At 36.7% G+C, this 72,089-nt stretch overlaps 1 long non-coding RNA gene across 1 annotated transcript; it reads right to left on the bottom strand.

Moving 5' to 3' along the window:
* Positions 1 to 23,668: 23,668 nt before the first annotated feature.
* On the bottom strand, positions 23,669 to 41,130 carry LOC141577108 (uncharacterized). The gene is made up of 2 exons (XR_012505706.1): positions 40,044 to 41,130; positions 23,669 to 28,143 (listed from the first exon to the last, which is right to left on the bottom strand). It is a non-coding gene; the product is annotated as an uncharacterized LOC141577108 (long non-coding RNA).
* Positions 41,131 to 72,089: the final 30,959 nt, after the last annotated feature.

The raw sequence follows: 72,089 nt of genomic DNA on the forward strand, positions 1-72,089 counted from the left end.
TTACGAGATCGAGAGACAATGTTGTCTTTCAGGAGTTGTCTGGTTGGTGCTGGGAGAAGGTTGCTGTTTAAGGCTGAGCAGGTATTGACGCTGATGGGGAGGTCTGGTCAGTGCATCATCATGTGAGCACACAATGCACAGTAGAGGAGAGAGAGGAGGCCAAAGAGTAGACAAATTTTTTTATGTTTAAATTTTTCTTGTCTTGCCATAAAATACGAATTTTATCTCACAGCTAATAGCAGTGGAACATTCTGTCTGTATCAGATACTCTTCGGGGCACTGAGGAAATAGTGGTGGGCAGACCCATCACATGTCCAAGTTCACGGCTCTGCGGAAGGAAGTGGGGAAGGACACTGAACCAATGAACTCATAAGTGACTAAATAAATACAAATTGTGGTAACATCCAAGGAAGAAAAAAAAATACAGCTTCACGAAAAGCCAGTAACCAGAGGATGTGCTCTGGCTTGTGTGATCAGAAATCTGTGAGGAAGGGATTTACACTGAAGCTTTTTTATTGCACCTTTATTCTTTCATCATTAAAACTAGCCCAGATGTCCTATCAATAAAGGACTGGGTTAGTGGGTGAGAGGACCTTCATGCAATTTATTTTTATCTATTAAGATGAAAGGATGTCTCTGGATCAACAAGCTGTCCAAGCTTTACTCTTAAATAAACTGAAGGCTGAAGGATGAACCGCCCTCAGTCAGGACTCATGAGAGGAACAACATTTCAAGCAGAGGGAACAGCATGGACCAAAGTTCTGCAGTGAAAAAGGCTTTGTCATTTCCAGTAAAAGAAAAAGAATCATCCAGGCTGTGGAGTATTTGAGGGGTGCAGGGAGGGCAGTGGTACAGGCTAAGACTGAAAAGCAGTTCATCTTTTACTCTAAGGGTAGTGAAAAGCTAATAAAGGGTTTACACAGGCCAGTGATCTGATACAATTTACAGTAAAAAGAATGGATTGGGGGATTAAGAAAGAGATACAGGTTGGAAATCTATGTGGCAATTGTCCACAGGGAAAATAAATTGTATTATTTGGATTCTAACCAGAAAAGCAGATTCTATCCAAAGTATTCTAGAATGAGAGGATTTAAAGCAAGGAATCCATTATCCCTATAATGGAATTGATGAGAAGCAAAATGTTGGTGGTGAGACCCTCCATGGATTAACAACATCAAGAAGCTACTACCACCCCAAGGCGGGAGGGTCAGAGGGAGGCGGTGATGCTAGCAGACCCGAGGCTGCGTCATCTGGTGGAGGTGGGAATCACAGTGGGCTGGTCCCGAAGGAGCTGAAGCTCAGGGAGGAGATGAAGTGAATGCAGGGGATGCTGCCCCAGACAAGAGGCGGATAGGTCTCTCCCACTGTCACTCACACCACAGTGCTGCCCATTGACAAAGTCTAGCTGATCCTGGAGCCTGCAGAATTCAGTCTGCAGGAATCAGCCACCTCCAGTGGAGAGCAGAGCCGTGGAAGGACAAACAGATTAGGAATCAGGATGTTGCTCTGAAGACGGAATCCAGAACAACTGTCCTAGATTTAGTGTAGACATAAGCAGAACTGTTTATCTAGAAAGACACTTGTGTTTCTGGCTAAACAATTAGGTCGATTGTGACAACACTGACATAAACATGACAAAAAGAAAGAGACACAAGTTATAAGGTCTAAGAGTCCAGTTTTTGATATGGTAATCTTAACTTGTTACCGAATCCAAACTCGTTCTGCTCACCGTGCGACAGGCCAATAAATCCGGAGACAAGGTGTTGGGACAAAGAATAACAACTTTTTCAGAAAGCCAGCAGACCAAGAAGATGAGGGACTAATGTCCTTAGAGAGTCATCTTCCCCAAGTCAGAATTCAGGCTCCTTTTGTCGGGAGAGAGTGTGCTCTTACTCATGCAGGGAAGAATTCAAGAGCAAAGTACGGTAAAGTGCAAGTACGTGTATTTAGAGAGACACACTCCATGCACAGAGTGAGATCTGTCTCTCTCAGAAGGGAAAATGGCTTAGGAGCCACACACTCCATAGGCAGAATGCGGGCCATCTCAGAAGGTGAGCATGACAGAGCGACCCCGAGGTGCGGAGTTGTTAGGTTTTATGGGCTCAGTAATTCCATATGGTAATGGGCAGGAGGATTATTCCAACTACCTTTGGGAAGGGGCGAGGATTTCCAGGAAATGCCCCCCGCCCACTTTTTGACCTTTTATGGTCAGCCTAGGAACTGTCATGGTGCCTGTGGCTGTGCCATGAGGCTCAAGGTCTACTGGAAGTCGGATCTTCTGCCATCTCAGTTCTACCCAGTGTGTCCTGTCCTCAATGGCTGTGCCCTGCCCCCTTTCCTCCCCCTTCACTTTTATACTAAAAAGGGAGGGGGTGTGGTTAGTTGTTGCAAACTTCTTGGTGCCAGGATCTTTTGTTCTTGCAGCTGTCCACATAGGTCAGGTCATGATGTTCCTATAAATCTCCAACATGACAAATGTTATTCTCTGTTATGCAACTTTTTATTTCTATATGAATGGGAAAGTGTGACACCCTTAGAAGTCAGAGCTTTGAGAATAGGTTATTCTCTATATTTCAGGCTATAGGCAGCATTCTTTTACAAAAGGTGCAGAACCAGCATGACTAAGCACAGGAAACAGAGCACAGGGTTAGCGCTAAAGGAACAGATCTAACATGGAGTCAGATTTGTTCTTTCCTATACAATGTATTTGAGACTTCGAAGTGGAGAAGTCAGAAAGGATTGATATGAGAAAGCTAGGTAGAGAGAAGATAGTAAGTGACAGACACAAATTCAGGACAGCATCAAGACCTTCGTAAGAGAGGAATGGAGTGGGACTGGGAGGTAAACAGAGGGTTTGTCTCTGCTGAATTATTTTACTTTAAAAGGCTATGAAGCAAATTTTTCAAAATGTTAAGATTTGACAAAATTGAATGGGAACCATAATGAGTGTCAATTATATTATACTCTATATTTTTTTCTTCTTGCTTAAAGTATGTACTACTAGCTACAAAGAAAGATCAAATGAGACAAAAGAGTATAGACAGTGGGCATGGACAATTCTTCAGTTGTGTTTGTCTATAAGGAGTGGAGAGAATTTACATCAGGAAGATAGACATCAAGGAAAGGTTTGTTTTCAGTTTAGTTTTGGTTTTTAATATTGATGATACTCAAGGGTATTTCTCTGTGGAAGAAAATTATCCTGCAGAGAGGGAGAGTTTAAGGATGCATGATTAAGACATGATAATGCAAGGGTGAATTCTTGAGGAAGCAAGAGGAGATGGACCCACGGCACACGTGAAGGAGTGAGACAGTGTTAATTAACCTGGGGGGGCGGGGCTCAGTAATAATTACTTAGCTATATAAAGATATCTTTGTGATTCAGGTCAGAAACATAAGAGTCAAAGTTCATTGTTTTAATATAAAATGGAAATGTGAGAACTGTTTTCATATACCAAAACCAGATCTCACTTTAAATGATTTTCACTAGGACATGAAATTTGGGGAGTACAGGTTTAGGTACTGATTTCTTTCTTTTGCAAAACCAGCTTTAAGTAGATAAATTTCATTATGTTGTTGGTTTAGCTACCCTGAAGGTACAGGCCTGAGTAGTTAGAATTTCATTACTGTAAAATGTCAGTGTACACAGGGTAATAGAAGATGAGACCCAAAAAAGCCTTCTAAGTAATTTCCTGCTTTGTTTCTCAACCCCCAGCTCCGCAAAAGACATACCACCATGTCTCTGTGAAAATTAAATTAAAGCACAGTCCGACAACGTAAGATGGTCTGTGGGTTGGCAAAAGACATCATCGTGCTCTGATTTCCCTGTAATTCCACTGGATGATCTTTCTCCTTGGAGATATTCAATAATTGCAATCCCATTGTTCCTTAAATAGGAGTCCATTCTCCCTGAGTAATCAGAGTTTTATTATCTTGCACGTGGATCAGTTCTCCAATTTCATTTACTCTTAAGATGTGTTGCCTCACAATCCCACCATTTCACAGCTCATGTGCACCTTTGCAAGAAACAAACATGTTGGAATTGAGCAGAAAAGGGAAGTACAGCCAAATCCTTTTCCATCAGAATCAATGTCACTGTAAGTTAGATTTGTTGAGGAAAGTTTAGTGTGGATGGGGTTGAAAGGTCTTAGTAAGATGATGTCATTCCTGTTTCTGCTTGTCTACTAATTGAATCGCCCTACTCCCCTCTCATTCAATATTGAAAAAGGAATTTCAAACAATAATAACCAATAACCAATAGATGATAGGGGCCAACCAGTAGATAAACGGTAGGGCCAGAAATGATATAACATTTTTATACTATCCATGTGTGGTAGGAAAAATATTTGTCCCCAAAGATGTCTACGTCATAATGCCAAGACTTGTGAATATGCTACCTCAGACAGACAAAGGGACTTTGCAGATGTGAGTAAGGATCTTGAGATGGGAAAATTATCCTGGATGATCTGGGTGAGCCCAATGTAATCCCAAGGGTCTTTCGCAAGGAAACTTCCCTTCCTAGAACCTCCAGCAGGAGCATAGCCCTATGACCCATTTTAGACTTCTGACCTCTGGAACTGTAAGATCATAAACTGGTGTTGCTTCAGCTACATATTTGCAGTAATTTGCTAATAGCAGCAAGGGGAGACTAATAGAACATATCTAAGGATCTAACACAAGGCCTGCCACATAGCATGATTTTTTATTATTATATCATCTAGTATTTTTCCTATTTCTACCTTGGCTTTGTTTTATGTATTTTGTTAACTTGCCATTGTGTGAAATTCTAGGCATTGTGTGAAGATAAACTTTCTATTTTCTTGGTATCATTTTCAGTTATGCAATCTGAGAAATAGAACAAAACAGAGAACTCTACGCTGCTTTGGAAATTACTAGAAACAGAAAGCAATGATACTGCTTTGACAATTGTCCTTGTGTTGGAAGTGATAGTTTTCACTTACCAACTAAAAAGAAATGCTAAATGATTGTATCCGTTCTTGTAGAAAGCTCGGCTGCTAATCTGGTGGTATATCTGGAAGCTTATGGAGTATTGTTCTTCTCAAGGCGTGAGCTGACATGCTTATGACGTCCTCTGTCCTTTCCTTTTGACTTCTAAAAAGGTCTGGATATAATAATAATTTTTTGTTTGTTTGAAATAGAAGCTATCCCAGGCTTTATTTGATTATCTTCCTTCTGAAAAATGCTAACTTGGAAAAATTATAATATTGCATGTTTAACTGTCCCAGCTCATTCAGAACACAATACTTATCTTTTCTACAGAGTTTCTCTAAGTGTTTTCAATTTGAAGCAAATCCTTGGAGAGAAACTGAAACTAGTCCCTTAAGAGAAAAAATGGCCAGGCCGTCGCTCAGATATGGTTTCCGTAACCTACGCGCATCACTTCCCCGCTGATTTAAGCAACAGGGACTCCTGTTATCATATAAGATGACTTCTCCTCCCAGGGCAGAGTGTCCTGACTATCCTACATGACACTCAGCAAATACAAAAAGTGTGGGCTTTGGAAAATTCCTGGGAACCTTCTCCATTGATGATCAAGTTTACAGAGCAACCCCCAGAATAATCAAGCCAAATTTCACTCAGTTGTGTGGAGAGATGAACACTTCGAGCTGCTAAATGTCACATATGATAAACTTTTAGACAGTTTCCCAGAAAACGATCGCAAGCCATCCGAATGATGAATTGCCAGCTGCATTTATGTATCAGGCTGCTCTCTGCTTTCTCCCTATACAGATATACTGCTTATGTGGAGAAAAGAAAGCCTGCTTTCTGTGAATAGAAAACAAGGTACCCAATAAAATATTCATTATGTCAAACTTGCAGCCTTCGGTACATGCACTTTCTAGAATACCAAATATAATGAACGTTCCAATTAGAACTGAGTTTGGTTCTTTTTTTAATCTATTCATATTTTATATTACCTTGTGTGTACATGCTATATATAGCTGCCCTTTCCTCATGTAAACTTCAGCTGTCTTGGAAGAATTTTAAAACTCCCTTTGCAAATTCTTATAGATTTTTAGTGTTAAATAAGTCCTTGCTGACATTTACAAGTGATACCATTTATAAAGGGTGCGCTGTGGTCTTCATGTTTATCCCCGATTCATTGCAATAAAAATGTGACGTTTAATGCTCTATTGATTATTGCTGTTGTAACAAGTGACACTTTTAATGAGGGATTTTCTTTTCTGGGCTTCATGCTGGCTAGACATTACACAGTAAACTGTATTCTGTGTTAAAAAAAAAAACAATTTACTTGCTTCCGATGATAACCTTAAGGCAAGCTGCTTTCTTTAGTTTATGAAAAAGTCTAACATTAGTGCAAATAATATTGCTAATATTGAGATGTAAAATAGATTGTTTTTCTAATGACACCAATTTATGGTGGTGAAGACATTTCCTCCCTAGTGCTGAAATCATTAAAAGTTGATCGTTTACTTGGTGAATCTTTAAGTCAAAAGTTGACATGCATTCTCTATTTATATGCAGGTTATATTAGCTGTAGGGGTGGATATTTTGGGTTTAGTTTTAAATAACCCCGTGCAGCAGGGAATGAAGGAGAAAAGAAAAAGAAATTTTTAATGCTAATTTACAGGTTTGGAAATTGGATTTGTGTCCTTTAATTGTAAGATTTTTTAGCCATTTTTTGCTAGGAGTTTGTTTATTATGATGATGGAAAGGTACTTATAAAATAAAAGCTTATTAGGCTTATGGTATTCATGTTTCATTAAATTTGAAATTGCCAAGAAACCACTAAAGTTGTATCCACATCCACAACTAATGTGACTCTGGTTGCCTAGTCACTCAAAAGAAATTGAGTCAAATAATCTTTTGAATGTTCACTCATTTTTATTTTATTTAATTGACTGGATCATCATAAAAATTCACGGATGGTTCTAAAATGTAAAGCAGCTTAGATGTGGCCTTCTTGACATCAGGGAATACTATTTGTTCCCCAAATCTTTACTATCCTGCACCTTAGACCTTAAATACTATCATTCATTTATTTTCATTTTGATTTTTCAAATAATCATTCCCAGAAGAAAATGCACGCACAACTGTGAAGGCTGCCACATTAGGCCTTATCAGATATTTATTCTTCAGCTAATGATTCATGATTCCCTTTCTCACTTGACAGCTTGCTGAGAGCAGCTTCCTGTAGAACAGGGGCTCTGGGGAGCAGCGAGGAGCCTTCAGCACAAGAGCTCTATCCACTGATGCCAACCATTAGAGGGATGCTCAGGGCTCTGCTTAGGCCAGCGGGAATGGACACTCATATCCATGAGCCAGTGGTATATGAATAGGTGTTTGGAAGAGTCAGAAAAAGATGAGGAAGGTGATCAAAGCATAAGGGGCAGAGGTCAGCATGAACACATCGCATCAGCAGGTCAGATGCACTTCAAGTACAGTCCCAGCATTGATGTCCTAATGGGACAGCTTAGTGTCACAAGCTAAGATGTCAGTCAAGAGGACAAAGTCATGATGTCACAGATACAGGACAACGACTGCTTCAGAAGAAAAGAATTAATGATGTGGTTAGCCTGATGGCTGTCACGCTGCCCTTTCCGCCCACTCCCCCTAAGTCATCCAAACAAACCCAAGCTGAGTTAATAATGAACTGGCATCCATGACTCAGAGGCTCCAAGTCACAAAAAGGAATGTAGAAGTATCCTTAAGACTGTTTTTCAGGTTCTGATGTTAGAATTTACTCAATTTTCCTATTTAAATGCAGAGTTCCTGCATTGCTTATAAAAATGAACAATGTGAAAAACAGTTGCTTATAATCGCTGTTTTTTCAGGGAAATTGACAACCATTATATGTTCTTTGCCATCCTAGGCTTCTGAGGTGGTATGAATATATTTATATAATAGATACACATGTGAATTTAACTCTAGAAGAGGACTGAAAAGACACATTTTCAGAAACCAAACCACGTCATGGAAAATTAAGTCTGTTCTATATCACGTTACTTACTGTCTGTAATAATCTGTAAAGAATATTACTAATTTTAAAAGCCAATTAAGATGCAGGTTCAAGCTGGGCATTGCCAGCACTTTATTATAGTCCTGAAATAATGGGAACCAGTATCCTACTAAACTGGCCTTCTACCAAGAGTTACTTCGCTAGGTAATATGTTAACTTGAATAGAGAAGAGAGTGGAGGGAAAGAAATGTCACAGTAATTGATTATTCACCTATTCAGTGCTTTTTTTTTTTTTTCACCACAACTTAACAAAATAGGAACGGTACTCCCATTTTACAGATGAGGAAATAGGTGCTTAGAAAGATAAAAGAAGCTTCTCAAGTTCTGATAGTCCTGAATATAGCAGAGCCAGTTCACGCCTCTGACAAGATGATGCTATGGTGTTGAACTTTTGATTTTCAGTTGTCTAACAATGCATCATTTCACTACATGCCTCCGCACGTTCAAAGCTTTTCCTCAGAGATTGTGTTTCCAGGCAGCTGCCCCGAATGAAAGGCTTCCCAGAATGTGAACATTTTTTCAGAAGGCATTAAATAGGAGCTTTGAGGCATTATCCTCATATATATTTATGAGTAAAAATCATATAAGCCCAAGTAGATCATGGGTGATTTTCCATAAAAATGTAGGGGAAAATACACTGCAATATGACCATCTGATTTTCCGTCTTAGATCATTCCTGCAAAGCTGCACATGAAGTAAGAAAGTGCAGATTTTAGACCAAAGCATCTTTCACATATGAGTTCAAAATACCCTGACTAAAAGCAAAAAGCCATTTTTGTTTCTAAGATAAATCCATTAAGTTATAGGCTAGTTTACAATCAATCAAATTCTCAATATCAGTATCAAACCTCTGCACTGATGATTTTATATCAGAATACAGTAACCCCAACTTTAGAGCACAATCATCACTCAGTCACACGGTACTATTTCTTCCAGTGAAATGTATGTGGCCTTTGCTCCTGAAGATTCCATTATTAACTCACTTTCAAGGATTTTGGGGGGGGGCAGTTTTATCCCCCTCCAGGACCTGGAGCCCAGTTCTCTCTCACCTAGAATACTGTAAACACCAACTCTTGGTCTTTTTAGCAAAGGTGCATCTTAGGTATCTCCAACTTTCTCCCTACCCTAGTTCATTCTCCTGCTACAAAGTCACTTCCTGCTCAAAATCCCTCATTGGTTACTACCAATTTTCAGAAGTCCAAATTTCTTCCCTTGACACTGAAGCACGGTCCCAGTTTGGCTGCAGTAAGCTTCTCCATTTCCCAGTTTGGCATCTGCTTACACACCTCCCTCATTGGGTCATGTGTTTCCACTTCAGGACGCCTGCCTTTGTTTGTCTGCCTGTCTAAATCCCGTTCCTGAATTTAAATCCAGCATTGGGTTTGCTCCTCCAAGGTAGCACATGTTGCATCAAGTAATTGTAATTTACCTTCACGTAACTTTTCACATCATGAGTTCTCTAGTTTCTTGAAGTCAAAGACTGTGTATGAATTAGTCCTTCTGTTCTTAGCTCTTAGCATTGGTCTGAGACATGGTAGGTACTAGTAAATGTGAATGAATGGATGGATGGAGGTGATGAATTGGTATTAATCTGGACTCCCTTGTAACATACCCTTATGAAACAGCCAACTGGTTTAGAGAGGCTGAGTTTATTTTTTGGTCCACCGCAACCCAGCACATAACATTAGGAAATAAAAGTATTCCTTTCCTGTATTTTATTTCTCATTCACTATTCTTTATAATCCTATTTTTGAAGGCACAGTATATACCTTTATTGAATAAATAAGAAATAACAGACCCAGGAACTAAATACAGGCTGAGTCACGTGAAACGCCCCTCCCCAACTTTTGTGCTGCCTGGTTTTTGGTGGAGCAACACATTAAATGTAAACATTTCTGTTTTCTTCACTTAATGGCAGAATTTGCCTCTGTAAATCCCTGTAGTTTCTGGCTGCACATGTCAGCTGTAAACCTTATTCAACAAGTAGTTTTCCACAACTAAAAGCTCACTGGCTAGTTTCTACCTCACAATCCATTAGGTCAAGCTTAGTTATTTCTACATTGGATCTTTTATTTCGTGTCTCTTTTAATTTTTCCCGTTTCTGTTGCCTTTATCCTTTCAGCTCCAGTTCTGAAAATGAAATGAATTACGTGATAAAAAGAAAGTATTTTTTTCCTCTACTGAGCAAATAAATTGAGACGTAACTTACTCTGTGTGTGTGGGTGTGCGTGCGTGCATGTGTTTGTGGTGTGTAGGAAATCTTTTCTAGAGCCATGTCAAAAGCTCATTTTAAAGTAATTTATTTATAACAACAAATGAATGCTTTGCTGTGGCTATCTGAGTGAAATACCTCATTGAAGGAAGGAGAGACTGGCAAGCCCCAGGAACATTAAGACATCCTTTGCTGAGTGAAACATGATAGTTCTTTTAATCTATAATTCAATTACTCTCCTGTCTCAGCAAAACACTTGAGAAGGCTCCGAGACCCTTCTTTTAAGTGTACTTTGCCAGCATGGTCTAAAAGGCAGTGAAACACACTGGCAAACCATTGAGTGATGACTTCCTGTGATTGTTTCAGCAGTACACATACACAGATATGGGGGAATCTGGGATAAACGGTAAGATGCAATTAAATTTTCACAGGACTGTTCACTTCTGATTTGCTCAGCAAAGGAAAAGATTCTGAATTAACATACTTGCCTTAAAAAGAATAATTTATAATTTCCCATTTCACAGGAGAGGAGTATGAGATGATGGGGGAAAAACATGCAATTTCTGCTTAGAATGGCAATTTTAGAATACATATAATGTAAATACCATAGGCGATTGTTGCCTGAGAAAGAACAAACTTGCCTATATGCGATTCTACAAGGCTTTCAATTTGCCCTTAATTTTATAAGCAAAATTACAATAGGAAATATGCCAAATTACTTAAGTGAGTAGTCTGAAATATTATGAATCATTAAACTGTAAGCGATTAAGCTAGAGAAATGAAAATAAAAGCCTTTAGCAAGAATCAAGTGAATTCCAAGGATCATAAATAAAAGGGGGGAAAAGGAATTTTAATTACAAAGTGTTAAGGCCATGTAAGTTTCCTTTAAAAAATTATTTTAGCTCTCTAGTTTCAAAAATAGAACTTGGCTTAACCCAAATTGATCTTGAGCTGGCCCTCTGAATTTGGATATTTTATACAAGATCAGATGGTGTTTGATAGCATTTTAAAATTACCAATTAGCTTTGAAGAAAGGAAGTTAGTTTGCATAGAGATGTAACTAAGTTTATAAATTGGTTTTCACCCAAATATATTAATTTATATGCTTATATGCTTTTATATGCTTTATATTCTTTATATTTTTATTATATTATTTTATTTATTATATTTATTTTATATTTATTTATTTTATTATATTATCTTTATATTATATTTTTTATATTTATATGCTTTATATTCTAATTACGCATAAGAAGCAATATTATAATACTAAGTATGTCACAAACTTAAGGGTGTCTTCTGTATGCTTTCTCATTTTTACACAGATAAATTCATGCCATGTTAAAAAGTTAACTTATTAGCAAAACATTTTAGCAAAGCAGCTCAAAGAGCATAATGCTCTACCAAGTGGATTTTTCATCATTTCTTTTACAAGTTGTCCTAACTGTAAAATGAAACAAGTCATAATGCTCTTGAAGAAAAGAGATTATTAACCCCAAGAGAATAGCCAAAGACTCTGAATCTGAAAAATATCCTACTATGCTTGATCACAGAATTATTTTACTCTGATAGTGTCACTATTGAGATATAGGTTATTAATTCTAAGTTTATAACTGTTAAGAAATCAGGCACTATGAACAGTTATACTGCTATTCCAGATCTCTCTAACAATTTGTTCTTTTTAATATTCAAAATGAAATTTTTAATGGTAAAGTTTGTAACTGGTCACAAAGTTGTTTATGTATGTTTCATCAACTGTAGTTTATGAAAGTGGCCCGTTATTAGGGAAGGTAATAAAAAAGTAGTTTTTACTTAATACAGCGTTGTTTAGAGAACAAATAAGCAGGGAATTGGTTCTTTCTAAAAGAAAAAAATGTAAAGGCATTATGGTAGAGAGAAATCTTTTAAGGTCAAACAGAGAATTATGCTGGGATAAAGATGTTCTAAGCAACTAAATCCTTCTTTGTTTTAATCCTAGTTGTTCTAAGCAACTAAATCCTTCTTTGTTTCTTTTAGAATGGATGATATTGGGTCTTGAAGTTCCTAAGATCATTATAAGCATCTTCAGCTGTAGACAACAAAAAACTAAACAAAAAAACTAAAAGTAGCTGGGTCCTAGAGCTATCCTAGAATCATCCAGAATTTTCGAGAAGCTCTCAGTGTTCCTGACCAGCCTTCTTACCTCTCCCTTTCTCACTGTTGTCCCAGCTTCTGTGATTATCAGGAAAATTTACTATGATTCAAAGGCTCTTAGTACATCCAGGGGTCCTACGTAGCATAATTTACTCTGTTCAAGCCTGACTTTAAACAAAAAAATTTTTGTGGTTATTTTATAAGTGAGTCCTGTCCCAGACTTCTCCATTCTCTTCACAAATCTTTTTCTACACCTTCCCTCATCCATTAGCAAAACTGTTCGTACGCTATGATAAACTAGAAAAACATATTTTTTTCTGATACTCCATGCTATAGAACCCTGTTAATTATTTTTTGATGCAGACATTCTGCACTCTAATTTTAAGCCCAAATAATTCTTCAAGGATTTTATATTAGTTCAATTTTGTTCATAAGCTTAGGAAAATTAGATTTGTATTTTAGGAGAACAAAACAATGCAGATAAGAAAATTACGGATATGATGGCTTAAAACAATCCACTGGGGATAAAAGAATAAACAAATTTTATTACATAAAAGTAGTTTCAAGCAGATTCTTGTTTTGGGGTGACACAGAGAAGGAAATGGGATTATAGCTTCAATACTTTTATTTTAGACATAATTCAATCAACTTCCCACGATGTTAATATTATTCCTCCAACATGCTTAATGTTCATTTACTCCTAATTAAACTTCTTCCTTTTATTTACCCTTAAGCTGCTCACCCACTAGTTACAACAATCTACTTCCAAAAGCATCCCTCCCTCGGGAGGACACAGGCAAGAGCCCCCCTGCCTTGTATCATGTGGCAACACTTGAAGCACTGCTTGTGACGACTCCCTGATAATCCCTGGAGTTTAGTGTAAGGCATTTCTTTAAGTTATGCACAAGACATTTCTTTGTTATGTTTGTAATTATCTCATCTTGGTCAGTGTGGAAGGGAAACAAGCATTAATTGCATGCATACTCCATGAATTTGACAAAATAGCCAAAGTGGTAAGCTCAGGTTGGTCACAGTTCATCTCAAAAGCAATAACGCCATTTGCAGCAACATGGATGGACCTGGAGATCATCATTCTAAGTGAAGTAAACCAGAAAGAGAAAGAAAAATACCATACAATATCACTCATATGTGGAATCTAAAAACAAACAAACAAAAAGACACAAATGAACTTATTTACAAAACAGAAACAGACTCAGAAACATAGAAAACAATCTTATGGTTACCAAAGGGGGAAGAGGGTGGGAAGGGATAAATTGAGAGTTTGAAATTTACAGATACTAACTACTATATATAAAACAGATAAACAAGTGTCTTCTGTATAGCACAGGGAACTATATTCATTATCTTGCAGTAACCTATAATGAAAAAGAAAATGAAAGCAAATATACTATGTATTTACACGTATGACTGAAACATTATGCTGTACATCAGAAATTGACACAACATTGTAAAGTGACTATACTTCAATAAAAAAAAATTTTAAAAAACTTAAGGTATTTCAATTCCTAGTGTTATTTTACTTTCATATTCTAGCAAAATAAAACCCATTGAGAACAGACACACACACACACACACACACACACACACACACACACACACACACAATCTCTTACGAATAAAAAGGACAATGAGGAAAAAAAACTTGCTTTAAGACTGGTGAAGAGCACATCCTACTTCTCATTAAGAACTCGAAGTCTGCATCAAAAAGAGGCCTGAGATATAGGCACAGCATGAGGCTCCACCAGTCTGCAGAACCATATTGTTCTGTCCAGGTGATACCCTGAGACTCAATTCTATTCTTTTAGCTGGAGTATTTGGCAGAAACCAAATCCAACCTCGCCACAGTCTTAAGTGAGCTAATACCATTTTTCGCCAGTCATGTTTTCTTTGATGGAGACCCCACAAATCGTGAGAATGCTCTGGAATGAAGATTCGGCAATGTAAATATGAGCAGAATGTGAATCTAGCACCGTTGATTCTTACTTTGTTCACTTTGCAAGGTAAATCAGCTCTCTTTTTTTCATTTCTTAAAAATTTGTTTTTGAGGATTCAGATTTCTCTATCTATGAGCATGGATTTGAAAGGACTGGGTAAAGCCTTCCTACCCAGTCCTGACTACTTCATACATATACAAGCCACCTCACAGCAGGTCCACATCTGACCTTTAAGACTGAGGGCCCCATGATCCCCTTGCCACTATGGGTAATGAATTTTGTCCTTTTACATTCTTAGGAAGCCATTCTTTCTGGGTGAGCGCCTGCATTGGAGGGCTTAACATCCCAGTCATGCTGAATTGACTGCTAAGGTGTGGTCGGAGTCCCAGGCTCTGTCATGGGCTCACTACACCTAACTACTACAAAGAAGCGATTTAAATCAGCTTGAGAAATTGTGTGCATCAAACCCCATTCCAAGGCTACCTCAAGCCCACCATCTTGCCAGAATATTGACCACACTCATTAGTGCATTAAGGCTTTTAGACATTATGTAAAAGATGGCTAGTGATCTTCCAATATCCATGTTCTCTTCCCTCATTGTACATATAGAATCCCCTGTCCCCACTGACCTTCTGTAAATGCCTTTCCCCCACACTGCTCCATCCAGAAACTATAATTCCCAGCCTTCCTTGCGTCTGGTGTGCTCATGTGACTAGCGGGGGTGTGAGGTGAAGTGATGTGTGCACCTTCTGGATCACTTCTTTAGAAAGAAAGATGCTTCCCTTCTAGGGAGGAGGTAACAATTAAGCAGCTAAGCTAGACTCAGAGATGGAATCCAGAGCCTTCTACCTTCCATGGATCTTCTGCCCAATATTAACAAAATGTGAGAGAGATACATGCATATTGTGTTTAAGCCGCTGTAGTTCTCAGGTTAGCCTGCACCTTAAATAATACATCAAGCTATACAGAAACGCATTTAACTGTTAATACCCTGGTGCAAACAAAATTTATGATGATAGACCTAGAAGTTTTAGTGAAAAACTAGTGCTCTGACAACATGGTGATTTAAAGAATAGGGAGAAAGGTAACTATATTATACCTTAGAATTTGTATATTTTCAAATATATGCTAAGGTTATCATCCAATTGTATTGTTTAGTCTATCCAGATTTTTAAACAGGAATTTTTTAAAAATTTTCCTTTACCTATTTTAATTTAATTTAATGTAATATTATAAGTAACATATATGTTGGTTATAAAGTATGCCAAGATCATGAACACTCATGAGCATTTCAGTCAAGCTAGTAACTAGAATCTTACTAATAACTTGCATCTACTTAATGTGTTTCTGATCACCCAATACCTCTATCACCAGCCCAGACTGCTCTGGATTCCACATTTTTAGAAAATGAATCAAAAGCATGTTAATATCACTTGTAAATCACATCTAGATATTACCCATGATTCAGACTTTGGGGTTAGTTCTGAACCTTTGAAACATTGTGAGCCTTGTTCTGAAAAACAATCTATTAATTCCTCTGTCAAGATCTGCTGAATAGTCCATAAGGGATAGTGAAGGTGAAAGGCCACCGCTTAGAGCCTCATAAAACAGCTACGGATGGGAAAAGAGAACCGGAAGGAAAGAGGGTGTACAGATGCTGGGAAAGAGGTCAAGTCTTTCCAGCACAGCCAAAGTAGAGGCCGTGGCTGAGTCAAACAACCAGGGCTTTGGCCAGCATTCCTATCTGTGTGCAGGTAAGAAGCTGAGTTGTGGGTGGGGGGAGGGGCTGGTGAAGACAGATTTACTATTCTGTAATCTTTGCACCTGCTCTCATGTGATGTCATGCAGTACCTTGATGTGTATACAATGCTTAGAATAGTGTCAGGCACATGGTCAGCATTATTTAAGTGTTGCTAAAACTGCTAGACTTGGGAAGGACATAGAAACGCAACTCCAACATACAAGTTATTCCTTTAGATAAGGGCCATGAACCTGCAAAGTCATCCCTTTATTTATTTACACTAACTTATTAGGATTGAAGCCACTAGAATGTCTTTACATTCCAGTAATTTACATTCTGGTGACTCAGTTTATCACCATGTCTGACACAAAGTGGATGCTCAACATTATTTACTACCTAAGAAACTAAAAATTTCCAAGAAATTTTCCCATTAAAAATACCCAGGTTGCTCTCTGGCTCTGGACTAATGAATATACCACTAGGCAGGAAGACAGCAGATTCCTAAATACATTCTTGCAACTTAGAAGCTGTTGAATTTGACTGATGGTTCCAAAACCCAACTGCTAAATGGAATTATCTGAAGGAAATTTATAAATACAAATTCCTGGGTCAGACATGGTAGAATCTCAATCAGTAGATCTATACTTCTGTCTCATTGTTTTGAGTCTTTATTGCTGTTTCAGCATTTATAAAATAGTCTATGTTGTGCCGCTTCTCTTGCATCCAAAAAAATCATTCCAGAATACACCCTCCACTCAATACAGGTCAGTTTTTGCCATTTCCTGCACACTCCATAAGTTTCTTCTTCCTTGACCCAAACTTCCTTCCAAATAATTCAGCCAACGTGTACGGTAGGTACTTGGCACATAATAATGAAGGGATATATTTTCTACTATCATGAGTTCACAGTCTAAAATAACATTGCCTTTTTTCTCTATGAACTTAACCATTTTTATCTTTCAGCACTTTGTAGAATTCTCTCTACTCCTGCAAGATGCCTTCTCCAACTGCACCAGCTGACACTCAGCCCTTTACATGACTGTACCACAAGTGGAATGTGTCCTGTGGATTTGAATTCTTGATTGGTTTACAAAACTGTTTAGGATGAGGACTCTGCTTTAACCTTTTATTCTGAATAACTTCGGCAACATCAACTACTTTTTGGTTTAAAACCGATAACTGTTATTTGAGAAGCAGGGATTATGTATAAAAACTCAATGACTTCTCCAGTCTCCCTTTCTAAGAGTTTCTGGAACACTCTTGCTGTCAAACTTTCTTGATGTAGCTGATTGAGATTACCCCCAATTTGTGGTTCTAAAGCTTTGATTTCAGAGTGATAGCTGTCATGTAAATACAGATTAAAATGAGCATAAATATGCAGGTGTCAATCTATAAAAACATCTGTACTGTGAAGCAAACCACTTATAAAACATCAACAGAGAAAACATTCTGAAGGAGGAGGCAGGAGTGTTTGATAAAAATACTACTATTCCCTTAATTCCTGAGTTTCTTAAGAGCTTCCCACTGTAGTGGAAATCTCATTCTCTTTTGCTAAGAATGAGTAGGCAAAAGTTACACATCTCTATGAGGCTGTACTTTTCAAAAAGAGCGTAGGAGAAAGTATTGTTCCACAAGGTTAGAATATTAACATAAAGCAATTTCAAGTCCTTGGTTATATTATTATGAGTCTCTACTTGAAACAGTCCCAGAAAAGTGGCCCATAAACCAGATCCTGAATGGTTCAAATATTTTCAAATAGAAATAGAAGAGATGACCTGAATGCAAAAATCAAACAACCATCTACCATAGCAATTTTGTATGATACTTGTATCATCTTGTTAATAACTCCTGAAAATGAACACAGTGCAAGCTCTGGTGAGGAAGCTCTTTTCTAAATTAAAATCTCTCTCTCTATTGTAGAAGTTCGAGGCATGTGAATCCCATTACTTTCCAGTAGAAGCACAATGCTAAGTTTAGATAGAGTCAAATTGCTTGCTTCATCAGTTGAAGGTAGATGATTAGAAATAAGATGAAGGTAAATTTGCACTTAGGACTGAATGAACTTGATAATCATCTAACGAATGCATTAGAGTAAAGAAGAGCTTCATTTCCATCTGTCCTTAGCTAATCAAGTTGACTAAACACCTTAAAGGCTTACAGACAAAATAGAACATACACTCAAAATGAATTTTTAAAAAATTATCTCATTTTCTTCCTGAGCTCTCTTGCTCTTACGATGAGAACCGAAAACAAATTCAGGCAAAAAGCTAAACAAATAATACAATTTAAAGTAATGAAAGCTAAAATTATTTCATTTTCTGCCATTTATTGTGAAGTTACAAAAATCCACACTAGAAGCATTTTAATGTTTCTAATGAAAATAAGACCAATACTCTGGAGGAAATTTCTGAAAATGAGATAACGTTATAGATGTTAGAAACAATTTCGGAAATCAAAGACTTTTTGACTGACCAATACAGGTATCCAAAGCATTCAAAGATTTAACACCAAGAGTTAAAATTAAAAGGCTACCCCATGTCCTATAAGAGTGAAACAGCAAAAATATGGATACAAAAAAAAAAAAATCATGGCCTTGGAATAACATGTCATGCTAGAAAAACAATGAATATGATTTTAACAGAACTAATGTACAAAGTGTATTCAGGAGCCAAGAGTAAGCTATTTTTATGGAACCTACTCTATATGGAGGAGTAATCCTTTCAAATTTGATATTAAGTCATTTGTTTCCTGGCACCATGTCAATGGAAAAAACTGCTTATGTAACTATTAAAAAATTTAATGCTAACTATAAATGTTGCAACGTATAAGGTAAAAGCATGGGTCTAAATACTATGACAGTCAATGTTCTCTCTAGTACACATGCAAAATACAAATTAAGAAGTTCTGGTGTCTGCTGATGTTCATATATGGCTGGACCAAAAGTAATTTAAAGTATTTAAACACTCTTCTTGTCTACTTAATAGAATTCCAGAATTGGGGGTTACAAAATGACATCTTCCTCAAAAGCACCCAGATAAATCGCATATTGGTGGTCCAAGACCATACTTAAAAAAAAAAAAAGTGCTTTAAAGAAACATCACCTCATGGTAGCTGATATTAATCTTTTCAAAAATTGTTTTTCGTGTAAGTATGATGACATTCATCTCTCAAGTATCTATGGTAATTGAGGAAAAGACATGACATAGCTTATCTAAAAGAAGAGATAACGTAAGTGTTGATAACTGACTCTTCAACACGTTATCCACTCTCCTAATTTTGCCTAATGAAATTTTAAAGTGAAGTAATGTTTCTAGCCACATTCTAGGTAGGTTGTGAGAAAACATGGCCCAGAGATATGCTAAATCATCAAGAAGAGTTCAAATGGTGGTTCTCCATTATAAGTTTTTTTTTTAATTGGAGTATAGTTGATTTACAATGTTGTGTTAGTTTCAGGTGTACAGCAAAGTGATTTGGTTATACGTACACACATATATAGTCCTTTTCATATTCTTTTTCATTACAGGTTATTACAAGATATTGAATATAGTTCCCTGTGCTATACAGAAGGACCTTGCCATTTAGGGATTTTATATTTAATAATTTGCTCCATTATAAGCTTCCAAATGTGGTAGATTCCTGTAATATCATAAATATGGGAGTTGGGATTTTAGCCTCATCATGCCAATGTTGGATGATGTCATATTGAGTGGAAATTTCCAAATGATGGAAAGATTCAAAATGATGGTGGAGGGAAAAATAAATGATCTTATAAACCTCAGTCAGCTATGATGCTCGATAAATTCTCCAAACACAAGAATGCAACAAAAGGCACAAAAGTATAGGTTAGCCATGGATGACTAAAATTCTTGTGCACATGACAATGCCTCAAAAGAACCATTACTGGTCACATTCCCACATTTCTATAACAACCATCAAAAGCGTGAATTTTCAAAAATGGCTCCAAGACCAGAAGCTTTTGTTTGGAGTGAAAATGATTTACCCTTTCATTTTCAGACAAGCGTTTTCTTCCACTTGAAGAGCCTAAATAGACACTGCTAATGTACTTTCAAAGAAGTCAGAATTTTAAAGAAGTAGTGCATGAAGCTTAAGACCAGTTCATTAAATGTACATCAGTGATGTTGGTTTTTAATCTGAGCTTTCTCCTCCCCTCATTGGGCACACACCACTTTTCATTAACATTCAGGGAGTTGCAGATGCGTTAAGGAAAAGGAAGTTCTTCAGAGTAATGAGGCCAGAAGTATGTAACACCATCACTTCTCCCTCTTGCTTTGTACTGACTGTCAGTACCACTCTACTACTCCCAGAAAAGGCTTCCCAGCCTTATTTCTAAACACAGATATATCAACCCATTCTTTGCCATTTCATAACCATCACCACTGTAGTTTTACAGAAATGTGTATTTTCATACGGAGAGGAACGATTTAAGTGATTTTCTTTAATATCTGCTAACTTCCATGACTGCATGTTTATTCAGTTCTGCCTCTGAGTTTGCTAGGGACTATTAAAGAGCTAACAGAAGAAGGTCCCTGCTGGGTTTGAGCTTACAGTTTAAAGAAACAAAGCAAATGATAAAATAAGTGTAATAGCTTGCATTTGTATAGCGTTTATGATGAACAAATTGCTTTCTGATGCCTGACTTCAGTCAACACTCCAAACTGCCTTAAAGAGGAGCAATATGACATGATTACCCCAATATTAAGTATAGACTACCGAAATTTATAGACGTTTTTTAAGTTAGGGTCACAGAGTCAGGGGAGTTACAGCCTGGGCTATGTTCATCTTTGCTGACTCCAACACTAATGTTCTAATGCTCTTTCCACGCACCAAGCTAATGTGACTTTGGTACATTATCCCATAGGTAGAAAAACTGGACTGCTGTCCCTTTGAGAGGAACAATAAAAGCCTTTCTTACACTATTTGCATAGTTTTCCTGCAGTTGATGAAGTCAAGTGGAGCCTTAGTTGGGAAAGAAACAGAGAAAACCAGAAAAACCTATGTTGAACATGACCTAGAGAAAGCCGAGGTAAAAATGAGAATGGGAAAAAGAAGGGAGAACAAAGGAAAACCAGATTCCTTTGAAAGAACATGAAAGAACATAGGAAAGGCCAAAATCTGGAGGTGATTCCACATGAAATAAAGTCACATGAAATGGTTTAGAGAGAATGATGTTGACCATTTCTAAATTTTAAGGCAGGGCATTTTGAAGCGATGACTGAGACGTTAAAGTAAAAACAAAAACTATGGCTCATAGTAAAATCTTACCAAACCCTCTCTTTATATCTGAACTGAATCCAAAATGATTAGAGATAGAAATTGAGAAACACAGTTTGGCTACTGGGAAGAAAAAATGGTGACTAATGGATAAACAAGCTACCAAGGGAGGAAGTGAATCAGTAAAGAATCAAAGATCTTACCTTTTAAAGTCTGAGCACTAGGATAAACCATGCAATTTACCCCACAAGTTAGGAAAATGGTAGAAATAAAGCAAGACATTTAGTGTTTCCTGAAGTCCTATGGGTTTGAGATTGCAGAAGATAAAAGCACACAGTAGGTGACTGAGTCACATTAATCAAAGTAAGACACAGCCAAGGAGAATCCATTCCAGCTTCTACGCTAATGAACTTCCTCCTTTTTCCCCCTCACTAATCGAGATGAATCAGGATACTATCAATTGCCTTATGTTAACGATGCATTCCATTTAGCTGATGGCTGGATAAATATTTACCGAAATATCTTCAAGTGCTTAAAACAGAAACAATGTCTAAGTTCCGATGGGAATAATAGCTCATTTTTCAAAACCAGATGAGATGTTTGTCTTATCTTTCTTCAGGCTTCACTCAAGCTCATGCTATAGGAGAAGAAATATTGAGATGAGTTGCATATTTTGTTAATTACGCTGGTCTTCGGGTCAGGAGAAACCAATCAAGCACATGTGCTGATTAAACTCCTAAGCCCGGTGATGCTCAAGTAGCTGACTTTTTAGATTAGTGAAGCAGAGCCCTAGCTCAGTCTTCTTTCTTTTTATTGAACTTAATTGGATCTGTGATTTTATATTATGCAAAGAAAAGTGTTTTAAAACAGCTTATTTTGGACATAATTTGGCTAAACCTTTCTGTTTCACATTTTGTGCTATTAAGACAATCTTTAAACAACATTTCTAATTATTTCTGATTCTTGCTAAGCACAAAAGATGCTAATTATTGGAGTTACATAGATTGTAGTTTCATTTTGTGTCATACCAACCTTCTAGGTTCTAAAGACTTCTCTGCATAGCACATTCAACAGAGAAAGTTTAGAAACATGTGGCAAGTTGGTTAATACAAATCAACGAGGCCAAATTTGAATGGTTTCTTTTTAAATTTTACATTATCTTAACATAATATATGCTGACAATTTTAAAGAAAACGTTTCACAGGCCTAAAGTTTTCCTTGCATATAAACCAGGTATCTATATAAGTAACACCCTTTTTTGTTTAATTCTGGGATCAGAAAAGAGGATGACTTTTTAAAAACAACATTTATTACCAAGGTTTCTTCCTATTAATGGTATGTTCTAGGGATTTTAAAAGGATGCCTTTCCTACTATTTTGATTCTACTTGCTACGAGAGGAGAAAACACCATTCTGACCTTTATCATGATATGGTTCATGTTCACAGTTATTAAATCTATTTTCCTACTGAATCATGTGTTTCTCTGCTCCGTCTGCAATGCAAAGTGAAGTTTTCCCACTGCCTCATTAATTTAAATTATCGTCAAATATGCTTATGAGAACTAAGTAAAGAAACAGAATTTTCATCCTGACATGAGCTTTACTGGGCTTTTTTCCCCCAAGGCAGCATGTGCCCAACTATGTCTTCAATCTTTTAAAATATTAAGTTATTGCAATTTAGGGAGGAATGATTCCTCTGCATTTTCATACTCTCTTGGTGGTGGTTTTTAAACTGCTTTTATTTATGCCCCTTTTAATATGCAGAAATAATAAAGTTGTCAGTGTCCTCTTTTAAGCTGAGGGAGAAAAAACTATTTCTTAGAGATGTAAGTAGAAAGAGGCTTGAGTATCTGGATAGCTGTACCCTCACCCAGGTAATCCTCTAATGAAATGCTGTTCAGTGCTTGAGTACGTAGCATAGTTCTTACCTTAACCACCCTGTGACTTTGGGGAATAACCTTCCATCCTCCTCCGATTGCCCAACTGTGACAGTGGGAATATTCCTATGATATTTGCTGGCAATCAGGAATACTGAAACAGCAAACAATGAAATCGACAGCAATGTAGGACAGCCAAGCTTCCTGGGCATTTGGGTCTTACAAACTGAAGCCCAGAACAGATGTGCAGTAGCGGTTAGGTCAGTAATTACTGAGGGTGTTTTCTAGACGGAGTCTGCTGCTAGACGCTTAAAAGCCCCTCCCTTGAGAACATCAGATTGAAGAAAGGTCTAAAGTGGAGGTCTGTGACCTAGTGAGGATGATGAGGGACCCGGAGTCCATTGGTTTAGGTCCTAAATATAATTCACAAAAAGATGTGTCTTTCTACTCTCACAACCAGAAGTGGGACTACAGCCCTCACTTCAGTGGTCAGTGATAATTCCACAGCCCTGCAGCTAGGTTTTTTTTTTTTTTTTTTTTTTTTTTTAATGGTTTTCCAATCTACTAAATTCAAAAATTGATAGGAGATTTAGGAGTAGTATCCACATAGGTAAGGTTTCTATTTTCCTGGTTTCTTTAGTGGTTTTCCGCACAACCTCCAGGGAGCTGAGGATTCTTTTCTTGATATTTCATGTTGGGAATGAAGCCATCCAATCAGAGGTAGTGGGGCTGCTGGGAACTGTTGTGAGATATCTACTGAGGTCCAACGAATATGGTTAAGTAGCATAATTTTATAAAACTGGCCATTTTATTTCAAGAAGAAAAAGCAAAGCAGGATGGAAAATGTCTTGACATTTTATAATGTTTTTAATCTGGGTTTGTTGCTGGTGACCATATAAATACTATTTATCCTTAACAATTCACATATTTTTTTTAATGTAGCAAAAAAAAAAAAAAAGAAAGAAAGAAAAAGAAAAAGAAGAAAAAGAAAAAAAAGAAAAAGGAAAAAAAGAAAAAAAGAAGAAAAAACAAACAAACAAAAAAATAACACAGCCCTGCAGAGAATGAGATAGGAATAAAAACCAAAGAAGCAAAATCTTAAAATGTAAAGGAGCTTTCATATGCTGTTTTCAGTCAATGGAGCAAATGCCCTGATGCATCTTAATGGATTTTAATAGTTAACAGTTTTACAATATTCTTTTTTAACTTCCCGGATGCTAGTTAAGGGTGAAATGGGAACCAAGCATGAGTTCTTCTGTGAATTAGTTTATTAGTCTTTCCACTGCACCATATATCTTTATAGTTCTACTATTTAATAATGACTGAATTCTAAATTATCTATTATCTATCTATTCACCTATCTGTGATCTATATGTCTCATTAATTTATACACTGGCTTGCTTCAGAAAGGGTTTAAGTTGGCTTACAAAAATGGACACAACTCAATGAGATTTTAAACATTTAATATATGAAGTAAAAGGAACATCAATTTGGGAAAAATAAGCTAACACCATGATGGAAAGTAATGGACAAAATGCATGCTGCGATACTTTTCCACTAGCTAAAGATAAGCCGTTCATTAGGATCTATGATTCCTGCTTTGCAAAGAAAGACACCCGGATCACATGATCACATCAGTGTGAATCAGATAGCTGGAGTATTGGTTACCATGGATCACAGTTACCATAAATAAGAATGAGCTAGCTGTTTAAGAGAACATCAATACTTTCTGACAAATTTGATAAACTGTTCTCTTGAAGAAAATGGCACCTCTCCAAAAAAATAAATTGCAAGTAAAATCATCTCAGTGCCATTGCTCTTTTCTGACCATATGTTCTGTCAGAACCTAAAAAGAAATGAAGTAGAACACGTTTTTTCATCACAGCTTTGTGAAATTATAAGCAGATCTTTTGTAATATTCTAACTCAAAACACAAATATAATTAAACTCCTGCCTTACTATAATTATACCAGTATATTTAAGAATAGTTTTAGGTAAAGTCACAGTAGGTAGTAAAATTGCTGCCACACCATATCCTTTTCTTACTGAAGTTTGAAATTCTGTCATTTTAAGGTGTGAGGTCTGAGGTATTTGGAATGTTCTAAAGGTAGCAGGGACATCAGAAGTCAGGAAGATCGGTGATTAAGTCTACAGTCACAGATAGCAATCATCTAAAGATCATACATTTTAGAACTAAGCCCAATTTATTTGCTTAAACTGTACATAGTTTCTTTAACTATTCTTTGAATACAGTTTATTGTGCCTCCCAAAATGAGAGATTTATAGAAAGAAAACTATAGCTCCAATTAGATCTGTACCATTTCTAGGTCAAGCCCACTAATGTTACATATATGGAGAGAAGACTGCCTCATTATTTATTGTAAAAACATCACAGGTCGGTGAAAGCAAAATGCCTTTATGTTGGATCACTCAGAAGCTCAACATTATTATTCCACCAAGAGATTGATTCAAATCAGCCATATTGTCATTGTGCTATGTTTTAGCTGTGGCTTTCCTTAGGATCCAGATTCACGTTTGGGTTTTTCTTAATGTTTATTTTGTCTCATATTTCATTTCAATAGTCCTTTTGGTTAGGTAAACAACTTTTCTGTCAAACACATTCTCCCCAGAACACATGAGATAGACTATCCCATTCAAAAGGCACTCATGTAGGAATCATAAGTCATAGACCAAGAAGTCAAATTCCATTTTTAAATCAACTTGGTGGAAAATTTTTCATTTCCCATGAGAGATCAAGGTAAATGGTTTCCATGTGGCCTCAGTCATCAATCGTCCTCCTAAGATTTCAATTTCCTTAAAATTACCAGTTCATTCTGATGATAGAACTTGTTTCTACACAAATCAGTAGACATGGGAGTTTTGAGCTGGTTCGGTCTCAGGAGTTTCATTACTACATATCAGATACTTACAGTGAGGAGACAGGCCATCTATGAAATATTCTCCACCACTCTCCACTTCTCCACCATTCCTCAGAAAACCATCAGCAACCAGAGCCCTCACTTTATTGAGAGATCAGAATCATCCTTCCTCCACCTATCAAATCGCCTTCTTTGTTCCATGCAGCACTGGGGACTACTGCTAAGCAGCTCTGGAATGACCCTCCTTGAAAGTAAATTTTACCTATTGCCTTATTTTAAATAGTTTAGAAAGTAAAATAATTCTTTTAAGAATTTAAAATATTTTTCTATTTACTGACTTCTTTGTGATGGTCCTGATACTGCTTTCCTTCTTCAAAAATGTCCTCTTTTTGACATCCCTCTTGGAATATTTTTTTCTTCCCATCTAGCAACTTATTATTTTTACTAATGAGATAGAAAGAAGAGAGGTGATCCTTACACCTTTTCATCTTGTGCTAAAAGAGATTGCCCAATCTGTATTCATAGCACCAGTAAATGGGAAATATTTTGGTCAAGGTGTGAAACAACACAACAGATATCTGCATGTTACTAAAATGATATGTTTCCATACCAACTATTGGAATTCAAACTATAATCCTCTTTGCCTACTCTGTACACACACACACACACACACACACACACACACACACACACACACACAAACACACACACACCCCTTATCTCCCATCTTTAAATCTAGAATATTTATTACACATCTATATGGAAAACCACCTATTTTTAACACTTATTCTACTCTGGATGCATAAACCAGGAAGCATTGCCAGAAATGGTAACATGAAGTTAGCCTGTCATCCCAATCTCTTTCAAAGACGTTGCTAATTAGGAAAAATATGAACAATGTCAGTATGGCTCCTTTTTGCAATCATTATACCCAAAAAGCCATGAACGAAGTATCTCAAATCACACAGTCACAGGTATACATCTTCTTTATAATAATACAAGTCTACTCGTTTGAAAGTATGGGCTTTATAGATACATATCTCAACTGTAGGTTTGGGTGCTGTATCATCCATCTAGGATTCTGTTAAGAATAGATGCCACACTGAAACTGAGCAATCTGAAGAGGGAGTCTAATAAAGGGGTGATGTACAAAGGGATGGTGTTTAATCTGAAGCTAGCAACTGAGAGAGCTGCCATCCCTGGGTCAGAAGGGGAAGAGTAGAAAACAGTGACTCAGACCTGGGACTCGAAGAGGGCATTGGCACGGAGAAGGATCGCTGAGAGAAAGTTTGACCTCCAGTAGAGGGGAGGCAGCCAACACTCAGGAAGGGAGCCTAAGGAATATATAGCCTAGCCTCACTCTACTGTCCATGCTTCTCATTGGCTGAACCCAACCTGAACCCAGAGGATGGGGAACCTCTGGTCTAAACTCAGCATCCTGGGCATAGAGTGGGTTGGAAAGAGGTGGAAAGTGGAACTAGAGGGAATAAATGGAAAGGATTCAGCACAGTTGCTACTCTTCAAAATGGTGACCATCTGAGGCAACATGGCAGGCACAAGGCACATCCTGCAGTCCGAAGCAGAGAATCTGAGCTGTAAATGGTAGTCCAGAAGTACGATGCTACAAGGAGTCTCTTCGGGATCCAACTTGCACAAGCTATCATCACACTTCATCAGTTTCTGAAGTCGTCTGTCTTCGCATCTCCCATCCAGCCTTTTATAGTCACGTGCATAGTAAATTCTCAGTAAACACTTGCGGAGTCACTGAGTAACTTTCCTCCCCTGCCACCACTGCTAGACTTTTATCTCATGTGGGTTTCTGTCAGCAGTGTTTCAAAATTCCAAGAACAGTCATGTATCCACATGCAATGGTATGCCAGACTTGGACAAATAATATAGAATGCTGTATTTTAACAGTTATGGACAAGGTGGTGTGATTGCTGCTATATCCAAGAGAAGTAAGGTTACCAGCAAATCGCCTCTGTCAAATGAATTCACTTAGAAAATCCTCGTGGAATAGTTTGTAGCTTTACGGTGACGCTGTCTCACAGAGTTAAAATGATACAGATTGAAATGCTCAGTAGCAATTCGGAAACTTTTCCTCTTCTCAATTTCTCTAAGAAGAAAAAAATAAAAAGTATTGCCTGTGAGTTTCAGGGGAATACTGACACAAGAACACCTTTTTCTGCCACATAAAGATGAACTGCCATTTGAAAATTGTGGCCTCAAATCTGAAGCACCCATGTGGTATTCTGAAAGCCAGGTAAGTCCTGTTCTGACGGAAATGTGCATGCTTCACTCTTCTGCAGAATATATTACATCCGAGAAAAGGGTTCATTTTTCTCTAAAATTTCAGCATCTCTGGTGACCTATGCAAAAAAAAATCTCCATCGGGTAGTGCAATTAAGGGCTACACATAAGCACGCAGCTGTATTACTTTTTAGGCACAGAAGCAAACTTTTTATGTTCTGGTAGCTAATTAAGATAAAGATTTGCTTGGCAGGCAATTTTGCTTCCTTGACATCTTTTATATTGAAGTCACTCTGACTTACAGAGCATCCTGCGTTTTAGTCACTGACCCATAAAGTACAGATGAGAGCTGGTAAAAGGATAACAACATACATTCCGAATAACTTGCTGGGAAAAGCCTCAAACTTGAAAGACATTTTAATAATAATTCACCAACCAATTCCATTAGTCTTAAAGACTAGAGAAGCACAAAGAGAAAATTTGAATTACACGGCCCCTCCTGCTATGATTTCAAGACATTTCGAGCTAAATTTAAACCTTTTGGATGTGATAGCATGCTGGGTTTTTTGAGCCAGCAAAATACAAGACATTAATAATAAAACCCAATTAATCATAAACTATATTTCTGTACTTCACACTTTGCTCCTGGTAAGTGTCATTCATATCTCAACACTATATTTTAAAAGCTCTCTTCATGTGAAGAAATACACCAAGCAAAGGTAATTTAAACTGGTTTTATGATACCATAATGAAATCTATTTTTTTAAATGATGTATTTTTTTTAATTGGCATCAACTTCAGCCTTTTTTAATATCTTCATGGTATGCATTTTCTCTTCACCCATACTCCATACACAATGCTAGCAGGCTCTGTGAGGGAATTTATTTGTTTCTGACCACTTCCTTAAATTATAGATTTATTTGGGGTTTTTTTGCATGTATATTAATTTCCTGGGAATGCCATAACAAAGCACCACAAACTAGGTGGTTTAACCAATAGAGGTTTATTATCTGACAATAAATTCTAAAGGCTAGAAGTCTGAGCTCAAGACGTCTGCAGAGCTGGTTCCTTTGGAGGGCTCTGAGGAAGAATCCGCTCCACGCCTCCCTCCGGGTTTCTGGTGGTCTGCTGGCAGTCTGGTATTCCTTCTGGGCTGTAGCTGTCTCACCTCAATTTCTGCCCCTGTCTTCACAGGACATTGTCCCTGGGTGTCTGTGTCCAAGTTTCTCCTTTTTATAAGGACATCAGTCATTGGATTGGAGGACCACCCTAACTCCAGTGTGACCTCATTTTAACTTAACTAATTATATTTGCAACGATCCTAATTTTCAAATAAGGTCACATTTGGAGATAATGGAAGTTGGCACTTCAACATATGATTTGGGGTGGGGGGACACAGTCCATCCTCTGATAGCATGTCTGGTCATTAACTTCAGTCTTTCTTCTTTATTTTTGCCTAAGTTCCTATACTTTTAATTACTTTACTTTCAAGTTTACTAATGAATTTCTACAGCAACTATTCTTGCTTTTAAGCCTGTTCACTGAATTTTTTCTTGTTCTCTGTTTTACATGTTCTTTTCTCTATATGCTCTTTGTTTCATCTCCTATTTCTATTCTCATTATGTTCATTTCCCTTTAAATACTTGAACACATTGAGCATAAATATAGAGGCTTTCTTAATATCTTATCTACTAATTCCTTCATTTTTTGGCCATTTGTGTCTTTTCCCTTGCCTACTTTTTCTCCTGTTAATGGGTTACATTTTTCTTCATTTTTGCATATCTTTGCATGTCCAGTAATTTTGGACATGGTGAATTTACGTTGATGAGGACTGGATATTATCTTCTTTTTTTAAAATTGAAGTATGGTCAGTTACAAAGTGTCAGTTTCTTGTGTACAGCATAATGTCCCAGTCATGCATATACATACATATATTCTTTTTCATATTCTTTTTCTTAAATGTTATTACAAGATATTGAATAAAGTTCCCTGTGCTATACAGAAGAAATTTGTTTTTTTAATCTATTTTTATATGTAGTGGCTAATATTTGCAAATCTCAAACTCCCAAATTTATCCCTTCCTACCCCCTTTCCTTTGGTAACCATAAACAATTGTTTGCTATGTCTGCGAGTCTGTTTCTGTTTTGTAGATGAGTTCATTATGGAGGACTGGGTTTTATAGTCTTCCGTTCAGGAGTGTTAAAGTTCATTCTGCCAAGTTGTAAAATTAACTGCAGAGCTGCTTGATCTTTCCTTGTTCCTCCGCTTCGTTAGGTCAGGTCTGGAGAAGCCATTACCCTAGGGTTACACTACATTACACAGGCACGACCTCCTACCATCCTCACCCCGCGTCCCAGATGCTGAATGACTACAGTTACTCTGTCTGGTTAAAATACAAAGTGTCTTCCATCCCTGTATAAGGTCTGAGAAGTGTTCAGATTACGTTCTTCCTGGATGTTCCTTTCCCAATCTCCCTTTCACCCTACACATATGAGGTGTGATATTCATCAACCCAATTAAGGGCATCCCTATGTGGATTTCTAGAGCTTTCTCCATGCAGTTCTGTGCTCCCTAACACTCTTCCTTGCAAATTGCAGCTCCTGATTCTTCCAAAACTGGAGTCCATCTCCTCAAATCAGTGGGACCACTGTGCCGTTCTTATGTTTCCACTTTCTGCACCATGATCCAGAAAGTGCTTCCACCCAGACAGCCAGGGCTTCCCTCCAGCTCCCTTCTTTTGTTTCCCTTATCTCAGGGATCACAATTCTGTGTTCTGAGTTCTAAAAACTATTACAATTTTGGTCCAGTTTTCTAAATATTCATGGCAGGAGAAAAAAAATCTGGATCCAGTTACTCTATCACAAACTTAGCAGAAGACTTAATGTGCATAGTGATAAACAACTTCTTGAATAGAATTTCTTCTTGAATGCTTAGAGCTTTTGTTTAATTTTATTTAATCAAAATCATGAAGGTAGTCACATACATTTTCCTCTAATATCTTAACTGTTTTACTTTTAACCATTAGATCCACAATTTATCTGAAAAATACTTTTTTTCTATGTGGTGAGTTAGGATCTAGATCTTTTTTTTTTCCCCACTTGAATACCAAATGGCCCAGTCTATTTATGAAAAACACTTTTTATGAATGAACTATGTTTGCTTTTACAAATAATGTGACTAGATATATCAGTTTAATTTGGGACCCTATTCTGTTCTATTGATTTATTTGTCTATTTGTGAACTTCCACCACACTCCAAATTACTATAGCTCCGTAATAACCTAGATATATAGTGTAGGTCCTTTAGTTTTGTTTTTTACCAGATTGCCTTGGCCATCTTTGACCCTTGGCATTTCCTAGTGAATTTTAAATTCAGTTTAGTGGTTCCTAAAATAAACAAACAAGCAAATCCTGATACTATTTTTTTATTGCAATATTATTGGATTTTAGATTTATATGAAAATAATTCAAATCTTTACCATAATGAGGCTTCCAAAACCTCATGAAATATTTCAAAATTTATACAGGTGTCATTTCATGTCAATCAATTGGTTCTTGGATTTTAGGAAAAAGATTTTGCACATCATTATTTAGATATATTCTCAGGTATTTGATTTTTTGATGTTATTATAACTAATATCTTTCTTACAACTTTTTTCCTATACATTTGTTGCTGGTACATAAACAAGCTTTTTTTGTTTGTTTATAATCATTAGTAATAGTCACATTGCTCAATCTACTATTAACTTAACTCTACTACTATTAATATTTAAAAACTTACTTTGGAATTTCTACATATGTAATCATTTTGTTCTATAAATAATGGCATCTTTATTTCCTGACTAACTATCCTTACACTTTTTTTTCTTGTCCTATCTTATTAGCTAAAGGCAATTAAAATATTGAATAGAAAAGGTACCATCATCTTGTTCTTAATCTTGAGGGGATATCTTCAATATTTCACCACAGTGCATGTTTCTTCCCATAGGTTAACTATTCCTTTTGTCAAATTAAGAAAATTCCTTTCTATTTCTAATTTGCAAGAATTTGTTTGTTTGTTTTAATCATAAGTGTTGAATATAACCAAATGCTTTTTCTGTATCTTTTGATATGATTCATGACCTTCATTTTTTATTCAAAAATGTAGTTTTATTCAATTATGTTGATCAGTTTCTTAAAAATATATATTTAGCTAGCTAGAATAAACCCCACATGGTCTTGAGATAGAACTTTCTAACGTTTGTTAAAGCATCATCTCAGACAAATTGATCATGAACATATGTTAAAGTTTGTCTTGAAATTTGACACAAAGACAGGAGCTTATGAACATGTCAATTCATACAGCTGCCCTGAGAAGGACATTCTATACAGTAAAATGGCTATATAATAGTTGTTGAGATTGGATAAAATATAACACAATGGCTAATTTAAAATTATGGGGCTCTTCCTAAGTTTGAACACTGTTAGAATTTTAGGTGGGGCTCTTCGGTTTATTAACATTCATCAGAGAATTGCTGGAGGACTTTATCAGGAGTGGTAATTACTCCCAGAAGGAATGTCTAATCACATTAGACCATAGCATTCTTTCAAGTTTTGGACAGTTCTTTTAGGTGTCAAGCAAAGCATCTGTTTATTAACTAAGAGAGTCATGAATACCTATGAAACTTACCTAAGATTTAATACAGTTGTAGAACAAAAGAACTGTTTCACAATGGAAGTCGAAAGGGCTAATGGTGGAAAGAATGAATATACTATTTACTGGTGCCCTTCTGAGCCCACCTGGTCTCCACACTGTGGTACACTACTTGCAAATCTGGTTATTTGGCATAAAAGGATAATCACGTGTGGATCACGTGTAGAGCTATTAAGATGATAATTGTAACACGAACTATACCAAAAATAAGTAAGAAAATGAGAGAGGGTGGGAAGGAGCTAGAAAGGAAAAGTTTAGCAATGTTTATCAGCAATGAAATTATATAATTAGGATCCATCAGTAAAACTAACTCTCAGCAACCATTCAAATGACTATTACACAATGTTTTCATTATCATTAATGTTACCCATACATTGTTAAATGAACTACAAAAAGCAGATTCCAATACTATATATTCTCATTAAAATAATGTATACACAAATAGAGCGTATAAAAATCTTCTATATAGGAACGTGGAAGGGCTATGTTAAATTATTTCTAGGATGGTAGATTATTTTTATTTTCTCCCTTTTGATTTCTTTATATCTTTCTTAAATACGTTTTGCTTAAATAATAATAAGAAAAAAATCTTATAATAATGTATTTTTCTGCAGTTAGACACAAATACAAACTTCCCATACTATTTCATAAAAGCCTCTAAAATTCCTTCAAAAAGAAGCTTTCCTTGATGTAAAGCAATTCTATTACATGCTTTACTGAATGTATACTAAAAGGCCCAGAGAGGTACTCCCTTTAACTTCTGTCTTATTTCCTACACCACCTTCTTGAGAACACAGCTGAGTGCGTTTATATTCCAAGCATGCCTGCCACAAGTAGCACACATTATTTCACCATAGCCCACGGCATTCTTTGTGCAAATCTGCTGTCAAGTAACCTACCAAATGCAATTTATCCAGTCCTCTTTATAGTTGCTGGAGGTTCTAGAATTATAAAGTCACTGGCCATACTCTCCAGAGCAAAACTTTGTTAGAATCTGCCTGTACCAAAAGGGACAGGCTTAAGAATGCAGTGGGCCTAAGTGTCATCTTGTCAGTGATAGCAACAGTCTGAAAAGCAAAGTTAATAACAAGTAGATGCATGCTTGAGTGAGTCAATCAGATTCCTACTATATGTTTGAAGACTGTGATACCAAAACACAGCAGCCAGCTGTCCATCTGAAAGCCACAGCTTCTACAGAGTGCTGGATTTCATCAGCTTCTTTCATTCTGGTAGGACTTTAATCAGAAAAAATTCCTACTGACATGTTCATTAAGAACAAGATTGACAATACAATAAAAAAAATGAGCAAAAGATTTGAACAGAGACTTACCAATTAGCATATTAAAAGCATCCTAGCCTTTCAAACACAAGGAAATGAATATTAAGCACATGTTATCCTCACCAAAACTAAAACGATGAGCAATACCAAGTGTTGGCTAGGATGTGAAGTAGCAGCAATCATCATATTCTGCAGATGGAAAGGAAAACTTACATAACTACATTGGAAAACTGACAGTAGCTACTAAAGTTCAACAAATGTATGCCTTGTGACACAGAAATTATCCAACTCAGTATATAATTGGCAGAATTCTGTACGTATGCACATCAGAAGACCAGCACGTGAATGTTCATCAAAGCACTATGGTACCTCCTATTCCCATTTCTAAACATGCACTGCAGCATTATTTACAACAGCCCAAACTTGAAACAATGCAAATATTTATCAATCCAAATGTGTATGAATTTTGCTATATTCATAGAATGGAATACCATTCAGTGATGAAAAATTAATGAATTACTGCAGCATTCATCAAAAAGAATGATTCTCACAACAACAACAAAAATCTTCCTTATTGATGAATGTTAATCATATTATTATAGATTTTATTTCTTTTTATGTATATGTTTGTTGTTATTTGATTGTATGTTAATCATGTTGTTATTGATGTTGGTGATGAATGTGAATCACAATGTTAAATCATCAACATTAAACATAATGTTGAATAAAAGAAGCCAAATGTGAAATAGACATAGCATATAATTCCATTTGTATAGAATTCAAAAATAAGCAACGTTCAATTATGGTGTGAAAAGTAATAGTAGGTACTCTCTGGTTGGAGGAAGAATTTCTGGAAGGAGGCATCTGCGATTTTTTTCCATAGATTTGATCACTTTATGAAAGTTTTTAATTTGTGCATTTCATTGAATTGATGTCTCAGGCAGTAAAAGTTTATTTAGAACATTTTTTAAATGTGTAAAAATTAATCCATGGTATTAAAAATTTGAATAGTAATTATCTTTGGGGAGGGATCTGGGCAGTGCTTGGGAGCAGTCTGAAGTGGGTATCTAGAATGTTCATGATGCTCTGTTTCAGGACCTGAATCATGTTTACTTTAGTGTTTTCACTGTGATTTGTGAAATTTTATACTGATTTCAATTAAAATATGTATATTAATAATTGCTTAAGATACACATGAATTTGTGGAATTTTGTTGGTATGTGTGTTATATTTCACATTTTAAAAGTGCTTACACACAATAATATCACCTTAGTCCAATTTTTTCATACTGATGGGCAATAACGTGTCAACTGCACAATCAATATTAAATACTGTTTCTGCTAGGCTAGCTCTAAATCTGTATATGTATAGCAATAGGATGAGATTTTCTATCAGAAAATATTTGTTCCTTTATGCAAATAATATTGCAGGTGAAATATGATCTGGTAATCTCTGGCATCTGAAATCAGAGACGAAATTTGAGCCCAAGAAATTGAACTATTTACATTTCAATGGCTTGAAAATAAGTTTTGTAGTCTGTGACTCTGAAAGAAGGAACAGTATCTTAATTTTTAAAACAATACATATAGAGCTGGATGAAGGTAATTAATAGCTAAGTCTAAATTGTGGTTACAATCAGAATTTAAATCTTTCTTAATCTGCCTGGAATACTGATGAGTGAGACCATCAGAAGAGTCTCCCAGGAAATAAGAATCTACCTAAAAAGACCATTAGCACAAATATCGCAGGAATTTAGATTCGGTGTCTTCTGGTCCAGTGTCCCCCATCCTTCAAATCACTAGTTGAGCCCTAAGAGCAAAAATTGAGTAGACACCTATCCGCAAACACACAATAACAGTGATTCAAAGTTGCACCCTTTCTGGAATGATGTTGGTGGGAAGAAATTTCTCCTGCTTTGGAACAGAGATGCTGGCAGACTGCAATATTACTGGATGAAAACAAAAGGAACCATGACAAGCATTGCTGATGGCCTATTATGAGCACTAGCAGCTAAAGATAATGCACCAGCCAATGTTGGACAATGCTACCACTGGTCATCTCTGCTGAACTGGGAAGGTGGTCACAGCTTCAGCCTCCATCAGAGACAGCAGCAGTCACAGGAGCTGACTCAACGACTCAACGGTGAATCTCCCCGTGCATTTTGACAAACTATAGGATACACATACCACTTTCCTAGAGGCTGAGAGAACTTGAGTATATGAAGCCCATATATGAAAGGTCAATTTGAAAAAGATAAAAAATTGAAATAATTTATTTTATGAAGATAATCCTAGAGTCTTTCAGAAATTGGTGAGGGAGGCTGGAGGGACAAAGAGGATTTTGGAGATTCCTTAATTGTGGAGAGTTGGAAGGAAGTTAAGATTATTAACATTAACTTAATCTTATTCAATCCTAAAGCCAATATTAGAAAACAGACCATATCACTAATGAAAATGAGCAACTTGATTTTATAGATTTTTCCTCCATTATCTAAACTTTGCCTGCTTCCTGATTATATAAATAAAAGTTAGAGCTCATCATTCTCTTACATATTACACCTACTAGAATTCTTAAGCTGAAGCTTTTTAGATCTTTCCTCATTGAAATTCAACTTTTTAAACACAATACAGCACAAAATAATATCAAATGCTACATGCACAGCATGACATAGCCAAGGAAGGGACCATATAATCCTTTCTCAATTATACTGCTCAGATTCAACCCGAGTCAGAAATCTGAAACATCGTGGCACTTTGGAGCAAGGCTCCAGAATCTGAAAAGACACAAAATCTAATTAAAGTCTTGGCTCTTTTGCCTTCATTGTTTGTTAACCTGGAAATACCAATGCCTAACTTCTAAACTTCCAAAGAAATATTGAAGAAAGTAAAATTCTGAGGGAAGAGTGCATCTGGATAAGACCGTGGCTAGAATATTGGCATCCAACTCTTCCCTCCCAGAACCTAAATGAAAGGGCTTAACAAAAAGTAAAAACAATGGAAAATCTACATCAGCATCAGACATGGCAGAAGTGTACCGATGACACGCTGTGAAATTAGTGGAATTTCTAATAGAAATCTTCCAATTGGGACCAGAATAAAAGATTTGTCTAGTCCCCAACTTTTGATCTCCCAAGGAAGGAAGGGAGTGAGAAAATGCCTAGAGATTATCTGGGCAGAACTGCAGCATCTTCCTAAAACATGAAGGAGAAAGGGCTGGACAAGAGGATGACTGGTCCTTCAGTGGAGGAAAGTGCCTGCTGGATCTCTTGCACATTGTGGGTCAAAACAATGGGAAAGGGATGCCACGGGAGGTCAAGTGTGGCCAATGACAGACAAAGTCAGTGGCAGCAGGGCTGTTTCCTGATGCAGCAGAACCTCATCTGACAGCAAGAGTCACCTTTGATTGCCCCAGGAGGGGAGAAGACAGAGCTTGAGTGGAAAGTAAAAATGCCCACGGGTGTAGTGCCAGATGCCCAAACTGCCCGCACTTCCATCTTTTTCTCTACTTCCTTCAAGTTATAGACTCACAGGATTGGTCATATAAACTGATATTAATGTATGTCCACAAAAAGACTCACACCAGAATATAGCAGTGTTATTCACAGTTTTTCCAGCAGGAAACAACGTAAAATGCCCATCAAAAGGGAATGGATAAACAAATGGTGTTAGAGTCATCCAATAAAATGATGTTCATTGATATAAAAAGCAAGAATACTGACACATGCTATGACATAAATAAACATAAAAACTTTATCTTATAAAGATGTACACACCAGATCATGCATTTTGTGAGGACATCTATTTTTATGAGGTTCAAGAGCAGGAAGAAATAACCAAGAGAGATAGAAATCAGAATAATGATTGTCTAAGTGGAATTGCCTGATTGGGGGTATAGAGAATTTGGGAGGTGATGGTAATGTGTTATGTCATGTTATTTACATGGGTATGTCCATTTGTGAAAGCTCATTTAATTTAATCCCTAATATGTGTGCATTTCAAAACGTGTAAATTTTACCTCAATTTAAAAAAAAGAAACTCTCTGAATTCTGTTATTCAATTTCATGTCCTTCAATGTTTAACAAATCTGTGCATGGCACCCCTCTAATATTGTAAAGTGATAAGAGTATGCATTTTCCTGTGGGTTCATTTTAAACTTGACTTATTTCCATATCCTTCTTTTTTATTGGACAAATTTCTCCTTTATTTAATTCTGGGGGGTGTGTGTATGTGTGCATGGGTGTGAGTGTGGATGTGGATGTGAGGGCAGAGCCAAAGGGATGATTCTGGATCCACTGTATGATGAGACATTTTCTTTTCCCTTTTGTTTTTCTAAAATCAACTCTTTTATCCTTTAATCTCAGTCAAAACACTACAGGGAAATGGCCAAAGATGAACAAAACTGGCTTTTCTGTTGACTGCGCCTATCCAAAATAAAGCTGCTTCCTTTGGGCTAAACTAAGATCACAAGATAAGAATTGTTAATTTAACTGCTTCAGTGACTTTTCATGAACAGAATGCTTAATAAACGTAGAAAGAAAAAGAGCTTCTATTTTATCTTGTTATTATCTTATTCTCGTTATTCTAAGAGACCCATTTATAGGGTGACTTCATATAAAAATAAACAGTAAGGTAATCATTTCAACCCTATCAACCTCAAGATAATTGAAAAAAAAATTCCTTATTCCTTGTTCTCCCTTTGTGATATTAAAAGTTTTACCTGCCCTGATATTACTCCAGTAACAAGTCCTGTAAGATAATATCTTCTGAAAGTAGATATCAAAAGAAAAACTTTTATGAAAAGAAGAAATACGAGTCATCCTTATTGAAGTTTCATGTTGAAAGGAAAATATGTCAATGAAAATTACCTAAAAGATCTAACATCACAAGACTAAACAATCCTGTGAAAGTTATTCCAACCTTCATTCAGCCTTGCTAAGTCCCTTTCTAAAGTATCCATATGGTCTAAGTACTGGCTCCACTGACGTACCTTCTCTGTCCCCACAACGTTCAATCAGTTGTTACTTCCTATAATCATACTTCTGACACCTTCCAGCATTCACACCCTTCTTTCCATTCCCGAAGTTGTCACCTAGTTCAGGTACACTTTTCATCTCCCCTGGATTCTTTTTAAAACTTCCTAGCTAGCTGGTCTCCACTGCTCTAATGCGCTAGGGTTAGCACTCTAATCTTGTTAAACACTGTATCAGTCCATTTGGGCTGAGATAACAAAATAACATAGAGTGGGTGGCCTAGGGACAATAGAAATTTATGTCTCACAATTCTGGAGGCTGGGAAGTCAGATCAGGGCCCCAGCAGATTCACTGTCTGGTGAGGGCCCACTTCTTGGTTCACAGCTGGCCATCTTTTTGCTGAATCTCACATAGTGAAAAGGTGAGGAATCTTTGGGATCTCTCTCTTTTTTAATGGCAGAACACAAACTTTTTTCTTGAAGTATAATTGACTTACAATATTGTGTTAGTTTCAGGTGTACAGCCTGGTGATTCAGTATTTTTCAGGTTATATTTCTCTATAGGTTATTATAAGATAATGGGTACAATTCCCTGTGCTATATAGTAAATCCATGTTGCTCATCTATTTTATATATAGTGGTTTGTATCTGTTAATCCCATACTCCTAATTTGTCCCTCCCCACTTCCCTCTCCCTTTTGGTAACTACAAGTTTGTCTTCTGTTTGTGAGTCTGTTTCTGTTTCATATATACATTCATTTGTATTATTTTTTAGATTCCACATGTAAGTGATATCATACAATATTTGTCTTTCTCTGTCTGACTTACTTCACTAAGTATCATATTTTCCAGGTCCATCCACATATCTCACATCTTCTTAATCCAATCATCTGTTGATGGGCACTTGAGTTGCTTCCATGTCTTGGCTATTGTACATAGTGCTGCTATGAACACTGGGGTGTATGTATCTTTTCCAATTACTGTTGTCATATTTTCTGCATATATACCCAGGAGTAGAATTGCTGGATTATATGATAGCTCACTTTTTGGTTTCTTAAATGTTCTCCATACTGTTTTCTATAGTGGCTCACCAATTTATATTCCTACCAACAGTGTACAAGGGTTAGAACACAACGTCTTTTAGTTCCTTTCACTGAGAAAACAAATATACATTTTTAACTTGGCATGGAGTTTTAGAGCATTGTTATCCATGCTTTAGGAGCAGTAGCTCCAATTTTCAGAAAGAAGAAATAATTATCAATGCTGATCCCCAAAGACTCTCAAGCCCAACACCAAGACTGCCTAGGGGTCTTCTGGAACATCTGAACTAGCTTTACGTCCTATATACTTTTAATATTGCACTGAACACCTGACACTATTGGCACCTACTTGTTTAGGAGACACGTATGTTGAGGGGATATGTGTCTTACGTGAGATCCTTCTTACAAGGGCACTAACTCCATTCTGAGTGCTCTTTGCTCATAACCTAATCACCTCCCAAAGCTGCTACCTCCAATATACCATCCTATTTGGGGTTAGGTTTCAACAAATGAATTTTGGAGAGACTCCAGTATTTACTCTAGAGCACACTTGCCTGACAACCTGAGGACACCTGCCTGGTAGAAACCTTCAGAAGTTCCTTTTTGCCCAGGAAACTCCATCTAGTCTTCAAAAACAGACACACAACTGGCCCAGATTTACCCAACCACCTTTGCTTTGCCTTAGTCCTCCATATATCCAACACTCTAAAACTTCTAATTAGAAAAGTAATCTATTCTGGAGAAACTCAAGTAATTAAAAAACTTGTCACTAAAAAAACTGTAGAGCTGTATGAAAACCATGACAAAGTGATTGGCTTTCCATGTCCCTTCACCCCATTTCTAAGTAGTAACTGCTGTTACCATTTCAGTGTGTATTCATCCATATTTTCATAAACAAAATACACCTACATATCGTATAGGGATTAAAATATGAAAGTAGATTTATGTTTGGGAACTTGCCTGTTTCCCATGTATCTTTTTTGACATGAATATTTACCCATCATTCATAATTTATCTTACTCTTTTCACAATTGTTTTTATTCTGTTAATAGGCTATACCATGATTTAGTTCATTGGTTCTTATGAGTGGAATTTGGACTACTTCCATTTTTAGCATTTTAATACAATACTTGATTGAATATCTTTGTATCTATATCTTACATGTACCTGTGTTAAAGTATCTGTAGAGTTTTCTCAAAGTGAATTAATCTAGTTAAGTGCCATGCTCATATTTATTTTGGGTGCTATTTTTACCCAATTGTTCTTTAAATAATCTGCAACAATTTATGCCCACTTCCCACCTCTCACCGTGACAACAGTGGGTAATATAAACTGTGTTAATCTCTCTAATGGGTGAGAACTGGTATGTCCTCTTTAAGTTTCCATTTTAAAAATCACGAGTGAGTTTGGACATTTTTGCTAACGTCAATAGATCATTATATGTCTCTTTTTTGAACTTCTTTTTAATACTCTGCCAGAACTTATGAAGTTGTTGGCCTTTTTCATATTGATTTCTATGAGTTTCTTGTGAGTTAATCAATTTCACAATTTTTCTATCATGTCAGATACAAATAATTTCCATGTTTTGTGAGTACATTTACACTCAAATGACTTTTTTTCCTGTTATTGCCATTAAAGTGATTTTACATCATTGAATTCATTACTCTTTAGTTTATGGAAGTGGTTCTGAAATAGTGTGCAGATAGGATGGCTAAAAATGCAGATTCCAGGAAAAGAAGAAATGAAGGTTATGCTGATTACGTGAAGGAACCAGATAGCTTTCCTTCTTTCTGTAGGCTCTGGAATAGTTTAAATAGATTAAAAGAATCATTCCTTTAATGTTAAGAAAGAATTGTCCTGGTCTTGCTATTTTCTCACTGTGTATATTAGCTCTTTGACAAGTATCTCATTTTTGTTTATTTCTTCGAGTTATTTTTTCTCCCTTCTGGTCTCAATATTGATTAATTTGCATTTTTCTGAAAAAGCATAAGTTTCATATGAGTTTTAAACTTATTTTCAAAAGTTTGTCTAAATTAATTTATTTTAATGTATAGGTTTATTTTTATATGTGTTTATGTGTGTGTCTATTTTACTTGTTCTCATATCTTGTCCAGTTGGGCAAGACTGTGGAGCAACTGGAATCCTCGTTCATTGTTGATGGGAGGGAAAAATAGCCTCAGGCAACTTGGAAAGCATTTCAGCAATATGTTATAATATTATAAGTGCGTATACCCCGCCCTGTGGTCTAACAATTCTGCTTCAAGGCACATGACTTAGGGTAACTGTGACAGTGATGCATTAAGATTATGAGAGTGTTCATTGCATCTCTGTTTCTAGCAGGCAAACAAAAACAAAAACTGAACTATTTCACCAGCAGGTAAATAAAAAACAGGAAGTTGGGATATGTTCACACACTAAAGTGATGTAAAACAGCAGCTAAAAACACATGAAACGGAACTATACCTGTCAAGATAGATAATTGTCAAAACACCCTCTTAAAGTTAATAGTCATTATTTCAAGGTGCGTACTTTGTGAGATAAAGCTTTCTGATTTCACCTTACCATGTTCGAGCGGCATGACCACATAGGCTGCTACCAACTAAATTTATTGTCCTGGCGATTTACCTCTAAGACTGAAGGCAGGAAGGAAATTTTCACGTGCATTCATTTTACTTTTCTGTTTTATTTTGAAGTCTTAAAATCAAAGTCCCCAAATATAGAGCATTGCCAAAAAATTTGGTATTCAGTTGAATGCTTACTGATAAAATTTTAACAGGAGATGAACTGAATTACTTCCTTGTCATTAGCATTCTGTTTGCTTCTGTAATGATTTCTGCATAATTTTATGTGCAGTAGCACAACTGCATGGAATATAAATACAAAATTGATAAGAAAATGCACTGTGGAAAAAGTCTGTTATTTCCAGTAAACAAGACTACGATTATTTTCATTTTCAAAATGAAAATACACTTTTTTAAAGCATATAAAGTAATGACTAGTCTTTTCTATTATTATCTTATTGAGAAACAATGACAAGTTAAAATAATTACTTAAGATGGAAAGAGCAGGACAATTGACACAGTGTCTTCTTTCTGGAGGTTTCCAGGTTCTAAAACTGCCAGAGATACTTTTAGCTTGGCGCTTTAACAAGCATAAAAGGTCATTAATCCAAGGTCATAACAGCAAACTTCCATGGGAGAATAATCAGTCATGTAGAAATGATTTAAATGACCACAGAAGCACATGCTAATTTAGCTTGGTGTTTTGCATGGTCCCCGTTGACCACTTTTCTACGCATTATAGCAATGCTTCAGAAAGCTCACCTCTGGACGAGGGGAGATGCATTTTAATTTTCAAACTTTGTTAGGTACAGAAATAAAGAGGGAACCACCACGATTACCACAAAGCACACACACACAACTCCTGAAAGCTGTGCGCCTACCTTAGTTTGAAAAACTTGCGCACAAGATCCTCTGACCCCATTTGGGGTCATATTTCAAGAATTTAGTTCTGTATAAATTTCAGAGTTGCCCCTTATTAGCTGTATGGTACCATACTTTTCCCCTCCTTTGCTCTAAAATAGAAGCAAAGATAATTACCTCTCCCAGGTTTGCGGTGGGAAGGAAAGTTTCATCTTTTTTTCTACAGCATCCAGTAGGGTGGCAAACAGTGTGTCATGTCCCCCACATGGTAGCCTTTTTGTTAGAAGTGGTACAAATCACTAACATGCAGTGATAAATATTAACCACTTTTCCTTCTTTACACTTAGCTCCATTTAAAAACATTTACTAACTTCTACAATGTATTAGACACTGTGGTCAGTGAATAAGAAAGAGTTTGAGCCCCCAAGAAATTCAATGTCTTAGTAGGAATGATGAAAGTTAACATAACTGTACTATAATAAATAAGTTACAGGAATTTCCAACAGTAAGGAAACTTAATCCACCAGAGTGATCAACTGAAGGTTTCAGGAAGAAAGGAAAACCTTAGCTGAGTGTCAAAGGATAAACAAGAACAAGCTAGATTTTTTTAAACTGAAAAAGATGTTCCAGGCAGAGAGCTAAACATATATGTTTGAGAAATATAAACTCTTTAGTTGGGTAACAAGGGCAAAGAGTGAAATCTCAGTCACAGACCATGGAAATGAAACTCATGAGGTGGGCAGGGCCAGGTCACAGTGACTTTATATGAAAGGGGCAGAAAGCCAGCATCCTTAGACAATTTTTTTTTAAGGTCTGGTTTATTTGGGATAGCCTTTTCTGGTTAGTGGATGGATTTCAGAAAGGTCAAGCTTGGAAAATGGGAGCTCAATTAAGGAGTTATCATAAAAGTTCAGGTAAAAGAGGTAATGAGAGTCTCAGAGATGGTGTGTCAGGGCAAGATTCTACGAATCTTTAGGAAGTTAAATTGGGAAGACTTGGATGAGTGGTTTAAGGAAGAAGAAAAAGGCTAAAATGACTGTCAGAATTCATGCTTGGGTGTCTGGGTGGCTGAAGATTACTAAGCACAGATCTGAAGAGCAGATGACAGAGATAGAGAGAGAGAGAGAGAGAGAGAGCCAGATTTGGGCAGAGGAGATGATGTGTTAAGTTTTCGGAGCCTTGGGAGAGTCAGGATGGTAGATTTTGAGAATATCGGCATATGTGCAGGAGGAAAAAGAGAAGAAAAGAAAAATGGACACAGTACCTACAAAGAGAAAGACAAGAAGTCCTCTTATAAATCCTGAGGAAAAGCTTCCCACTAAAATCTGGGACAAGACAAGGATGCCCACTATCACCACTCCTATTCAACACAGTCCTGGAAGTCCTAGCCACAGCAGTCAGGCAAGAGAAAGAAATAAAAGGGATCCAAATTGGAAAAGAAGAGGTAAAAGTGTCATTATATGCTGATGACATGTTACTATATATAGAAAACCCTAAAAGGTCCACACAAAAGCTACTAGAGCTGATTGAAGAATTCAGCAAAATAGCAGGTTACAAAATTAACGTTCAAAAATCAGTTGCATTTCTTTACACTAACGATAAATCAACAGAAGAAGAAAGTAAGGAAACAATCCCCTTTAAAATAGCACCCAAATAATAAAATATCTGGGAATAAATCTAACCAAGGAGGTGAAAGAATTATACACAGAAAACTATCAACCATTGACGAAGGAATTTAAAGAAGACTTAAAAAAATGGAAAGATATTCCATGCTCTTGGATTGGAAGAATCAATATTGTTAAAATGGTCACACTGCCCAAGGCACTCTACAGATTTAATGCAATCCCTATCCAATTACCCAGGACATATTTCACAGAACTAGAACAAATCATAATAAAATTTATATGGAACCATCAAAGACCTAGAATTGCCAAAGCATTACTGAAGAGAAAGAAAGAGGCTGGAAGAATAACTCTCCCAGACTTCAGGCAATATTGTAGAGCTACAGTCATCAAGACAGCATGGTATTGGTACCAAAACAGACATATAGACCAATGGAACAGAATAGAGAGCCCAGAAATGAACCCAGAAACTTTTGGTCAACTCATCTTCGACAAAGGAGGCAAGAATATACAATGGAATAAAGACAGTCTCTTCAGCAAATGGTGTTGGGAAAACTGGACAGCAGCATGTAAAACAATGAAGCTAGAACACTCCCTTACACCATATACAAAAATCAACTCAAAATGGATTAAAGACTTAAACATAAGACAAGATACAATAAACCTCCTAGAGGAAAACATAGGCAAAACATTATCTGACATACATTTCAAAAATTTTCTCCTAGAAGAAATAAAAGCAAGAATAAACAAATGGGACCTAATGAAACTTACAAGCTTCTGCACAGCAAAGGAAACCAGAAGTAAAACAAGAAGAAAACCTACGGAATGGGAGAAAATTTTTGCAAATGAAACTGACAAAGACTTGATCTCCAGAATATATAAGCAGCTCATACAACTCAATAAGAAAAAAATAAACAACCCAATCCAAAAATGGGCAGAAGACCTAAACAAGCAATTCTCCAAGGAAGACATACAAATGATCAAAAAGCACATGAAAAAATGCTCAATATCACTAATTATCAGAGAAATGCAAATCAAAACTACAATGAGGTATCACCTCACACCAGTCAGAATGGCCATCATTCAAAAATCCACAAATGACAAATGCTGGAGAGGCTGTGGAGAAAGGGGAACCCTCCTACACTGCTGGTGGGAATGCAGTTTGGTGCAGCCACTATAGAAAACAGTGTGGAGATTCCTCAAAAGACTAGGAATAGACTTACCATATGACCCAGGAATCCCACTCCTGGGCTTGTATCCAGAAGGAAATCTACTTCAGGATGACACCTGCACCCCAATGTTCATAGCAGCACTATTTACAATAGCCAAAACATGGAAACAGCCTAAATGTCCATCAACAGATGACTGGATAAAGAAGAGGTGGTATATTTATACAATGGAATACTACTCAGCCATAAAAACCGACAACATAATGCCATTTGCAGCAACATGGATGCTCCTGGAGAATGTCATTCTAAGTGAAGTAAGCCAGAAAGAGAAAGAAAAATACCATATGAGATCACTCATATGTGGAATCTAAAAAACAAAAACAAAAAGAAACAAACAAAAACAAAGCGTAAATACAGGACAGAAATAGACTCACAGACAGAGAATACAGACTTGTGGTTACCGGGGGGTGGAGGGTGGGAAGGGATAGCCTGGGATTTCAAAATTGTAGAATAGATAAACAAGATTACACTGTATAGCACAGGGAAATATACACAAAATGTTATGATAACTCACAGAGAAAAAAATGTGACAATGAGTGTGTATATGTCCATGAATGACTGAAAAATTGTGCTGAACACTGGAATTTGACACATTGTAAAATGATTATAAATCAATAAAAAATGTTAAAAAAAAAAAAAAGAAAAAAAAATCCTGAGGAAGAGTTATTCTAAGAAATCAACAGCCACATAATTAATGAAGCTCCCCCTAAAACAGTTAACATCCACATCCCCACTTTTTCTTAAAGACTTTCTGAAAGTCATTTTATTTCCCCTGAAGATAACAGTACTTAGCTGTCCTTTAGTGTGTTATCTCTCGCAGCATGTAGAGTCCTGTATTAAAAGTACAAAGGACATTTTCTGTACTTTCAACAAAGTTTTTTACTTGTTTGTTTTGATTCTTTTTTACTAGTTTTAAATTTCTTATCGAATAAAACTCGAGACGTTCCCTATTCACCAAATCTTTAGGGAAGCCTTGATTCATGTTTGTTCAATGTAGACTGAGTTCCCTCCCCTCCGTCTGCACTGCGCAGTGTGCTGGGGACACAAGGACACTGAGAACACAGGGCCAGGATCCACCATCTCACAGTCTGGAAGCCAGTCATCACCGTAATGGGCCAGTGTTCTAAGAAGTACGCAAGATGCTACAAGGGCTCAGAAGGGAAAATGCTCAAAGTGATATTTCTCTTTTATTGAAGTACAGTCGATTTACAATGTTGTGTTAATTTCTGGTGTACAGCATAGTGATTCATTTATACATATACATATAAATATACATATTCCTTTTCTTAATAGGTCATTATAAGGTATTCAATATAGTTCCCTGTGCTATACAGTAGGACATTGTTGTTCATCTATTTTATATATAGTAGTTAGTATCTGCAAATCCTGAACTCCCAATTCATTCCTCCCCACCTCCTTACCCCCTGGCAACCATAAGTTTGTTCTCTATGTCTGTGAGTCTATTTCTGTTTTGTAAATAAGTTCATTTGCGTCTTTTTTTTTTTTTTCAGATTCTGCATATAAATGATATCATATGGTATTTTTCTTTCTCTTACTGGCTTACTTCACTTAGTATGATGATCTCCAGGTCCATCCATGTTGCTGTGAGTGGCACTATTTTATTCTTTTTTATGGCTGAGTAATATTCTATTGTATAACTATACCACAACTTCTTTATCCAGTCCTCTATCGATGGACATTTAGGTTGCCTCCATGTCTTGGCTACTGTAAATAATGCTGCTATGAACATTAGAGTGTGTGTATCTTTTTGAATTAAGAGTTCCTTCCAGATATATGCTCAGGAGTAGTATTGCTGGATCATATGGTAAGTGTATTTTCAGTTTTTTAAGGAATCTCCATACTGGTTTTCATAATGGCATTCCTATCACCAGTGTAGGAGGGTTCCTTTTTCCAAAATGATATTTTTATATTAATCAAGTTGCTGGCTTTAAAAGGGACAACACATGAAAAATTAACCCTTCAAAAATTAAAGTAGGAGGCTATATTAAAACTCCTAGTCAAGGAAAATTATTTTGCTCTTTCTAAGTTTGGTCACTGGTGTCTTTCTTTACATTGCAGAAAGAAGTTTCATTTGGATTTGGTTTGGGTAGATTCAGTTTTGAGTTTCACTGTCATCTTCTTAAATAATACAAAGTTGTAGAACACTTAGAAAGAGAAGTGTGTTTGTTTATAGAGGCAAATAACAGGACATCTGTTATTGTTGTAATAATTAAAAAATGTTATTGAGAAAGTTTAATTCAATGTATGCTGTATTTCTTGTAAAACCAACAGAGATCAAATTAACATGCTTAAATATTACTTTTGCAGTTCCACATAAAAGCTGTAAAAGCAGGAAAATAATTTTCAAACTTCTTATGCTTTTTCTCCTTTTACCCCATGTGCACAGCAAGCACGAAAAGCTATTTTATGAATATTCTCCATACAATGTGTAAATGCAGTCTTTTCCTTGAAAATGCCAATGTCTTATCTCCATATTTTTCTACTTTATTATGGAAAAAAAATGACTGCCCTACAGATTTCCATGCCTTGCTCTGCTGCCCTAGAGATGCATATTCAACAAAGAATAAAAAGGTTTAGAGAACAAGAAGCAGCCTTAACTCATGGGCAGTCAAAATCAGGAGAACGTTGCTAACATCAGTTTCATTGGGATTCATAAAGGCTGTCTCCATAGCAACGTCATTTTCGCAAGGCACAGAAAGGCTGCATTTTATTTTATTTTTTAATGGAAAAGCCGGGGGTCAGATTATCATTTTTTCCTCATATCCCATTTATCCTCTACCCCCAAACAGATCCGATTGCATTTAAAACAAGCTTGATGGACATAAAAGATGGCTGCAGATTTAAGCGGAATAATACCCTTAACAGAGCTTCTTACAGAAATACAGAGTGTTAGAGGATTTGGGGTAAATCTGAGGGGAACTACTCCTGAAATTAGAAACATATTACTCGACTCTCACTCTGAGAGCTTGAGAGCTAGTTATTTAAACCTGACTTTGTAAATCCAACAAAGGAACTCCTTTAAGAGTCAAATAAAATCCAATTTGTATTACTAAACAGCTTAGGGAAACATTTGGCCTCTCTCTGTTTTTCCACTTACTTTGAGGATTAAGTTTAGAAGGAGAATGATTACAGCTTTAATAATTTTCATTAATAAAAATGTACCTATATTATCCCGCCATGTATTGTTACTTTTAGAATGCATGTATTTTTTCTTCCTGAAAGATAATGGTGGAAGAAGAAATCGAGGGAATAATTGGTAATATTTTTTACTTACTAGGTTGTTTAAAGGATTATTCCTAGAAAAAGTTAAATTCCTGACTAATTTTAAGGGGCTCTTCTTAGTATTAAGACTCCGAGTATCTAAGATGTCTTTGGTTTTAACGCTAAACTGCATTGTAAGACTGTAATTATATTACAATTATATAAGTGCATTTAAAAACATTTTTTGGAAAATTCTAAAACAAACTCTCACTCAGGAGACTGGAACAACTCCACCGTGAATAAATATCTATTTACTCAATAAGCTAGAATGAGTCTCTTTGGAGCTTTCATGGTCCATTGACTAAATGCATAATTAGGTAAGAGGTTTTCTGATGTTTTTAAACCAATCACACCATGCATCAGGCAAACCAGAGTGATGCTAATGAAAAGGTTTTACTCTATCAGCTAAACAAGGAATTATTTTGTAATTCATTCATTCTATACAAAAGATTCCTAAAATTAACTTGTATTGATTATAATTACAAAAATGTAGAAGTATGAAATTCAAACGTACACATAGTATAGACCTTAACAGTCTCTCCAATACAATGAGGTTTTTTGTTTGTTTCCTTGTTATTTGCCTGACAACAATGGAATTAATGCTTAGAAGGAAATTATGCAATAACTATAGAAATGGACTTTGATATATTTTATTATGTATAACATCAATTATATAGCTTCTGGATCTAAAATGTAGCTTTTTAAGTTAAAGTGTACATTTTCTAAGAAAAGTCAAATTAACTTGTCCACAAAGAACACTGGGTTGATGGAAAATGCTTAGGGGCAAGAAAGAACCAATTCTAATGAAATAGAACAATATTGACAAATGACTAAAAATTCTAAACTGATACGAAGCCATTAAAGTAAACTGAGCTCCTAAAGACAAACCAGTTTTATAAAGATTTTAAAAATATGGCAAACAAATATATTAATATCTAATTGTGGTGTTATCTTCATTTGAATATGGAATATTTATATATGGCAACACTTATTTTATTAAAGGATCAGAAACAATCAAATATTATTTATCTTAACGTATCCATTGAATGAATGTAGTCTGCCCATTGCTTACACCATTGTAGCGTAATTTTACCAATATATGGTTCCACAATAGTCTGTTGGCCTAATAATTCTAATTTTTCTTATAATTTAACACATGTTTGCTACTTAAAACACTCTAAGCACTTTCTTATGTTTTATAGCAAGGAACCAAACAGAAATGTTTTTCGTATCAAACAGAAATTTATTGGGGGAGGGTATAGCTCAAGTGGCAGAGCACATGCTTAGCATACACAAGGTCCTGGGTTCAATCCCCAGTACCTCTTCTTAAATAAATAAACAAATAAACCTAACCCCCCCCCAGTTTTATTTAAATAAAACTAAAAAAAGATTTATTATTGCATTCACTTTTTTTCTGCCGCTATTTCTCACCTGATCCATCTATTCTGATATCCATCATTTTTCTAACCCCCAAATGCCTTCAGCACCCACCTAATTGGCTGTGAGTCCTCTGCACACACTTCTCCCCCCTCCACCTATCTACCTTAGCGTTCCCTCTGAACTCATATCACTTGAAACAGCCTTTTTTCATCCTGCCTGCCATTTGCATCCCTCTCTCCCTTTGAACAGTACACCTCCCATGCCTTCTGAAAACTTTTTTCCAAATAACCTCCCTCTTTCTTAAACCTACCGGTGGAGCATTCGTCTATGGGCCTCCTGTCATTGTTGTACTCGATATTTCTTCAGGTTTCATGCAGGCCTCCTCCTTCCTAGCGTGTAAATAAATCTTGAATAGGGTACAACTTCTGACAAATGTAATGTATTTGAACACCGTGGAAATTACTAATAATAAATAATAAACTATTTTCAAATTTCCCCCCCCAAAATGACTTCATACTGTGATTTATATACTATATAACTTTATAAATAAATTTTACCTTGAGGTTGCATTCAATGAACAATGTGATTATGCAGAAAGTATCACTGGTCAAAGCTTAGGCTCATGTTTGACTGGCACATGAATTATGGAGCAAAATCTTTTGTTGGATATACATCCTATCGATCAACTGTCTTACTCATTTTACCAGCACAGGTGAAAAGGAGGAAAAACAAAAACAATTTCTTTCTTAGACTAGAGATGATGTTAAGAAACAGGGATGAAGAAAGACAGAAAGAGAATTTACTGATGATGTATGTAATTGAAAAAGGAATTTCAGGAACAGAAAAATCTTAAGCGAGCTCAACATTGAAAGTATTTTCGATGAATCTGTGTAGATTAGTAGACAAGATGCATACTTAAAAGAAATATAAGAATATGCCTCTCTTAAATTAGTGATAGTAAGTGATATTAAGATATTAAAAATCTAGTATTTGTCATGATGAGCTGAGTCTTCTTGTGAAGAATTATCTTCAGATATCCATCAGAATCTGCAGAATTTATCTAGGGATTTGTGTATAGAATTCAGAAGTCTTTGAACTTGGATGAGAAAAAATAAATAAACTTTTATTTTCATTAACCTCTAACTTAAAAAATTTAGCGTTTCTTTCAATTATGGATGTAGATAACAAACCACAGTAGTTTTAGTAATGCCTATGCTGTGTCACCAAGACATTTCTGATACTTTCTCACATTACAACTGTTACAGCTGCAAAATATCATTTACACTCAAAACTAACTTCAAATTACAGCAGTCATCCCACTGCTAGAACATACTGCTTTATGCATTTCTAAAAAGCACAAATATCACTATCTCAAAATATTGAATGCTTATTATTTTGATGATTGCATTTCCGTATGGATGATCTTCTTTGTGATTCTATTTATTTTTATGTTGTGAATTTAGAAACATACTGAGCAGGGCTCCATGATCTTCCCCAGACAGCCAAACTGTTCATGACCAGTAAAAGGCGAGAATCCCTGAACTCAACCTGACGTGCATAAGTCTGTTTTAGAGTCAATTACACTACCATAAAAGGGTTAAGCTGTAACATACACTCAGGAAAATTTACTTTTATATGTCCTTTCAGAAGCCCACTCAATCTGTTTAGGTGAAATCTTCCCGTGATGAAGAGACTCTGATATGAGAATGAACATGGTACAGTGAGACTACGCCCGACATTAAACATGGCGCTAGACGCAGCAAGAGAGTGCGGAGACCAGACGCAGTCCCTCCCCGGCCTTGTTGCCCGGGAGACACTGTAGCTATGTAGTTGTAAAGCACAAATGTGTGATTCCTGGTCATTATAATACAACTTGTGGATGATGGAGCAGACGGTGCTGGAGGCATAGTTAGAAACTGTACCTGGAACCTGGCCACTAAAGCCAAGTGACATGGCTTAGTAAATGCAGATTTGCATCCACATTAAGTTAATTATTAAAATGTGACTTGGTAGGGGAGTGAGCAGCTTTTGAAAACCCCAACTCAGCTTCTTGCAACCTGCCAGGACCTCACTGTGGTCACACAGAACACCATGGCCAGATCTTCACCAATGAAGACCTGGGGAAACTCAAGGAGCCACGGTTGGTTACTGAGCATTGCCAGCTAATTTGTCCTTTGAACTTACTGGCCAAAACTGTAAAATGTATGTATCACAGTTATTATTTGCACCAAGCCCAATCATTGGAAGGATGTTTGGGACATTGCAATCTTTCTCTAGTTCAGTCACAATTCTATTTTGATATTCCTTGATATTTAGCCTAAATTACTTTTTTAACCACAAAGGGGGGGGGTTGTGCATTAAATATATACAAACACACATTACACAGCAAATAAAGAAATATAAATGCATATACTACACTTTTTCCCTTTGATAGGATAAATCACCCCAGGGAACACTACCATTTCTTTTCTTCATTTTTTTAAAAAATTTTTTTGGATGTTCATACAGTGGTTATCAAGCCTGAACTGGCCAGTCTCAATTTGAAGAAACTATCATGTCTCATGATGAAACCATTTATTCCTTGGTCCCTAAAATCTCCCAACCAAAATATCCCAGAGTCCAGGGATAGAAGCAACATTTTGTATCTGTGTGTAAATACAAGAATTGCCACTTTTAACTTTTACCACCTCCTCTCAGAATCAATATATTCCAACTTGGGAGACTCAGAGTACATGTTACCTTCTGGTTTATACTTTATCTCGCAAAAATAGTCTTCCAGCTGGGCTATAACTAGGTCACAATAATTTTTTCTTTATTCTGGAAGACCAGACCAGAAGCTTCTAACTTACAGAGTACATGATAAGACTAGTAAACTCTGTGAGCCTCAGCCTACACCTTTTTTTAACTATAAAATGAGTGTTTGGTTAAGAGCAACGTTGCATATGGTACTATGATGACGCTTTTAGATATTCAAAAAGTTCAGAGATGAAGGTGATTATGATGTGGGAAGAAGCAATAGAAAATCTAAATCCAGGAAGAGCGCATAAGTCAGGGAGGATAAATTCCTTCCTTCTGTGATGGAAAGAGCCTAAAATAATCAACCTAGAGCTTGGGAAATGGCTGGTATCCCACCACCACCACGTATGATTCTATATTAAAGGGAGTATCCATTAGAAAGCTTTCAGGCCCAAGTGACAGAATACCCAAAATGGCAGGCTGAATAATGCCCCCAAAGATTCCTAGGTCCTAATACCTAGAACCTGTGACTGTTACCTTCTGTGCAAAAAGGAACTTTGCAGATGTAATTAAGTTCAGGATCTTGGCATGGGAGATGATTCTGGATTATCCAGGTAGGCTCTAACTACAATCATGATGGAGAACAGAGAGGGCGCTAGCTTTCCTCCTCTTCTTACAGGACACTATTTCCATCATGAGGGCTCCACCTTCACAACCTAATTACCTCCCAAAGGCTTTACCACCAAATACCATCGCATTAGGACTTTAACACGTGAATTTGAGGGGACATAAATACTCAGTCCATAGCAGTGAGCATTAACATGGAACACAAACAACCTCACACTCCAGGCTCAGCCGCATACCTCTTCCCCATCGTTCATTTTACCCAATCTTCATATCCCAAACCAATCAGCAAAACTAAGGAAATAATGTTAACCTATATTTCAGACTCTTCTTCCAGATAAAATGGACAATCCAGTGGAAAGTCCTGCCTACTTTCCTTTTTCTGGAAAGAATTCCATTTTCTACTGTCCTTCAGAGTCACACCTGGTGGGGTTGTAATGCTGCACCTTTACTTACAGTCAGTTTTAGAGTTTGGAGAGGAACTATCTGTAAACTAGGAATTACTCCCCCTTTCCCTCAGTCAGCAGATCACATGGAACTCCCCAGGGAACTCCAGCTGTGGGGAGGGGGACTGGTGTGGAGCTGTGCAGCAAGATATAGGCTAGGAGTAAGAACAACTGATTCCATCACTTAGTTGTACACTCCTGACCCCATATATGCCACTTCCATCTGAAGGCACAGTGGTACTGGACAGGCCCTACGAAACAGACGGGTGGCTCAGACAACACCCAGGTCATCAGTAGCAAGCCAGTGTCACCATCAGAGACCTTGTCTCTCCTTCCAGTTCCCAGTACCAAGCCAAGAGCTGTTTCTTGAAAGAAAACAAGTTATTTGACCAAGTAGGCATGACTTTGCTCAAATATGCTAAAGAAGGGGCTTTCAAAGATTGTGGCCTCCGGACTCTGTCAGAAACGCATTTTAGTTTGTAATCCCGTCCCACACCCTCAGAAGATCTCAAACAAAACAAACAAGTTTCAATAAATGTTCCCTGGCTACAGGCTTTGTACTCTGATATCTTCCTTTCTAGCCTATCCTCTGTTATATTTTTGTAAATGCTGCTCAAGACCTCTTAAGTGGATTTCACAACTCACTAATGGGTCACAACACACAGTTTGAAACACGTTGCCCTGGAGGCCTCACAGTGCTTCTCCTAGTGGGATTTGTTAGAGGGACCACAGAACAATGCATTCGGCGAAAGAAAGTTCAAGCCAGATTGATTCCGCTGATTCAAAAGGTCCAAACGCCGGAGCGGCCTGCCCTGCAGGATGTGCTGAAGAAGCTTCCCTTAGTCCACACTAAGCCCAGTAGCCGCCCGGGTCACCCAGTGAGTGCGTCAGAGCAGCACCCCAGTGTGATTCACACAATCCCATCAAAATTAAAGGGACCTATGAAGTATTTTCCCTTCTCCTTAATGCAAGATGCAGCAACTGGTCTTTCTGTTTTGAGGGGATTTAACTACATGTTGTGGGAATGATCTGTTGGTTTTAAATATTACCTAATGTTCTTTTCTTAGTGATAATCACCATTCCTCCAGGAAAGGTAGAAAGTGAACCCTGCTTGGGGAAGTTAGAGAACAGAATTGACACAGAAGTCCCCGCCAGACCAAAAGGGAAGTAAGAGAGGGTTTCTAGGTCCCAGGTGGGGCCTGGGGGAAGAGGAGGGAAAAAATGTGCAGAAGGTCAGATGTTCATATTCAGGCTTACACAGTGGATGAATTTGCAAAAACAGCCAGGTAAGTTGAGGAAGCCCAGAGCAGTGGGGTTTTGTCCCCAGTAGGTCCTGGGGTGTTTTTGTGGTACCTCAGATGAGGGCCCTTTAAGACAATGTGCCTTCCAGGCTGGAAATGGCTGATTGGCATTAGTTGTCAGAAGAACACAAAGATTACCAAATGGGTTTCTCTTAGATTTGAGGTCAGTACAGCAGAAATTCCTGGTTTTACATGAGCCTAGGGAAGGAAGCAGGGGATTGCTCACTCACAGGCAACTCTCCAGACTCTCAAAAAAATCACCCAGGGAGGCAAAAGAGTCGCAAAGAGGGGCAATGTTTGGATCCCTTGTAAATGACTGAGAGGTACAGGAAGCAGTCAAGACTTCATTGGATCCCTGGCTCCAAGATGCTTTGGAGGAGATGCCTGAAGACTGTCAATCACAGCTCACAAGGAACCAGCAACCAGAAGTCATAGCTCCAGAAACCAGAAGGGTGGAGCCCACCAAGAAATTTCCCAATGCCCAGACATCAGCGGGGGAGAAAACAGTTCACAACATAACCAGAGCAGCCAGCTGTACTGCAGAAGACACAGAGAGGTACTCAGCCAGACAAGAGACCCACGAGAGTCCTGAGGACACACAACAGCTCACACATAAATCTGGGACCCTCCTCTTGTTTTTATGGGAACATGTAAACTGTCTTCTCACTTGGTACGTAGGATGGGGAACCAAGAAACAGGCCTGAAAGGGAGTTGAATTTTTCTTGCCCTGAGTGATCATGGAAGGTTGTTAGGAATTCTTGATTAGTTATGGAAGATAATGAAAGTATTGTCTTTTCTAACATAAGAATTTATTGTTGTACATAATTGACCCTATTACAGCTTTGAGTTGGATTTAAGTTTATGAAACCAAGTGAAAGTGTAGTGTTTGAAATTTGTGCACCAAAATGATCTATGGAGGTTGAGTTATGGTGAATAAGAAGGGATTCATTTTTTTGGAAAAAAAAATAAGAGTATTGTGACTAGATGGAAAACGTCTATCCATTCATTCAAAAGACAATGAAATGGGGGCTGATCAGTGTCATTACAAATCATGCAATCCAAAACCACACTTGACAAACAATAAATGAGACCAAGAGAGATAAAACTGCTTGGTCAATGTCCCACACATAGTTAATAGCAGAGTGAGGACTGGAATCCAGTCTAGTTCACTGTTTATTCCAAACATTAACTAAGTCCCTTAAAACTCTCTTTTATGTACCTGCAACCTAGATTTGCAATTGCGGCATAAAAGTGGAGGAAAATATCTTTATATTAAATCTCTGCTCACTACACATCAGCTGAAAAGGTGATGCAAGAGATAAAGTGAAATACTTCAATAACCTACTTCTGCAGTGTTCATGTGTTATGTATGAGCAAGAAGGATATATAATTGCCACTGTAACCTCCAAGAGGAGATTAGAAGGTAAAGAAAATTTTTCATTAAGATCCTGTGATGCACAGATAAAACATGCATCAGAAATACAGATAATCGTCATGACATTAGTGAATATTTAGCCACGAGTCTAAAGGCAGAAAGCTACACTAAAGTAATAGGTTTTATACAAAAAGACGTTTGTTTCAAGAAGAATAATCAGTTGTGCTTGTAAACTACACTGAACCATATTCAGGTAAAGCAAAGTTCTTAGACTAACACCCCCACTGTAAATATGGACATATGTATAGACCCTCATTCAGGAAAACTGTTCAGACTCAGAAATACAGTCCTAGATTCCAGCCTGCCTCTTACGTTCTGTAAGAGGGCAGCATTATTACCTACGTCTGGTTCATCCAAATTCCTCTTTCCTGTTGCCCTTTCTGCATCCCTTTAATGTCTGAGTAGCCTGTCTTCACTTCACTCAACTCCCTCTAGTGGACGCGCTGGTTTGACTCAAGGCTCCCCCTTCTGAACTGGAATGCTTCTTCCCCAATACTGAGCTCCCCCCACCAATTCTCTCCAGGTGGTTACCCTCCACAGATGAGAGCCACCTTGATCAAAGTCTCAACCCCTTCCCCGGCATCCGATGACTGGTGGATCTAAGAGTATGGAGGCCTTGGTCCCTTGGCCCGATTCTGGTCAACTCTGAGAGGCCACCTAGCTCCTGCTACAGGCCACGTTGGCAGAGGCCTGGGTGTGACTGCAACAGGGCTGGGCTTCTCTCTCTGCCCACTTCCACTCCTTTCACTCTCTACAGTCTCCATCTCAAGAACGTTTCCCACGGCAGCTTCCTGAGGACATGTCCATGGCTCCCCTTCCTGGCCCTGAAATTCCAAACTCTTCCTGAAGCTACTCTAACAAGTGGTTGTTTTGCTCCCTCACAGCTACAAAAACTCACACAAACAACTGTCTACAAATAATAAATACAAAATCAAATCTATTACATGTATTTGGCATTTTTTGATTGTGATGAAAAAAACATAACATGAAATCTACCATATTAACATGGTTTTAAGTCAACAGCATAGAATTGTTAACTCTATGAGCATTGTCATAGAGCACTCTCTGGAACTTTCTCATCTTGTATAACCCATTGCATGGCAACTTTCCATTTTCCCTTCCCCTCTACTCCCTGGCAACCACCATTCTACTCCCTACTTCATTGAATTTAACTACTTTAAATATCTCCTGTAAATGGAGTTATACAGCATTGGTCTTTCAGTGACTGGCTTATTTCACTTAGAATAATGTTCTGTCATACAGGCCACCATATTGCCCTATATGACAGAATTCCCTCCTTTATCAAGGCTGAATAATATTCCATTGTATGTATATACCACATTTTCTTTATCCATTGATTCATCAATGGATGTTTAGGTTGCTTCTACCTTATGGCTATTGAATAGTGGTGCAATGAACATGGAAATACAAATATCTCTTTGAGATCTTGTTTTCAATTCTTTTGAATAAATACTCAACAGTGCATTTTACTATTAATTGTCTTGTTCACAGATTAACCTTATAGGCATGGCTTAATATCTTTATCAATAAATCAGAAAATATGCAAACATGTTCATTTAGATTATGTCTCCCATGTCATGATCTTTGCACGTTATGCTGTTACACAGCTTAGGAAATTGGGTAGTGGATATGTTATATACAGGGCTGGTTTATCTTGCCCAGGAGATCAAGAGCATAAACTAGACAAATTTTTTACAAACTGTGATTTGTGAATGACCAGCAAGGTGTCAGAACATTCCAGAAAGTTCATGACAGTTGTTTCCATTTCTCTACTGCTGATCAATTCATGAAAAAATTGAAATAGTTTCTCTTTACATTGGAACTGGGAGTGAGCTGACAGATACCAGGGGAGTGGTCTGTTATACGTCTGAATATCACTCATGGATTTATGACTCATTTGTACCCGACTGGACACCATGGTCGTTTTGAGGGGTGTGAAGATTTAATTTTTTTTTACTATTTTGAATTTTGATCATATCCTGTGTAATATATATACTCACAGTAGACCATTCATTAAAAGCTGGAAACATGAGGAATAATGATTTTGTCTTGAAGATAATTAGAGGCATACCACTAAATCACTTCAGGATAATCTTTACTAGATCAAAATTCTTAACTGACATTTTAAAATGATTCTTTGAGTTTAAAAATCAATGTTAAAACAACAAAACATGGAAATGGAATACCTCTAATTTGACTCTTGCCTTTTTAGAAATAATGATTACTTAAATTCACAAAGTGAATTGACAATACATGATTGAAATAATTATAAATGGCCACTTCTATTTGTTCATCTAAAAACAAAACACCAAATTACCCCCCCCAAAAAAATTGCAAATAGCAAGATTTCCCAACAGTAGATAATGAAAGCTGCTTTTTCATATTTTTGGTACTAGAGCACTTAATATCTCACATACATCTGGCTTCAAAACTAAAATGTATTTTTATTATTTATCTTTAAATCACATTTTTCCTGTATAATTAATTTAAAATAAATTAACCAGTGGATATCATCATTTGAAGAAAAGCTAAAACTTGTCTTTTGTGTCTTAAGAATTGTCATAGAAGTATACTAAAATTTAACGTATTACACCAGTGTGTCTCAGGAGATGCTGTTTCCTGGTCTAGCTCAGCAGAGAGACTACATTTAGATGAAGCACCAATGCACATCCAAGAGAGATTGAAGGCAATTTAAATTTTTACTGCTGCTTTTGGGAAACATTAAAGAGGGACTACATTTTTAACTGTGAGCAAAATGTGTTACAATCTCTTTATCTGAGAATTTCTTTCAGTATCTTTCAAAATGTGGCAAGGTAGTTGCTCCCAATCTCCCTTCTCTTTCCAACCCACACCACCTAGCTCTTTGCTGTTGCTTCCGTTGTCCTGATTAAGTTGTAGATTTAAAATAATAATAAAATAAAAAGGCAACTGAATACTGCTCAAGCAATAAAGGAGTCTTTCTCTTAATGTGGAGGTGGGGGAAACCCTGTGAATATTTATAGTCAATAATTTTTTTCTTTAATCCTCGAACTTTTATTTTCTTCTAATATTCTATAAAATGTACAGATCTTAAATGTAGTTTGATGAGTTTTGGTAAATACATACACTTGTGTAACCAAGACCCAACATTCAAACTATATGGTCCATTTCTATACTCCGGTTTCTCTTCAGATCGCATAAATCTTTCTCCTTTTTTGTACGGACCATTTCTATTAGCCCAGAACGCTCCACTGAACCCTTGTCAACTGGTTCCCTACAATTAATAGAGCCATCCAGAGTGATGGTTTCTGTTATTATTTTGTGATTTATCCATACCTTTTCATATCTTAGCACTTTATTCCTTTCTATTATTTGTTTTTATCCATTCTCTTTGGTTTTTCCAGTTTTGAGCTCTCTTGCTATTTTGTGTTTAATAATATATAGATCTAATAAGTTTTTACTTAAAACCCAGCTTGATAATTTCTCATCCATCATATCAGCCAAAATTAAGGCTAACAGCAGCACATTTAGGGGAGATGATGGAGCAGCCAGAGCTCATATATTCTGCTAGATGAAATGTAAATTATTATAACCACTTTGGAGAGCAATTCGGCATATTTAAGAAAGTTGTGAAGGTGCAGTCTCCATTATCAAGTAATTCCACCCTACTTATATATTTTAAAGAAATTCTCAGATATGTGCATAAGGAGACGTCAACAAAATTGTTCATAGCAGCATTTTTTTATAAACACAAAAAAGTCAAAACAGCATAAATGTGTTGTCAAGGAAGAATGGATAAATTGTGATATTCATCCTTAAACTGAACACTATTTAGCAATGAAAATAAATACGGGCCACTTGTATCTACTTGGATAATTCTCACAAATGTAATATCAAGACAAAAAAAGTTTAAAAGAATGCTATGATACTTAAAAAAAGGAACTGTTTAAGTGAAATAAGTCATTCCCAAAACGATCGTGGAAAGAGGTGAGAATGCACAGCTGGGCCTGATTCCGTCCCTGAGGAACAAGAATACAACCAGGTGACAGGAGCTTCTCATGCATCGACTTAGAGGTTTCCTGCCCCTCCTCCTCATCACAGAATCGTGGGAAAGAATCAGGTCACAGTCCTACCTGCTTGACAGGTGTGTGAGTCAACTGTAAAGGAGCCCCCAACGCGTTTCTAAATGCTTTTGGAGAAGCAGAGGTCACTTTTCCAGGCTATTCCCTACGTAATTCCAGACTTCCAGCCTCCTTGAGGTTCACTCAGGGAGGCAGACTGAGAAGTACTATGTGCTTAAGATTAAAATCTCAAACAATGTGGGAAAATCTGTGACTAAATGCCAGTTTTTGTTTTGTGGCTCAACACCTTCAGCTCAGTACCCCAGACACCCACAGTCATGAAACGATTCAATATGCAAACTTCCTTTAACCCTAGATCAAAACTAGAAAGATGATCTAATCTAGAAAATGTCCTTTTTTTTTTTTTTAAAGGTAAAACAGGATTAAAGCCTGAACAACATGATTTTCTTAGAGGGACTTAAGAATGTTACTATACCAGCTTCTTGTTAAAGATTTAGTGTTAGATAAAATTTCTAAAATTTTCATTTGGGAATGTTCTGTACACAGAGCTCACTCATAGTGAATATTGCTACTTATATAGCCTTTAAAAACACTTCCATTATTTCCAGAGAACCATAAAAATAAATTTTGCTGTTCTCACTGTTTAATAATAGATTTTTAATTACTGCTTATTTTTTCCTTGGGAATTGGGAGGTTTGTTTCATTTTCTGTCTACTTTATGAAAAAATAATATACTGAAGAATTTTCTTTTTCAAGGATTTGTGAACACATTCAAGAACTTGTTTCTTATGTTTGTTCAGGGGTCTTTCTAGCTATCAAGGCTTTAAAAGGAGTGTGTTAAGACAAATAGTAATTCCAAAGAAAGCCGCATTTGTCATTTTTCTCAGAAATCTCACACAGTTGACTATTGGGTTATTTTCTTAACCTGTCTCTATGCCTTCAACTGAAATGTGTTTTAAAATGCATTTTTTCATAAATTTGAACTGATGCCTGAAAATTTTGAAAAAAAAATGTTTTTCCCCTGATCTTTTGGGGTATAAACACTACTTTGAAATGTCACCAAGACTGATCAACTAAAGTAGCCCCAGTGCAAAATACTGACTTTTTAGGGAAAAAAAAAAATGTGCTCCTTTATATGATCCTTTTTTGATTCACTCAGTTGTTCATCTACAGTGGGAAAAATGTGGTTAATATCATAACAACTGCTTGAATATCAGAGAGGAGCAGGTTGTCTGAATTGACCCAGGTTAGTCAGATTAGATGGGAGATAATCTTCTATCCCAAAGCAATTGGATCACCCTAAATCTTCACTTAAGGGTAATTTATTCCTTGGTGGTCGAAGGAGGGTTTTTGGCCTTTCCGACTCTCATTGAAAAGAAATTTTGCTATTTCTTTGTACCTTTCAGTATTGTTTTTCTTGATGCAAAGAGAACTGTTTTGTTTTTGGAATAGGAGAAAATATATACACACTGTTCCTACACAGGCTAATTCTTTAAGCTGCTATCAACTCATGCCTTGATGGTGATGAGCTGGCACCTAGCCAAGAACTTTGTAGGTACCTTTCAAAGCATGAGTGAGACAGAAACAGAGGAGGAAGACTGCAGAGAGCAAGACACAGAGCAAAGACTTATTTTCCCCTCATTCAAAATACTGTCTCAGGGATATCTGTTTCAGACGCATTTTCCCATGCTGCCTTCAGGAATCTAACCAAAATGACAGTAGTGAGATTTTAAAAAGTTACTTTTTTAAGGTATAGTCATATGTCCCATAAGGATAAAGAGAGTTGTAAAAGAGACAAGAGTGGACAGGTCAAAATTGTTTTAGGTATAAGAAAACAAGACAGATGAGTGATAAAAGACTTAGCTGGCTAGAGAAAGCTAAAAGCCACCTGCCTTCCCAAAAAGCAAATCTGCTGGCTCTACAAAACAAAAAGGTTGACTCAATGCCGTGTAATGACCTATAATGGAAAAGAATCTGAAAAAGAATATATGTATATGAATCACTTTGCTGTACAAATGAAACTAACACAACACTGTAAATTAACTATACTTCAAATTTTAAAAAAAGGTGAGGAACTGAATGTGGTGGGCAGATAGGGCTCAAAACAAAAGGGATGACTGAGATTCTCTATAAGAAGCAGTTCAATAATACATCCTTCCCCTACCCGATGCCTCAGATCTGAGCACACTCTTGAGAAGAGGTATGAACATTGGACTGAGAATAGTGGGGGCCATGTTTCTACAGTACTCTCTCCCCAGGCCTGGGCAAGAAGGAAGGAAGAGGAGGAGAGGGGGTTACTTTCCTTCCTTTTACACCACCCCATGGTATAATAATGAAGCACTGAGCTCCGCACTTGGATTTAAACAGACATCTCTCTTAGGAAGCGGTGGCATGTAATTCAAATGAGCCAATAATTAAAAAATCATTTCTATTTAGTTTTGAACTGCATTATGAGGATTGTAGCTTTTTAATTTTTTACACATTTTCTTAATTATGGCTTGCTTTGTGCAATATTAAAATTAGTTTTAATTTCCTATCCACCTGCTGACAGAGAGTGGGGAGAGATAGTCTGAAAGTGGAATGGATGCTTAAAAATGTAGTTGCCCCAAGAATATACAATGGAGAAAAGACAATGTCTTCAATAAGGAATGCTGGGAAAACTGGACAGCTACATGTAAAATAATGAAGTAAGAACATTCTTTAACACCATATACAAAAATAAACTTAAAATGCATTAAAGATCTAAATGTAAGACTGGATACTATACAATTCCTAGAGGAAAATATAGGCAGAACACTCTTTGACATAAATCACAGCAATATTTTTTTTGAACCAGCTCCTAGAGTAATGGAAACATATAAAAAGCAAAAATAAACAAATGGGACCTAATTAAACTTAAAAGCTTTTGCACAGCTAAGGATACACACAGAATGGGAGAAAATATTTGCAAATGATGCGACCAACGAGGGACTGACTTCCAAAATATACAAACAGCTCATACACCTTAATACCAAAAACAAACAAAAAAACCAAAAAGCAAAAAAACAAAAAACCAAAAAAACCCAACCCAGTCAAAAAATGGGCAGAAGACCTAAACAGACATTGCTTCGAAGAAGACATCCAGAAGGCTAACAGGCACATGTGAAGATGCTCAACATCGCTAATTACTAGAGAAATGCAAATCAAAATTATAATGAGGTATCATCTCACATCAGTCAGAATGATCATCATTCAAAAGTTTACAAATAATAAATGCTGGAGAGGGTGAGGGGAAAAGGGGACCCTCCTACACTGTTGGTGGGAATGTAAATGGGTGCAGCTGCTATTCAGGACAGTATGGATGTTCCTTAAAAAACTAAAAATAGACTTAACATACGATGTTGAATTGCCGAATCCCATGCTTGGGCAGATATCCAGATAAAACTCTAATTCAAAAAGACACATGCACTCCAGTGTTCAGAGCAGCACTATTTACAATAGCCAAGACATGGAAACAACCTAAATGTCCATCAATAGATGACTGGATAAAAAAGCTGTGATATATATATATATATATATACACACACACATACACACACACACACATGCATACACTATAAGTTGTGAGATAAAAAAAGCCACAAAAACAATAAAATAATGCCATTTGTAGCAACATGGATGGACCTGGAGATCATCATTCTAAGTGAAGTAAGCCAGAAAGAGAAAGAAAAGTACTATATCATATCATATATGGAATCTAAAAAAAAGATACAAATTAACTTATTTACAAAACTGAAACAGACTCACAGAGAACAAACTTATGGTTACTGGGAGGAAAGGAGGTGGGAAGGGATAAACTGGGAGTTCGAGATTTACAGATACTAACCTATATATAAAACAGATAATTATGTTTCTTCTGTGTATCATAGGGAACTATATTCAATATCCTGTAGTAATCTATAATGAAAATGATATGAAAAAGAATATACGTATGTAAATGTATGACTGAAACATTGTGCTGAACACCAGAAATTGACACATTGTAAACTGACTATACTTCAATAATAATAATAAAAAGAACCAGCCTCATGATAAAAAGAAAAAAATGTAGTTACCACAATAATGGATACTTGGTAAACAGAGTCTTTCATAAAATGTCAATTAAGTTAAATTTATACTGGTTCTCTAAGACCAGCTAATAAAATTCTAGCTATCTTAAGAATCAATAGCATTCAGTAACAATTCTAGGAATCAAGATCATTTAGGGTATATTTATTCCAAGTGAATAAAAGACACATGACTTGAGTCCACAGCAAAACAGTCACAGACAAACTTAAATGCAAGGAATGATGTCATCTAAGCCAGCTTCATCTCCTAGAACAGTGGTAAAGCTCAACAGTCAGCAATGTATATGAAATGCTTTATCCCTAGTCCTGCTACTTAACAGATTAAAGATGCACATCCCTACACGTTAATACTGTAACATAGGAGATGTGAACCTCTATAATTAAAAAACAAACAAACAAAAAAAACTGGCCACAAAATTTTGCAGGATTAGCAGTAACGGTTATTTGTCCCAAGTGGATTTTCATCAGTTATTGTAAACTGCCAGATGTGGTTTGGCCATCTGCATGTTTCCATGAGTCTTTTCTTATAAAGACTTCTAAAATATATGATTTCAAAAATATTTTTATCCCAAACCAGCTTACATTTAAAGAAAAATCATTTCTCCCCTTCTCATAGAGAAATGCAAATCCAAATCTCTCTCTCTGTCTTTACTTCAGTTGGGAAGAAGATGGTCACTAGATAGAAGTTCCATGGAAATAGATCAAGCTTCCTATAACGCAGGGTTTGCATTCTATATCCCTCTCTCGGACATCTTCCTTTTAAAGATAATTCTTTGTTATACGTAATTAAAGAAATAATAAAGTATGTTATGGAGAAAGGTATTATAAAATTTTTCAAATAAAGTTAATACACTTTTCCTGACATTATTTTAATGTTCAACATGTCTGTGATTTAGAGATTATTTTTCTTACTATATTCATATATGCTATTAGTTTTCATTTCTTCCTTTTTAGAGCTACTGTTAGCTTATTGTTACTATACACATGTGATACATATATTCCTGCATATATCTGGGGTTTAAAACATGAATAAAAAGATGTAGGTAGGAAGACGGAAATGAGAACAAAGGAAAAGGATAACAAATAGAAAACAGTACCAAATGTGGTAAATATTAATCCAGCTATATCAATAATCATTTTGAATGTCAATGATCTAAATGAATCAAATAAAGACAGAGATCATCAGAGTGGATTAAAAAACAGGAGCCTACTGTATGTTGTCTACAAGAAACTCACTTTAAATATAAAGACATACAGATTAAAGTAAATGGATGGAGAAATACAAACCATGCTTACACTAATCAAAAGGAAGAAAACAACAGTAGCTATATGAGTTTCAAAAAGAGCAAACTTCAAAACAAGGAATGTTATCAGGGATAAAGAAGGGCATTGCATAATGATAAAGAGGTCAGTTCTCCAAGAAGACTTAACAATCCTTAGTACCTGTGTGCCTAACAACATAGTGTCAAACTCCATGAGGCAAATACTGATAAAACTGCAAGGAGAAATAGATGCATCCACTATCACAGTTGAAGACTTCAAAACCCCTCTATCAGAAACAGACAGACCTCGCAGGCAGAAAATTAGTAAGAACACAGTTGAACTCAACAACAACACCATCAATGTATTGGCTATAATTGACATCTATAGACTACTTCATCTAACAACAGCAAAATACATATTCCTCTCAAGCTCACATGGAACATTCTCCAAAATAAACCACTTGCCTGGCTATAAAACACACGTTATCAAATTTAAAAAATAGAAATCATAGAATGTCTGCTTTCAGACCACAGTAGAATTAAATGAAAATCAGTAACAGGAAGATAACTGAGAAATCCCAACATACATGGAGATTAAGCAGCATACTTCTAAATAAGATGTGGGTCAAAGAAGAAATCCCAAGAGAAATTTTAAAATATGTTGAACTACATGAAAATAAAAATACAACTTATCAAAATTGTGGATACAGAGAAAGCAGTGCTTAGAGGGAAATTTTACAGAATTCAGTGCATATAGTAGGAAAAAAAAAAAGATCTAAAATCAATCATCTAAATTTCCACATTAAGAAACTAGGGGAAAAAAGAGCAAATTAAACCCAAAGTGAGCAGAACAAAAGTAATAATAAGAGTTAGAGTAGAAATCAATAATATTGAAAACAGGAAATCAATAAAGAAAACCAATTAAACCAAAGACTAGTCATTTGAAAAGATTAATGAAATAACTAAGCCTCTAGTCAGGCTTAGAGACCTGAATCTGAATCTTATCACCAGCCGCATAGGAGAAAAAAGAGATCCAAAAGGCAGCAGTGCTAGATTTCCATAGATGGTTAGTCCTATCTCTCAGTGGAAAAGGTGCCAACTAACTTTCTCAATATATCTCAAGGGGAGAAGAAAAAGAATAGAGCAGGATGAAGGGGCTCCTTCTATGGGCATGAATCTTATTCAACACATCTCTTTCTGCCATTGGGCACAAGGGACAGAAAGAAGGACCATATCCCTTTGTGCAGAATCGAAACACAATTTCACCTGCGCCACTTATAAAAGTGTCCCAACCAAGGTCATAGTTTGACCACTCAGATCAACAGTCCATCCTCCTTGGGCAGGGGAGAAAGAGAGCTTCTTTGATAGTGGTCTTCCCATTCTACCACCACCACCCTCAACCCTACCAAACCCCTTACCTTCTCACCCTGAATCGGCCCCCAGCAGAGAACCACTCATGCTTTCAAGATAGATAGAAATCTGGTCTTCACTAATGTAACTCCTTTATTTTGCCTCTGTAGATACTGGGAGTCAAAGAAATTAAGTAATCCCCCCAACCAGCTTATTTCTTGCCAGTGTCACCTTCACTTATCAGCACAGAGGGAGTCATCTTTATTGTACTTTGTATCACAGTGAGAAAATTCCTTCAACGTCCCCTATTTATATGGATTCGTATAAAATTGTGAAACTTGATTCTGATAAATGAGACAATGTTATAATAGCCCACATTTTAATACCATGAATTATGTTTTTTATACGAGGGAATCAATCACAGTCAAGATTTCCATACCTGGGATTGAAACATAAAGTATTTTTTCAAAATAAATCAATGATTTTCTGTAATTAAGCCACATCCAGAAAGAAAATAAATAAATCAGCTGATTTTTTTTAACTGCAATTAGCCAAGATTGGGTTTTTAATTCATCACTGTACGTTGCTAATATTATTTTAGATTTTGCTAATTTTATCAGTATTAGGAAAATGCTATGACAGTGTTACGGCCTGAATTGTGTACCCCCCAAAATTTATATGTTGAAACTGTATCCCCTACTGTGACTATTTGAAGGTAAGGCCTTTATGTAAGTGATTAAGGTTATATGAGGTCATAAGGGTGGGGCCAAAATCCCAAATGACTAGTGTCCTTGTAAGAAAAGGAAGAGTCACCAGAGATGTGTGCACAGGGGAGAGGCCATGTGAGGACACAACAAGAAGGTGGTCGCCTGCAAGCCAAGGACAGAGGTCTCAGGAGAAAACAACTCTTTCAACACTTTCATCTTGGACTTCAATCATCCAGAACTGTGAGAAAATCAATTTTTGTTGTTTAAGCTGCCGGTCTTAGGTATTTTATTATGGCAGCCCTAGCAGACTAATACACACAACCATTTGCATGTCGTTGTAACCACTTCACGAATAAAAATTCTTTGCTTTGAAAGTTTTGTGCTTGGAGGGACAGGTGACACCATATACACTTTATTATAGTGTACTTAAGAAAATCAAATAAAGGAATCTGGACCTATAGCAATTGAAAAACTGAGAATGCTTCTTTTGATGGATGACAATGCTTGCTATTATTTTTGCTTGTACTCTTAGGGATAATAATATTAATTGCATAAAGTTTTAACTTTGAATTATTTTAAAAAATAAAATGCACTATTAAAAATATTTTTATTCCAGTCTCTCAATATATAATATGGAAAATGGCATACCACTTACTATTAACATTTTAAAATATTTCTATATATGTCTAACTTTCACAGAGTCAACAAATCGGGTTTCAAAGAGATATAAGAGATCATTGAATGGCAGAAATAATAACTTAGGAGTATATACCACATGTCTTGCATGTTATTTTACTTTATTCTTACTATGATGTAAATAAGCAGAGAAAGTATGAGTGTTCCTATTTCACTGTCCTGGAAACGGAAACTCAAAGTGGAAAAGGGTCGGCTAGAAGGAAGGACTCATTGTAAGTAGTACTATTCAGAATTAGAATCCTGATCTTGTGATGTATACTCTGCTGTTCTTCCTATTACCCCATACGGACTTAGAGTTTACTCTGCTTTATTCCTAATTTTAAAAAAAACTTACATAAAATTTACTTTCCAAGTATGGTCAAATATAGACATCCAACTAACATCCAACTTATAGTTTCTAGATTTATTTATTAATTAGACATTCTATATTTTCCTCATCCTTCCTCTGGCAAATCCATCCACCTCCACGGGTAACATAGTACAATCATTATTTTTCATGGCACATTCTCAGGGTTAGAGGAAATAGACGTTCGTTCTTATGATAAAGGAGGGGAGATAAGGGTAGTTGAAGATAATGCTTTATTCTCTAGACCTGAAGGTCATACATCTATGAATGCCCCAAAGTGCCATGACTCTGAGCCCGTATCTACCCCTCTAGAGATTTACTAATATCCTAACTACATCTATGAGTCTCCTGTGATCCTTTCTGAAATATTCTGGCCCTTCTCATGAAGTTGGCCACTGCTGCCTTGGCATAAGGTTGCCACTCTGCAGGCTCAGCCATTCTGGACTGGTGCCCACCACTGCTGTCACCGTGCTAAACATGTCTGACCACTTCCTGAGCCATGGAACCAAGACCAGGCTGGATCTTGTGATGCTTGACTGAAGAGTCAGTGATAATGGAGAAAATCACAACACGGAGAGAGACTACCAAACTCTGCCATATATACATGATCTCAGAGGCCCCACATTCACGTCCATTTTCAGGGTCATACAGTATTCCTAGCTGCTGGTCACACACACACAGCAGTGCCAACTTCATACCTCTACGCAGTGTTCTGACTACCATCACATCTCGGAGTATGGTCTCTCTGTCCCAAGACATCAACTGAAAGAAAACTCTTCCTTTCATCCTACCATGAGCTTTGCCTTCTTGACACAGGGTCTTCATTTTTCCTGGCTGATTAACTGAGGGAAAAGTCTTCTCCCTTAAGGAGAGACCCCCATCCTCACAGAGACATGGCCTTTTCCACTGGCCCCAACAGGACCATGATATCTGGACATAGTAGCCCTGCTTCGAGTCATTTTTCAGCATCCTTGCTGTTCATTCTTTTTCTGGCTTCTTTCCAGGGTAAGTTTAAAATTATGTCTGTCTCTCTTTCCTGAAGCCCTCTTCCTCTGAGATCCTCATTCCAGAAAACAGCTGCTAAAGCAGGAATACATGCAATTGCAAAGAATAAATTACAGTACACAAGCAGACTACATTATAAATATATTCATAAAGCAGAAACATATCTCTCAAAGAAGCAACAAAATCTGTAGAGACATGGCTTTGCCAAAAACGTACGCACAACAGTTAAAATCACCAAAGAGACTACATAGTTTCTCAGTTTGTAACATCTGCAGTGATGTTTACATACTGAGGAAAAGAGCCAGGGCAAAAAGAAAGAGATGCTAAAATGCAGAATAAGATACATGCAGGAAAGATTCTCTTAGGAGGACTATTACTAGGAGGTAAAAAGAGATTCAGGTCAGAACAGAAGTGGGTGGAATCACCTCAAATGGAAGGAGACGCTGGTTGAACCTTGGGAATAGAGGTCTGGGAAAAGATTCCCAACTAAAACTGAAACCTCTGATAAGACCTTGGGAGTAGATAGGATAAAACATCAGATTTATCTCAAACCCGCCTTTGGCTCCTGGGTGGCTAGTAAATAAGCCTCTTAAGCTTCCTACATTTGAATTAACTTTGTAAAATAAAAGTATTATTGCACCCCTGCATACTTCTCACATTAAGAAATAGAAGTGGAAAACATGTGATCATCGAGGAATGGAAGATGGCAAACCTGCATTAAAATAGGTAATATCTTGTTCATAATCAAGAGGGAATTTATATGAGAAGCCTGGTATGCTGGCTGGATGACTGTAGAGCAGAGT

Source organism: Camelus bactrianus, chromosome 1 (genome assembly GCF_048773025.1).
Source record: "Camelus bactrianus isolate YW-2024 breed Bactrian camel chromosome 1, ASM4877302v1, whole genome shotgun sequence".
Taxonomy (NCBI): domain Eukaryota; kingdom Metazoa; phylum Chordata; class Mammalia; order Artiodactyla; family Camelidae; genus Camelus; species Camelus bactrianus.